The 72,089-nt window shown below is 46.6% G+C and overlaps 2 protein-coding genes and 1 long non-coding RNA gene across 3 annotated transcripts; all 3 read right to left on the bottom strand.

Annotated features, from left to right (window-relative positions):
- Window positions 1–11,736: 11,736 nt before the first annotated feature.
- Window positions 11,737–12,491, bottom strand: LOC125548704 (uncharacterized; the record flags this gene model as incomplete). The annotated part of the gene is made up of 2 exons (XM_087515624.1): window positions 11,737–11,792; window positions 11,987–12,491. Coding segments are annotated over 2 exons (561 nt in total), but the record flags the coding sequence as incomplete, so codon positions are not given.
- Window positions 12,492–31,343: 18,852 nt separating this feature from the next.
- LOC125545004 (receptor-like serine/threonine-protein kinase SD1-8) lies at window positions 31,344–35,596 on the bottom strand. Its single transcript, XM_048708827.2, has 6 exons — window positions 34,017–35,596; window positions 32,777–33,114; window positions 32,461–32,671; window positions 32,128–32,365; window positions 31,892–32,042; window positions 31,344–31,804 (listed from the first exon to the last, which is right to left on the bottom strand). Exons 1-6 carry the CDS (start codon window positions 35,335–35,337, stop codon window positions 31,508–31,510), a joined length of 2,556 nt encoding a protein of 851 aa, XP_048564784.1. The 5' UTR covers window positions 35,338–35,596; the 3' UTR covers window positions 31,344–31,507.
- A 1,449-nt stretch (window positions 35,597–37,045) lies between these two features.
- LOC147980478 (uncharacterized) lies at window positions 37,046–40,576 on the bottom strand. The gene is made up of 2 exons (XR_015619360.1): window positions 40,137–40,576; window positions 37,046–37,305 (listed from the first exon to the last, which is right to left on the bottom strand). It is a non-coding gene; the product is annotated as an uncharacterized LOC147980478 (long non-coding RNA).
- Window positions 40,577–72,089: the final 31,513 nt, after the last annotated feature.

The raw sequence follows: 72,089 nt of genomic DNA, 5'->3' as shown, positions 1-72,089 counted from the left end.
TGCAACTCCCATTTATCGGAGGAACACTTTGGGTACTACCAAACGTCACAACGTAACTGGGTGATTATAAAGGAGTACTACAGGTGTCTCCAATGGTACATGTTGGGTTGGCGTATTTCGAGATTAGGTTTTGTCACTCCGATTGTCGGAGAGGTACCTCTGGGCCCTCTCGGTAATGCACATCACATAAGCCTTGCAAGCATTACAACTAATATGGTAGTTGTGAGATGATGTATTACGGAACGAGTAAAGAGACTTTCCGGTAACGAGATTGAACTAGGTATTGGATACCGACGATCGAATCTCGGGCAAGTAACATACCGATGACAAAGGGAACAACGTATGTTGTTATGCGGTCTGACCGATAAAGATCTTCGTAGAATATGTAGGAGCCAATATGGGCATCCAGGTCCCGCTATTGGTTATTGACCGGAGACGTGTCTCGGTCATGTCTACATTATTCTCGAACCATAGGGTCCGCACGCTTAACGTTACGATAATAGTTATTATGAGTTTATGCATTTTGATGTACCGAAGGTTTTTCGGAGTCCCGGATGTGATCACGGACATGACGAGGAGTCTCGAAATGGTCGAGACATAAAGATTGATATATTGGAAGCCTATGTTTGGACATAGGAGAGGTGGCCGGCCACCCCTCTCCCTCTTTCCCCCTTGGGAATCCTAGTTGGAATAGGATTGGGGGGGAGTCCTACTCCCGGTAGGAGTAGGACTCCTCCTGCGCCCTCCTCCTGGCCGGCGCACCTCTCCCCCTTGGCTCCTTTATATACGGAGGCAGGGGGCACCTCTAGACACACAAGTTGATCATTGAGATCGTTCCTCAGCCGTGTGCGGTGCCCCTTGCCACCATATTCCACCTCGATCATATCATTGTAGTGCTTAGGCGAAGCCCTGCGTCGGTAGAACATCAAGATCGTCACCACGCCGTCGTGCTGACGGAACTTCTCCCCGAAGCTTTGCTGGATTGGAGCCCGGGATCGTCATCGAGTTGTACGTGTGCTAAGAACTCGGAGGTGCCGGAGTAACGGTGCTTGGATCGGTCGGATCGGGAAGAAGACGTACGACTACTTCCTCTACGTTGTGTCAACGCTTCCGTTGCGATCTACAAGGGTATGTAGATCAGACTCTCCCCCTCGTTGCTATGCATCACCATGATCTTGTGTGTGCGTAGGAAATTTTTTGAAATTACTACGTTACCCAACAGTGGCATCCGAGCCTAGGTTATTTATGTTGATGTTATATGCACGAGTAGAACACAAGTGAGTTGTGGGCGATATAAGTCATACTGCCTACCAGCATGTCATACTTTGGTTCGGCAGCATTGTTGGACGAGACGACCCGGACCAACCTTACGCGTACGCTTATGCGAGACCGGTTCCCTCGACGTGACTTGCACACAGGTGGCTTGCGGGCGACTGTCTCTCCAACTTCAGTTGAACCAAGTATGGCTACGCCCGGTTCTTGCGAAGGTTAAAACGGAGTCTATTTGACAAACTATCGTTGTGGTTTTGATGCATAGGTGAGATTGGTTCTTGCTTAAGCACGTAGCAGCCACGTAAAACTTGCAACAACAAAGTAGAGGACGTCTAACTTGTTTTTGCAGGGCATGTTGTGATGTGATATGGTCAAGGCATGATTTTTATTGAGATGATCATGTTTTGTAACCGAGTTATCGGCAACTGGCAGGAGCCATATGGTTGTCGCTTTATTGTATGCAATGCAATCGCGATGTAATGCTTTACTTTATTACTAAACGGTAGTGATAGTCGTGGAAGCATAAGATTGGCGAGACGACAACGATGCTACGGTGGAGATCAAGGTGTCGCGCCGGTGACGATGGTGATCATGACGGTGCTTCGGAGATGGAGATCACAAGCACAAGATGATGATGGCCATATCATATCACTTATATTGATTGCATGTGATGTTTATCTTTTTTTATGCATCTTATCTTGCTTTGATTGACGGTAGCATTATAAGATGATCTCTCACTAAATTATCAAGAAGTGTTCTCCCTGAGTATGCACCGTTGCCAAAGTTCGTCGTGCCCAGACACCACGTGATGATTGGGTGTGATAAGCTCTACGTCCATCTACAACGGGTGCAAGCCAGTTTTGCACACGCAGAATACTCAGGTTAAACTTGACGAGCCTAGCATATGCAGATATGGCCTCGGAACACGGAGACCTAAAGGTCGAGCATGAATCATATAGTAGATATGATCAACATAATGATGTTCACCATTGAAAACTACTCCATCTCACGTGATGATCGGTTATGGTTTAGTTGATTTGGATCACGTAATCACTTAGAAGATTAGAGGGATGTCTATCTAAGTGGGAGTTCTTAAGTAATTTGATTAATTGAACTTAAACTTATCATGAACTTAGTACCTGGTAGTATCTTGCTTGTTTATGTTGATTGTAGATAGATGGCTCGTGCTGTTGTTCCGTTGAATTTTAATGCGTTCCTTGAGAAAGCAAAGTTGAAAGATGATGGTAGCAATTATACGGACTGGGTCCGTAACTTGAGGATTATCCTCATTGCTGCTCAGAAGAATTACGTCCTGGAAGCACCGCTGGGTGCCAGGCCTGCTGCTGGAGCAACACCAGATGTTATGAACGTCTGGCAGAGCAAAGCTGATGACTACTCGATAGTTCAGTGTGCCATGCTTTACGGCTTAGAATCGGGACTTCAACGACGTTTTGAACGTCATGGAGCATATGAGATGTTCCAGGAGTTGAAGTTAATATTTCAAGCAAATGCCCGGATTGAGAGATATGAAGTCTCCAATAAGTTCTATAGCTGCAAGATGGAGGAGAACAGTTCTGTCAGTGAGCATATACTCAAAATGTCTGGGTATAATAATCACTTGATTCAATTGGGAGTTAATCTTCCAGATGATTGCGTCATTGACAGAATTCTCCAATCACTGCCACCAAGCTACAAGAGCTTCGTGATGAACTATAATATGCAAGGGATGAACAAGACTATTCCCGAGCTCCTCGCAATGTTAAAAGCTGCGGAGGTAGAAATCAAGAAGGAGCATCAAGTGTTGATGGTTAATAAGACCACTAGTTTCAAGAAAAAGGGCAAAGGGAAGAAAAAGGGGAACTTCAAGAAGAACAGCAAGCAAGTTGCTACTCAGGAGAAGAAACCCAAGTCTGGACCTAAGCCTGAAACTGAGTGCTTCTACTGCAAGCAGACTGGTCACTGGAAGCGGAACTGCCCCAAGTATTTGGCGGATAAGAAGGATGGCAAGGTGAACAAAGGTATATGTGATATACATGTTATTGATGTGTACCTTACTAGAGCTCGCAGTAGCACCTGGGTATTTGATATTGGTTCTGTTGCTAATATTTGCAATTCGAAACAGGGACTACGGAATAAGCGGGCACTGGCAACGGACGAGGTGACGATGCGCGTGGGAAACGGTTCCAAAGTCGATGTGATCGCGGTCGGCACGCTACCTCTACATCTACCTTCGGGATTAATATTAGACCTAAATAATTGTTATTTGGTGTCAGCGTTGAGCATGAACATTATATCTGGATCTTGTTTAATGCGAGACGGTTATTCATTTAAATCAAAGAATAATGGTTGTTCTATTTATATGAGTAATATCTTTTATGGCCATGCACCCTTGAAGAGTGGTCTATTCTTATTGAATCTCGATAGTAGTAATACACATATTCATAATGTTGAAGCCAAAAGATGCAGAGTTGATAATGATGGTGCAACTTATTTATGGCACTGCCGTTTAGGTCATATCGGTGTAAAGCGCATGAAGAAACTCCATACTGATGGACTTTTGGAACCACTTGATTATGAATCACTTGGTACTTGCGAACCGTGCCTCATGGGCAAGATGACTAAAACACCGTTCTCCGGTACTATGGAGAGAGCAACAGATTTGTTGGAAATCATACATACAGATGTATGTGGTCCGATGAATATTGAGGCTCGTGGCGGATATCGTTATTTTCTCACCTTCACAGATGATTTAAGCAGATATGGTTATATCTACTTAATGAAACATAAGTCTGAAACATTTGAAAAGTTCAAAGAATTTCAGAGTGAAGTGGAAAATCATCATAACAAGAAAATAAAGTTTCTACGATCTGATCGTGGAGGAGAATATTTGAGTTACGAGTTTGGTGTAAATTTGAAAAATTGTGGAATAGTTTCGCAACTCACGCCACCCGGAACACCACAACGTAATGGTGTGTCCGAACGTCGTAATCGTACTTTACTAGATATGGTACGATCTATGATGTCTCTTACTAATTTGCCGCTATCGTTTTGGGGATACGCTCTAGAGACGGCCGCATTCACGTTAAATAGGGCACCATCAAAATCCGTTGAGACGACGCCTTATGAACTGTGGTTTGGCAAGAAACCAAAGTTGTCGTTTCTGAAAGTTTGGGGCTGCGATGCTTATGTGAAAAAGCTTCAACCTGATAAGCTCGAACCCAAATCGGAGAAATGTGTCTTCATAGGATACCCAAAGGAGACTGTTGGGTACACCTTCTATCACAGATCCGAAGGCAAGACATTCGTTGCTAAGAATGGATCCTTTCTAGAGAAGGAGTTTCTCTCGAAAGAAGTGAGTGGGAGGAAAGTAGAACTTGACGAGGTAACTATACCTGCTCCCTTACTGGAAAGTAGTACATCACAGAAAACTGTTTCAGTGACACCTACACCAGTTAGTGAGGAAGCTAATGATAATGATCATGAAACTTCAGATCAAGATACTACTGAACCTCGTAGATCAACCAGAGTAAGATCCGCACCAGAGTGGTACGGTAATCCTGTTCTGGAAGTCATGCTACTAGATCATGATGAACCTACAAACTATGAAGAAGCGATGGTGAGCCCAGATTCCGCAAAGTGGCTTGAAGCCATGAAATCTGAGATGGGATCCATGTATGAGAACAAAGTATGGACTTTGGTTGACTTGCCCAATGATCGGCAAGCAATTGAGAATAAATGGATCTTCAAGAAGAAGACTGACGCTGATGGTAATATTACTGTCTACAAAGCTCGACTTGTCGCGAAAGGTTTTCGACAAGTTCAAGGGGTTGACTACGATGAGACTTTCTCACCTGTAGCGATGCTTAAGTCTGTCCGAATCATCTTAGCGATTGCCGCATTTTATGATTATGAAATTTGGCAGATGGATGTCAAAACTGCATTCCTGAATGGATTTCTGGAAGAAGAGTTGTATATGATGCAACCAGAAGGTTTTGTTGATCCAAAGGGAGCTAACAAAGTGTGCAAGCTCCAGCGATCCATTTATGGACTGGTGCAAGCCTCTCGGAGTTGGAATAAATGCTTTGATAGTGTGATCAAAGCATTTGGGTTTATACAGACTTTCGGAGAAGCCTGTATTTACAAGAAAGTGAGTGGGAGCTCTGTAGCATTTCTGATATTATATGTGGATGACATATTATTGATTGGAAATGATATAGAATTTCTGGATAGCATAAAGGGATACTTGAATAAGAGTTTTTCAATGAAAGACCACGGTGAAGCTGCTTACATATTAGGCATAAAGATCTATAGAGATAGATCAAAACGCTTAATTGGACTTTCACAAAGCACATACCTTGACAAGATTTTGAAGAAGTTCAAAATGGATCAAGCAAAGAAAGGGTTCTTGCCTGTGTTACAAGGTGTGAAGTTGAGTCAGACTCAATGCCCGACCACTGCAGAAGATAGAGAGAAAATGAAAGATGTTCCCTATGCTTCAGCCATAGGCTCTATCATGTATGCAATGCTGTGTACCAGACCTGATGTGTGCCTTGCTATAAGTTTAGCAGGGAGGTACCAAAGTAATCCAGGAGTGGATCACTGGACAGCGGTCAAGAACATCCTGAAATACCTGAAAAGGACTAAGCATATGTTCCTCGTATATGGAGGTGACAAAGAGCTCACCGTAAAAGGTTACATTGATGCAAGCTTTGACACTGATCCGGACGATTCTAAATCGCAAACCGGATACGTGTTTACATTGAACGGTGGAGCTGTCAGTTGGTGCAGTTCTAAACAAAGCGTCATAGCGGGATCTACATGTGAAGCGGAGTACATAGCTGCTTCGGAAGCAGCGAACGAAGGATTCTGGATGAAAGAGTTCATATCCGATCTAGGTGTCATACCTAGTGCATCGGATCCAATGAAAATCTTTTGTGACAATACTGGTGCAATTGCCTTGGCAAAGGAATCCAGATTTCACAAAAGGACCAAGCACATCAAGAGACGCTTCAACTCCATCCGGGATCTAGTCCAGGTGGGAGACATAGAGATTTGCAAGATACATACGGATCTGAATGTTGCAGACCCGTTGACTAATCCTCTTCCACGAGCAAAACATGATCAGCACCAAGGCTCCATGGGTGTTAGAATCATTACAGTGTAATCTAGATTATTGACTCTAGTGCAAGTGGGAGACTGAAGGAAATATGCCCTAGAGGCAATAATAAAGTTATTATTTATTTCCTTATAATCACGATAAATGTTTATTATTCATGCTAGAATTGTATTAACCGGAAACATAATACATGTGTGAATACATAGACAAACAAAGTGTCACTAGTATGCCTCTACTTGACTAGCTCATTAATCAAAGATGGTTATGTTTCCTAACCATGAACAATGAGTTGTTATTTGATTAACGAGGTCACATCATTAGTTGAATGATCTGATTGACATGACCCATTCCATTAGCTTAGCACCCGATCGTTTAGTATGTTGCTATTGCTTTCTTCATGACTTATACATGTTCCTATAACTACGAGATTATGCAACTCCCATTTACCGGAGGAACACTTTGGGTACTACCAAACATCACAACGTAACTGGGTGATTATAAAGGAGTACTACAGGTGTCTCCAATGGTACATGTTGGGTTGGCGTATTTCGAGATTAGGTTTTGTCACTCCGATTGTCGGAGAGGTACCTCTGGGCCCTCTCGGCAATGCACATCACATAAGCCTTGCAAGCATTGCAACTAATATGGTAGTTATGAGATGATGTATTACGGAACGAGTAAAGAGACTTGCCGGTAACGAGATTGAACTAGGTATTGGATACCGACGATCGAATCTCGGGCAAGTAACATACCGATGACAAAGGGAACAACGTATGTTGTTATGCGGTCTGACCGATAAAGATCTTCGTAGAATATGTAGGAGCCAATATGGGCATCCAGGTCCCGCTATTGGTTATTGACCGGAGACGTGTCTCAGTCATGTCTACATTGTTCTCGAATCGTAGGGTCCGCACGCTTAACGTTACGATGACAGTTATTATGAGTTTATGCATTTTGATGTACCGAAGGTTGTTCGGAGTCCCGGATGTGATCACGGACATGACGAGGAGTCTCGAAATGGTCGAGACATAAAGATTGATATATTGGAAGCCTATGTTTGGACATCGGAAGTGTTCCGGGTGAAAACCGCATTTTACCGGAGTACCGGGAGGTTACCGGAACCCCCCGGGAATCATATGGGCCTTAGTGGGCCTTAGTGGAAAGGTGAAAGGGCTGCCCATAAGGGCTGCGCGCCTCCCCCCTCCCCTAGTCCTATTAGGACTAGGAGAGGTGGCCGGCCACCCCTCTCCCTCTTTCCCCCTTGGGAATCCTAGTTGGAATAGGATTGGGGGGGAGTCCTACTCCCGGTAGGAGTAGGACTCCTCCTGCGCCCTCCTCCTGGCCGGCGCACCTCTCCCCCTTGGCTCCTTTATATACGGAGGCAGGGGGCACCTCTAGACACACAAGTTGATCATTGAGATCGTTCCTCAGCCGTGTGCGGTGCCCCTTGCCACCATATTCCACCTCGATCATATCGTTGTAGTGCTTAGGCGAAGCCCTGCGTCGGTAGAACATCAAGATCGTCACCACGCCGTCGTGCTGACGGAACTTCTCCCCGAAGCTTTCCTGGATCGGAGCCCGGGGATCGTCATCGAGCTGTACGTGTGCTAAGAACTCGGAGGTGCCGGAGTAACGGTGTTTGGATCGGTCGGATCGGGAAGAAGACGTACGACTACTTCCTCTACGTTGTGTCAACGCTTCCGTTGCGATCTACAAGGGTATGTAGATCAGACTCTCCCCCTCGTTGCTATGCATCACCATGATCTTGTGTGTGCGTAGGAAATTTTTTGAAATTACTACGTTACCCAACAATTACCATATAAAAACTTGAAAGGCTTGTTAGTGTTAAATAAATCCTCCTGCATGGAAAATATATGATTATTATATATTAATTAACAGTATTGATTACAATGAGAGAGCAATCCAAGCAGTACAATAAGAACTATTGCATCTTGAGGTATAGATTAGAACAAGAGAAACAAAAGAAAAATGTTCACCATTGAGAAAATCCTCGGAGATTAGCACCCCGAACTTTAGCTTTCCTTCAGAAATAAGGGTGGGGAATCTTAAGCTCCACAATTTTGTGCCGCCAATAGTTGATGCCTTCATAAGCTGCAAGGACCAATCTATAGTAGCACATGCAGCTCCACTATTGCAGCTTGAATGTTCAGTATTTTGGTTAAAAAATGCAGACCACAATTGTCTGTCATATGGTGCCTTGCCACTGGGTGTACCGCTACCATCTCCCGCAGCAACTCCAGTGGCGTCCCTTCCGATCAGGGGCCTCCAGATCGGCGCCCAGCACAAGCAGTGCGCATACGGCTGCTACACGGCCGTCCCCGCCACGACATGCAACAACATCAACCCGTCAGTAATTTTAAAAAGGGGTGTGGTGTTCTATTTTAGACGTGGCCCTTCTTTAGGCTTGGACATAATTTCAAATCTCTTTTTCTGTGAGTTCATCGGGACACAAAGTTCTTTACGTATTCTAAAAAGAACTATCATGCACACTGTGTTCCAATATTTGTCTAACAGCTAGTATAAATCACAATTCATTCCCGATAAGGGAAATAAGAAATTTTTAATAGAATTCAACTTGCATAAATATAACAACATTAATAATTAATCATTTTTTCTTCAGACTCTCATGGTCTCAAGGAAAATTTTCGGAAGGCAAATGCTATCTACCAATTGCACAAGTCCCGCTGCAAAATCACAAAAGAAAAGAAACTTTTTCGATCTGAGGCTATAGTTCCCCTTTTTTATCAGACATCAGGGATAGAGCCGATTTTATGGTCTTTGTGATGAGCTCAACAGGTCAGATCATACAGAAGTTAATTTCGATATGGAAGGTTACTTGCAACAGTAATGCTTAGGTCAGATCATACAGAAATAACTTATATGATTTGGCTACTGTGGCCAGAAAGAGGACTTGGGATAGATAGCACGCCATGACCACAACTTTTTTCTAGTGGAAACTAATTAATATAGACTAAATTACTTATATGGTGCTCACCATGAATAGTTGCAATGCCCTCCCTAGAAAAAAGGAATTTGAATCAGAGATCGATATAAGTTATAGCTCTTTCAACATCGTTGATGAGAAATATAACTGTTGCACCATGCTAGGCACTCAGATAAACCCCAAACATATTGTCTATTTATTTGCAAGAAATTTCAACAATCTACAATTAGTAAGAAAATCTAGGGATCAAAAGGGTAAACTGTTTTAGGACCTTGCAACAAAAAAACACTAAATCAGTAAAAATTGCAAAGACACAATTGCAGATCATGTGCTACTATTCTCAAAATTTCTGAGATCTCATAAACTGAAGGCACTTCTGTTTAGCCTAAATAGAGTGTCGTGATATTTGATTTTGACGAATTTCTTTTGGAACTCAGTGAAGGCAGACGATGTAGTTATACTTGTACGTGCATAGCCGCCAAGGCCGGACTTTGTCCCAATATCAATTATGATTCCCTCCACCATAAGAATTACACCACGAGCTTAGCACCTTAGCTTGTTCAGAATTTCAGCGAAGGCATATTGAACAAAGATATAGATCTGGAAACAATTAGGATCATGTCTTGTGATAATTTTGACTAAATAACTAAAGAATAAGATGAAATTGCCTCCAAAAGCCAAATCGTGCAACCTAAATATCTTGAGAAAATGTTGTCATGAGTGAAACCAAAAGTAAGTTGCCGCTGCGGAAAGCACTACCATTAGTTCTCGGTCATGTTCAATTAGTTTCATTGTGCATCTTAGTTCTAAATTGCTGCATTTTACTACTCCCTCTGTTCCTAAATATAAGTATTTGTAGAGATTTCACTATGGACTACATACGGAGCAGAATGAGTGAATCTACATTCTAAAATGCATGTATATACATCCGTATGTGGTTCATAGTGGAATCTCTACAAAGACTTATATTTAGGAACGGAGAGAGTGTTTTCTAACATACTGTGATCAATCATAACTGAGAAATGTCCACTTTCATGAGTTCTGATTTGGCTCTGTGCCATTGTACTGATTATGTCATTACATGCTCACTTTCTCCAGCTCCACTAAATCTCCACCATGGACTGAAATTGAAAACGTATCTGGTAACAGTGTCCTAACCAGTCCCAGGTGCGTATTACTCCCTCCGTCCCATAATGTAAGACGTTTTTTGACACTATTGTAGTGTCAAAAAACGTCTTACATTATGGGACGGAGGGAGTAGCTTTTAAGCACCGGCTCAGAAGGAAATACAAAGTACTATACTAACTCCTAGATCAGTGCACCGTAAAAAAAACTCCTAGGTCAGTGTTTCTTGTATAGCATTGCCTATAATTTGAAAGATTATGCAGTCTGCTACTTGGAAACATGTTACTCGAGCAATTCTTTTGAGGTTGTCCACCTATTACTGGAAATGGCGTTTTCCATCTAAAAATACATTCATTCACTGTATTTAAGTTTTTTAACATTTGCAGCAAGGGAACCTAAGAAATATATGTATTCCCTATAAATGGTGGATAAAACTATACACAAACAGCATACCATTGTGTCAACTGCACAAAAGAACTGTTGATAAAACCATACGGAAGGCAACTAAACTTCTTTGCAAAGACTGAATGAAAGGATGATAGATAGTCTATACTAATTTATAATACACTTAGAAACAAAAACATATATGATATACTAATATATTGTATAGACAAAACACTGCCATTAGTTCTATACTTCTAGTGCATGCTGTAGACATAGAGAAGACAATCGTTTACATTGCAGTATTTTATGGGCTGCTAAAAGAACAAACACCTTAAACTACAGAGGGCATAGGCAACAAAGAACACCTAGTCACAATGGTGACACTCACCGGCAAGCAAGCAGCGCATGCACAACGCAACCATCTTAACCCCTTCACTCAATTCTTCATCATGTAGTTTAACTTCTTCCACCCCAGTTGCTGCACCTCGTCGTCCCTGAGGCGTTCAATGCCCAGCTAGAAGGTGTTCTTTGAGGTGGCACCGGATGCAGCAGAACACTGGATACAGTAGGCATCGGCTAGCTCGGAGGCGTGCCCTGCATGCACCACCCAATCATGAGGTTACCACCCAATCATTAGTTAGTTTTGCCATGCACTGGAAAAGACCATATATCCATATTGGGAACAAAATCTCACTGCGACAATATCTCTAACAGTTCAGAAATACTACAAAACAACACAATAACACACACAGTAGCAGTAGCAAGCAACATACCCTATCATCTTCCATCGAGTAAACATCCTCTCCCTGCTACCTCCACCCCCACCCCACCCAAATCTCAGTTCTCACTGCTCTCTGACGTAGCAAACACAACATCAAGCAAGCCTCTCTAGCCTCCCCCAATCTGAACAAATAGCAGCAGCATCTCCAACTAAATCAGAGGAAATAGGTGAGTGACTAATCATGCTAAAATATAAAAGATGACAGAAATTTCAACACATGATTGGACACTGAAAATTCTAGTGTTTATAAGTAGCTGACAGTTCTGAACAAGCACAAATTGCAAGCATACTGCATAAATGGTTAGATAAGCAAACCATCAGGATTCAGGAAGCAAGAACTCACCGGTGGTCGGAGTCACCCAGGCGCACAGGCTCCTCCCTCGGACGGCCTCCGGCGTCACCGGAGCGGCAACCTCCGTGACATCGGCGTGCTTCTCCACCACCTTAGACGCAGCCTTCCCACGCTTGGGCGCGGTCGGCCGGGACCAGCCCCTCTCCGTCCTTCCGCCTGGGGCCCGGCCACGGAGCGACTCCACGGAGGCCTCCGAGGAGTAGGACGCGTTGAGGTTCACCGCCGGCGCATCTTGCAGCTTCCTCGCCGGCGGCAATGGGGATGAGTTCCCCTTCCTAGCGCCGTCGTCGCCAACAGCAGTGGCGGCCCCCGCGTCCTTCTTCACACCCTGCAACTCATCCTCTTTGGCCGGGTCAGCGGCCGGAGGCTTCTCTGGTGCCTTCCGCAGCGGCTTGGCAGAAGGTTTCCGCGCAGGCGCCGGGACCTTGTTGCCCCCCGGCACCAGCACCGGCCTTGCGTCCACCTCCGATGCCGCGATGTTGAGGGACCTGACCCGCGGTTAGAGGGAGGAGACGCCGCCATCGCTGCCGAGATCCAGATCGAACAGGGTGGGCATTGCACGTTGTGCGTCTGTATCGGAAAAAGACCATTGGTGCCGGGCAAAAGAACCGGAGAAAATAATGTGTGGGAGGGGTGGTGGCAGCGGGGGAGGAGATGTGGGGGGCGGGCGGCGCCGGGAGCCGGGGAGGAGGTCGGGGGCTGGCGGCGCCGGGCGGAGGCGAAGGGATTTGGAGGGCGGCGGCGAAGGGACGAAGGGCGGCGGCGGGCGAACGAGGGCAGAGAGTCGGGCGACTGTTTCTCGCTCGAGGGCACGATACCTCGGTCGTACGTGCGGGAGTTTGGTCAGCGATTTTTTTTCGTTGGTTAATCTTCGCCGGTTTGTTTTCGTTCGTGACAGATGGGTTCTACGGGAGGTTAGGCTCATGGGGGCAGGTGGGGGATTCGTCTGGAGGGTTTTCCTTGGTTTTTTGCAGCTGAGCGGGAGGTGGGAGCAAGAACCAAAGAAGTACCAAAAAAGACCGGATGAGGTGGGACAAAAATAAAATCCGGAACGCAACCTACCAACTGAGACATTAGGAGTAGAGATTAGGCGCGTGGGGGCGGGTGGGGGATTCGTTTGGAGGGTTTTCTTTGGTTTTTCACGGCTGAGCGGGAGGTGGGAGCAAGTACCAAAGAAGTACCAAAAAAGACCGAATGAGGTGGGACGAAAATAAAATCCGAAACGCAACCTACCAACCGAGACATTAGGAGAAGAGATTAGGAGTAGAGATAACAAATTCTTATTCTGCTAACACATGCGTTCGGACTCCCAGCGATGGTCGGTCAACCCCCACACCAAGGCAACTACCCCCACCCCGCCCCGCCCACCCCCTCTCGTACCCACCTTCTTCCCCGCGGCACCCACCCCCTCCACCTTCCTGTCACTAGATCTCGCTGCCATGTCCTAGTCGGCGACGGATCCGACCCTCCCTTGGGCGCGCGCCTCCAGCCTTCTACCCCAGCGCCGCCCATCTCACTAGTACCTCGCCTCCCTCCGTTTTTTTCCTTCTTCCCCTGATGTGCGGAGGTCGCCCACCAGCTCCGGCCACACCACCCCCGAGCCCGCCACCGCACCACCTCCCTCCCCCGTTGCCGTCGGACTCCATCCCTCTCCAGTTGTTCCCAACACGGCACCCCACCCGCCTCCACTCGCCCGTCGTCCTCCTCCCAAACGAACTCACTCTAACCACCCACCCATCGACTGCCTCGGCCCGCCTCGATTCTGCCGGTGGCTCCGCGGGCCTCGATCTGGTCCGGCTACCGCGACCGCCGGCAGATTCACCTGGGAACACTACTCCCTGCCCGACGTCGGATCCAGCGATGTGGTCCGCTCCAAGGGGTGTTGCAAGAAGAATGGAGGAATTATGTTACTCATGTATTACAGAGAGGAACACGATACATATACAACACCCAGGACGTTGGCATTCTCTACATGCAGGGAAGTGGAGATCAGGCGCAGGGAGGTTAGCTAGCTACCTAAGGACCCGGCCCTGTAGTTACAACAGCAACACACCTCATACACACATATACTGGTACAACACTTATCACGTTACAACTCAACACCCCCCCCCCCCCCGCAGTCCGAACGTCCCCAGGAAGAACGTTCAGACTGGCTCGAAAGTCACAAAACACCGATGACGGCAACCCTTTGGTGAAGATGTCCGCAAACTGCGAGGAAGTCGGAACGTGTAGAACCTGGGCTTCACCGAGGGCCACGCGATCGCGAACGTAATGAAGATCAATTTCGACATGCTTCGTCCGCTGATGCTGCACTGGGTTAGATGAGAGGTACATCGCGCTGACATTATCGCAATACACCACCGTAGCTCGTCGTAGGGGGCGATGGAGCTCAGAGAGGAGTTGTCGTAGCCAGCAAGACTCGGCAACGCAGTTGGCGACGGCACGATACTCCGCCTCCGCACTAGAATGAGACACGGTCGGTTGTTGCTTGGACGACCAAGAGATGAGGTTGCTGCCGAGGAACACGCAAAAACCGGAAGTGGACTTGCGAGTGTCGGGACACCCGGCCCAATCAGCATCGCTATACGATATGAGGTCGTGTGAGGAGGAGCGATAGAACTGGAGACCATAGTGAGTGGTGCCGCGAAGGTAGCGCAAGACCCGTTTGATCAACTGGAAGTGGGAATCAAGCGGAGCATGCATGAACAAACAAATCTGCTGAACGGCGTAGGTGAGATCAGGCCGTGTGAGGGTGAGGTACTGAAGGGCTCTGGCGATGCTACGGTATTTGGAGGGATCGGAGAAGGGTTTGCATCCGTACAGGAGAGCTTAGAGCTAGTGTCAATGGGCGTGGTGACGGGATGGCAATTAAGCATGTTAGCCCGATCCAAGACCTCAAGTGCATATTGCTCCTAAGATAAGAAAAGACCTGCAGTGTTGCGATGCACATTGATGCCGAGAAAGTGGCTGATATCCCCGAGATTACTCATGGAGAACTCGCGAGAGAGCGATGAGACGAGTGATGCGAGGAGGGTAGTGGTGCTGGCAGTGAGGATGATGTCATCGACATATAAAAGCAGGTATGCCATGGATGTTCCTCGGCGAAGAATGAACAACGAGGTGTCGCACTTGGAGGGGACGAACCCGAGAGTGCGTAGGAAGCCCGTGAAGCGGAGGAACCAAGTCCGGGGAGCCTGCTTGAGGCCATACAAGGACTTGTTCAGGCGGCAAACATGCGTGGGGTGAGCAGAGTCGATGAAGCCGGAAGGTTGTTGGCAATGGGGGAGACACTGAGAGTGGGTGTCCATGGGGAGGAGAACCTGAAGCTCTGATTACCAAGAAGAATGGAGGAATTATGTTACTCATGTATTACAGAGAGGAACACGATACATATACAACAGCCAGGACGTTGGCATTCCCTACATGCAGGGAAGTGGAGATCAGGCGCCGGGAGGTTAGCTAGCTACCTAAGGACCTGGCCCTGTAGTTACAATAGCAACACACCTCATACACACATATACTGGTACAACACTTATCACGTTACAACTCAACATTGTAGTCCGCCACTGCTCCCTGCCCGGCATTGGATCCGCTAGGGATCCGGCCCCAGCGCCGTCGTCCTGCCTCGACCCGCGCCTCCGCAGCCGGGCCAGCTGGCAAATGGATGAGACAGAACAGTAACGGCAAATGAAACGGTACAGTGAACGGTAACGGTTGGTGGAGTAGGCGAGCCCTGTGAGCCGTACGATGCGCCGAACCGTTTTGCACCAGAGCCGTCCGATAACTAAAGATAATAAGCTGCTCCTTGACACTTGGGCCTAACAATACCCCCGAGCGAAAACGAGCTTGTCCTCAAGGAGTTGTTCGGTTGAACCACCTGTCGATGGTGCTCTTGAAGAATGTAGGGAACGTTTTCTTCATGAATGACGCGTCTTCCCACGAAGCTTCATTAGGACGAAGGTTTGCCCACTGTACAAGCCACTGAACCACAGGTAGGTTGTTGCGGGGTACCTGACGGGTTTCCAGAACGAGAACTGGTTTAGTCTGAATCATCCCATCTGATTGAACCAGGGGAAGGTCTGCACACGGAACAGCTTTAGGGCCGACATGTTTCTTCAACTGGCTAACATGGAAGACCGGGTGTATGTTGGTAGCGTCAGGCAAGAGCAGTTTGTACGTGACGCGACCCACTTTCTTGATGATCCGGAAAGGTCCATAGTATTTGCTCTGAAGTTTAATATGTGTACGCAGACCAAAAGCATTGAGGCGGTACGGTTGCATTTTCAAGTACACCATGTCCCCAACTTCCAGAATCCTCTCTGTACGTTTGTGATCAGCGTATTTCTTCATTCGCACCTGAGCTGCTGCCAAGTTGGATTTTAAGTGCAGTAGCAGAGCATCTCTGTCCTGAAAGAACTGTTGTGCATCGCCGTTCAGCTGGTCAGGGAGAATGTTTTCTCCAATGTTAGGAGGAGGGAATCCATAGGCTGCTTCAAACGGTGTCTTCTTGAGGGAGGAGTGGTAGGAAGTGTTGTACTAGTACTCTGCCATGGAGAGTTGATTTGCCCATTTTTTTGGTTGTGTGGATGTCAAGCAACGCAAGTAGTTCTCGATGCACTGGTTAACTCGTTCTGTCTGACCATCAGACTCCGGATGGTAAGCAGTGCTGTAGCGGAGGTCAGAGCCCATGCCCTTGAATATATCTTGCCACAATCTGCTCGTGAAGATAGCGTCTCTGTCAGACACAATTGCCAAGGGAGGGCCATGTAGCTTGATGACATTGTCGATGAACGCTTGAGCTACAGTTTGTACTGTATAAGGGTGGGATAGAGGAATGAAGTGGGCAAATTTAGATAACCTGTAGACCACCACAAATATGACATCTTTCCCATTTGATTTTGGTAGCCCTTCGATGAAGTCCATGCTCAAGTGTGTCCAAACCATGTCAGGTAATTGTAATGGATCCAAGTAACCAGGGTATGGGCAGTTCTCACCTTTATTCTTCTGACAGACAGGACACTCAGAAACAAAACGATCCACTTCTTGTTTCAGACCAGGCCAGTAGAAGATCTGTTTGATCCGTTGGTATGTGGCTTTCATGCCCGAGTGACCCCCCAAAGCAGATGCATGTAATGCAGTTAGGAGCTTCTTTCTCAAGTCCACATCCTTTCCCACATATATTCTGCCCTTGTGCCTGATGATGCCAGAGTGTAAGGTGTTTTGGTCCACAGCATGGTTAGGAGAGAGGAGCAATTTTTCAAGCAGGGATTTGCAAGCAGCATCATTGCAGTAAGAACTTTCCACTGCAGAAATCCACTGTGGAGTTGCCAGGGAAATTGCCATTACAGAGTGTTTTCTGGAAAGTGCATCAGCAGCAATATTTTCTTTCCCTTTCTTATACTGCAATGTGAAATTCAGTTCCAACAACTTCAACATCAACTTGTGTTGGATGCTTGTAGAGATCTTTTGGTCAGTCATAAATTGCAGACTCTGGTGGTCTGTTCTAATTATCAGGTCATTGCCCCAAAAATAGTGTCTCCACCTCTTCAAGGCTGCAATGATAGCAAGGGCTTCTTTCTCATAAGTTGAAAGAGCAGCATTTCTTGGGCATAAACTTGAGTTGTAATAAGCTAAGGGTCTTCCACTTTGCATCATGACTGCTCCAATACCTGCTCCTGATGCATCTGTTTCCAAAACAAATGGCTCAGAAAAGTTGGGCAAGGCCAGTACAGGAGCTGTAATCATAGCTTGTTTAAGAGCTTGGAAAGCTTGTGTTTGTACTGTGGTCCATTGAAAGTTGTCTTTCTTGAGAATATCTTGCAATGGCCTGGCTATAATTCCAAAGTTCTGCACAAACCTTCTGTAGTAACCACATAATCCTAGGAAACCTCTTAGTTGAGCGGGAGTAGTGGGTACTGGCCATTCAGCTATAGCAGCTACTTTGCTAGGGTCTATGGAAACTCCTTCACCATTAATTACATGCCCAAGATATTCCACCTGCTGGACAGCAAAGACACATTTGGAAATTTTTGCAAAGAGCTGGTGTTCTTGGAGCAACTGAAGGACAATCTTCAAGTGAGCTATGTGTTCAGACATGGATTTACTGAAGATGAGGATATCATCAAAGAAGACAAGCACAAACTTCCTAAGATAAGGTCCAAAGATGTTGTTCATAAGTGCTTGGAATGTGCCAGGTGCATTTGCTAGACCAAAGGGCATAACAAGGAACTCATAATGTCCAAAATAGGTCCTGAAAGCAGTTTTTGGTATGTCATTTTCATCCATTCTCACTTGATGATAACCAGATCTGAGGTCTAATTTGGTGAAGTAAGTTGCTCCATGAAGCTCATCCAGTAAATCTTCAATTACTGGGATTGGAAACTTGTTTTTGATGGTAGATGAGTTAAGTTTTCTGTAGTCAATACATAATCTCCATGTTTCATCCTTTTTCATGACCAATATTGCTGGTGAGGAATAGGGGCTCTCACTAGCTCTAATGATCTTGTCTCTGAGCATGGCATCAACCTGCCTTTCCAGTTCATTCCTCTGCATGTGTGGTACTTTGTATGGTCTAGAATTGGGTGGGACAGATTGTTCTTTGAGAGGTATTTTATGGTCATGGGCTCTCTTTGGGGGCAATCCTTTTGGCTCCTGAAAAACTGTAGGGAATTGTTGCAGTACCTCCTCAACAAGTTGTGGTATTTCCTGTGTAGGTGGTATTTTCATAGTTGTGTCCCTGATGAGATTCAGAACAAATCCAGGAGCTCCAGCAGTCATGAGTTTATTAACTTCGACAGCATCAATGAGAGTGGCATCAGATAACATGTCACAAGCTTTAATTGTGACTGCTACAGGGCTGTGGGTTTCCATCCAATCGCTACCAAGTACTATATCGTGTCCAGGCAGATCAAGTACTCTAAACTGCTGTTGGAATTGTGTATGGCCAGCTGTGAATGTGGTTGTTGGTACATAAGATCCTGACCACAAAGTGCCTCCTCCAGCTACTGTTACTGCCCTTGTTGCATCCTTGAGGATGGTGCAGGAAGTTTGCAGTGCAAACTGAAGACTAATGAACGTGGAATTACTGTCAGAGTCCACTAGAGCAATGCCCTGTTTGCCTTCAATATTGACCAATATGGATATTGTGTTACTGTTGTCAGAACGCATGGCTTGAGCAGAGATGGTCATGCATTTGTTCTTCAGTTTGTGGTTGTTCAGAATTTTCCTGTTCATCCAGTTCCTGCTGTTCTTGTGTTTGTTCATTAGGGTCCTCGCCTGTTAACACATTCAGAACTGGTGCTAACTTGCACTTGTGACCATGGAACCAAGTATCTCCACAACGCCAGCACTTCCCCGGCTCCCGAGCTCTTTGACTTACAGTAGTTGGCTTAGGATCAGGAGGTTTTTCAGGTTTGTGATAACTAGCAGAGTTTTTAGCAGTGCTATAACTCGCAGTGTAAGATTTCTTTTCAGAAGCTCCCTTTTCCAGGTCAACAGCTAACCAATAGGCCTCAGTGAGTGAAGTTGGTTTAAGTGGGCGCAGCTGATACTTGAGATGGGCTCGGAGGCCATTAACATAACAGCGGACAAACCACTTTTCGTCCATAATAGGATTTTCCGCTTGCACTTCTGCCATCAGCTCCTCGAACTGATCAGTGTAATCACAAACTGATAGTGTATTTTGTTTCAAGGTGTTGAATTTCTCTGTCAGCTCGTAAGAATTGGCCGAAGAGAATCTGCGGAGCACTTCTTCAGAGAACTGGCTCCAACTCCATTGTTTCTTGAGAATACCCGAACGACGCAACCAAACGTCAGCCTTTCCCACTACATATAACTGTGCTAAACTGACTTTATATTCAGCCGGTGCACCTGCCATTTGGAAATACTTATCGCACTGACGGATCCATCCTGCTGGGTTGTCGCCATCAAAATGAGGGAAATCCATTCTGGGGCCCTTGGTGATGCTTTTAAGGAATTGTGTTCGCATTTCCTGCTCATATTGTTTCTGAAATTCTTCCCAGCCCTGACGAACAGCTGGAGGTTGAAAACTGTGGAACCCTGGGGTACGTGCTGTCTTGTACGTAGCTGTTGGTGTAGCGTTGCCCGAGTGAATATCCACCGCATTTCTAGCTCCAAAACCTGGAGGAACAGAAGGTCTGGGAACCTGGATTGGGGCTAAGTGAGGAGGGATTTGTGAGGCCAAATGTCTGGTTTTCTCTTGTTCCATAGCTAGTCGCTTCCATAGTTCGTCAGTGAGTGTTCTGTCTGCTTCCCCCACTGCTTCTCTGCTCTCTGGTGGAACAGTTGCTTGCTCAGGGATTACTGACCCTTGTGGTGCAGAAGTGGACGCCTCGAGTGTACTAAGGGTCTTCAGCACATCAGCCATGGCTGTGAGTTGTAAATTGAGAGACGATACTGCTTTCTGAACTCCGCTCATAACTGAAACCATCGTGTCCTGCTTGGTGTTGATTGAGTGCACCTCCTTGCGCAGATCCTCCATCTCGCCTCGCAGCTCTGCCGTTTCTTCATGCTGCTGCGCAAAATCGTCCTTCATGGCCAGCAGATCAGACACCTCCGCTTCATCCAAACTTGGCTTGGATTTCCCCATCGTAGTGGAGTGGTCAGAGAGGAATTTTACCACCGGATCTGGCCGGGAACCCGAACTGAGCACTCAACCCTGCCGCCGCCGTCGAGATTCGCCACCGGAGCAGCACCACTCGCCGCTAGACCTGGGATTTTACTGCGAGAGCGATGTGCTCCCCCAACCAGTCGCGCTCAACGAGCCGCCGCCGAATGAGTCTACCGCCGCCTGCGCCGCCAATTCCGTCTCCCCCTCGCACTCATTGCCGCCGCCGAAAGAGGGAGGGAAGGGAGGGAAATCACCATAGCCGCTCCGATTTGTCACGCCGCCGAGGAAAACCTACGCTCATGATACCAATTGTCACACCCCGCACGGGAATTGGGGTGGATCGAACAGAGTAATCTCAGATCTCGTGCGAGAGGAAAGGGGAAAGTAGGAGCAAGAACTAGTGTTTGTATTGATATAAGATGTATGCTTGTATCATAGAGATATTCTCAGCATAATTCGATAGCGATTACAGAAGGCAGCGGCCAGCTTTATAGCTGCAGCTGGCAAATGGATGAGACAGAACAGTAACGACAAATGAAACGGTACAGTGAACGGTAACGGTTGGTGGAGTAGGCGAGCCCTGTGAGCCGTACGATGCACCGAACCGTTTTGCACCAGAGCCGTCCGATAACTGAAGATAATAAGCTGCTCCTTGACACTTGGGCCTGACATCCAAGGGGTGTTGCAGTCCGCCACTGCTCCCTGCCCGGCATCGGATCCGCTAGGGATCCGGCCCCAGCGCCGTCGTCCCGCCTCGACCCATGCCTCCGCAGCCAGGCCAGCTCTGCCAAGCCCCAAATCCTTTCAGATCAAGCCCCTACGACGATCCACTGGGTTGGAGCTCGCCGTGCTCCGCATCTGGAGATGGTTTGATCCCCTGCCAATGATCGCGCCTCCACCATGCGCCAAAATCCAGACGTCCCCACCTCTCTGGTTTCCTCTCCGGGCAGCGGCGGCGCCACCACTCTGACATCCTTTCCCCCAGCCGAGAAAATTAGATATTTGCCACTTTCAATATGTGGCTTCTCAAAATTGCCACTTTCAAGATTGACTTCGCAAAATTGCCACTCTCCTCGTTGGCTCCTTGATTACCATGCCACTTCCCTATTTTTAGTGATGTTATTTTTTTCTTTTCCACTCATAAGCACTGGAAAAGACCAAACTACCCCTAATTCTATACAGGTACTATCCACATTCTGATTGACACGAGAGCGCACCGGCCGCCGAGAATACCGTGTCCTCAACGCAGAGTGTCGCACATCGCTTAGACGTCGCGTGACGCCGATCTTCTCGACGTCCTGTGTTGTCGATCTTCTATACGTAGCATGCCGCCGATCTCGGCAACCACGCATGCCTCTTATCTCACGTCCAGGCCGCGTGCATGAATTCTCAATGGTATTGTGTTGACCTTGCTTTGTTCAAAAATCTGTAGTGATTGATCCATCCACCTCATCCCAGCCGGCTGGTCAGCCGGGACGAGCGAGGCGAGCGCCGAGCAGGCCGCCGGCCTGAGTGGCTATGGCGCGTGGCCAAACAGGGCGATTGGCGATGGCAGACGAGCGGAGCGAGCAGCAAGCAGCTGAGTGGCGCGGACGACAACAGCGACTGTGCACGGGCGATGACAAGATCTGTGCAGCTCATTCTCCTCTACTCGAACAGATGCATAAACAGATGCAGATAGTCAGATACTGACGTGTAATGTGTACATAGAATTAGGGGGTAGTTTGGTCTTCTCCTGTGCTTATAAATGGAAAAGGAAAAAAGTAAATCACTAAAAGGAGGGAAGTGGCATGGTAATCAAGGAGCCAACGAGCAGAGTGGCAATTCTGCGAAACCAATCTTGAAAGTGGCAACTTTGAGAAGCCACATATTAAAAGTGGCAAATATCCAATTTTCTCCCCCCAGCAGTGGAGCCCCAACCCTTGGCCTCCCTCTCCAGGTAACCGCATGTTTTACAACAAAAAGAGATTCAGTTCAGTTGAGCCATGTGTGCATTTTTTACTAGACAAAAAGGTTCAGTTCAGTTCATGTGTACATTGCAAAAAAACTGTTTCGCTCAATGGTGTGTGGCTTACTGTTTTGCAGTGCACTATTTCATCTTGTGCGGGCTTGCTTTTCTTCAGGGATTCCGAGAAGTTGACAGAAGTAGAATTGCACTCCGGCTGGCCGTGACATGCAGTCCTTCACTGGTGTCCCTGTGGTTTATTTTTTGTATATGTACTTGTAATGCGATCTAGTGCAGTTCGGTTGTCCTCAAATTGTAATTTGGCTGGCTGTTGGTGCTGATTTTTTTATCTGGCTAGTGCTAATTTTCTGTGTATGTATGAGTGTGGCTGTGTAAAACAACAGATGGATGTATTGTGTCCATGAGCATCAACTGTGGGGCAAAAACATAAAGTGTGCGTGCAGCTTAGTTAGCTCGGTCGTGCAGTACTTTATTTTTGTTATTATGCGTGGTTCAGTTGTTTGCTAAAAAATCCAAAAGAATATTGGTGGGAGATAATATTCTTTCGATGCAATGTAATTTTAAGTGCAGTCCGGTTGCCTCATCCATATAGCTCACTAACATTAACCATGTAGTTTAGATGAAATTATGTGCAGCTCACAATACATTATTGTGCAGCTCGCTGAACCCTGTTCGAATCTGTGGAAAAAGTGCAGCCCCTTAGTGGTTCACTTTGTAAAAGAAAGAGAAAGAAATTTCCACGGGAGGTTCACTTCTTTCTCTAATGCAATTTGTTTTGTTTGTGGGACGATTGAAAAAAGTAATTCACTTCAATTTATGTAGCAGCTCATTGTCCCTTTGTATGAAGTGCAATTTGTTTCGTGTGTTTTAAAAAATCAGTTGATTACATCAACACATGCAGTGTGCTTGACCCTCGGATGTGGTTCACTTTTGAGAGTGATGATGTTCACTTGCACAAAGCGTGGAAGTGTGAAAAAATTAGCGAAACAAAAAATAGTAATGTTGTTCACTTCCATGTATGTCGAGGTTCATTTGCACTCGTCTCTGCGGTCCACTCTCGTATATTTTTTTTAAAGGAAACAAAAACTCGTTCGAGAAAATTTACATCCAACAAAAAAAATCATGAAGTTCGTTTGACTGTCTGATGCAGTATGGTTTTCCGTCCGAAGCAGTGTGTTCTTCTGTTGTTCATAAAAAAATGACAACAAAACCTCACAGAAGCTCATCTGAGAAAATTTATGCCCGACAAGAAAATCATGAAGTTCGCTTGACTCTCTGATGCAATGCGGTTTTCCGTCCGAAGTAGTGCGTTCTTCTGTATTTCATAAAAAATGATAACAAAAACTCACAAAAAGCTCATCTGAGAAAATTTACGCCCGATAAGACAAATCATGAAGTTCGCTTGACTGTCTGATGCAGTTTCCGTCCGAAGCAGTGCGTTCTTTTGTCGTTCATAAAAAAATGACAACAAGAACTCACAAAAAGGCTCATCTGAGAAAATTTATGCCCGATAAGATAAATTATGAAGTTCGTTTGACTGTCTGATGCAGTGCGGTTTTCTACCCGAAGTAGTGCGTTCTTCTGTCCAATCCAGTACACACGTCGGTTTTGGTGTCTCAAAAAACAGAGTATCCGCATTTTAGTAATTTTAGAACTGCTCTTAAACTGTAAGGAATTAGAGAGTGTGTTCTAAATGAAAAAGTTGCGCCTCCTCGATATCTTTTCGATGATGTATCATTTGCATCATTCCGCCGAGCGGTTTGAAAATTTTTACGAAAAACGGCCGCTGTCACTCGTCGTTCGCCGCACGATTTTTAAAATTAACATAAAACTGTAAGGAATCTCAAAAAAGTTTCAACATATGAAAGTTGCGCCTCGTCTGTAGCTTTCCAACGGCGGATCACACGCCTCGTTTCGACAAACCGTTCAAAAACTAGAGTGAAAATAGTACCAAAAATTGAATTTTTTTGAAAAACAGAGTTCCACGATTTAGTAAATTTGAAACTGCTCTTAAACCGTAACGAATTAGAGAAAATAATAGATATGAAAAAGATGCGCCTTGACGATATCTTTTCAACAGTGTATCATTTGCATCATTCCGACGAGCGGTTTAGAAAAAAAAGTGAAAAAACGCTCGCTACCACACGTCGTACGCCGCACCATTTTCAAAACTGCTCTTAAACCGCGAGGAATCTCGAAAAATGTTCAACATGGCAAAGTAGCGCCTAATTCATAGCTTTTCAACGGTATATTACATCGCATCGTTTCGATAAATGGTTAAAAAAGTAGAGCAAAAAAGGTACCGAAAAAACAGAGCATGCAGTTTTTTTGCGACGAGAAGTTCACTCGCCTGAGTACTGCAGAACACTTGGTTCAAACAATGACGTGCACTTGCGTTGAGCGTGCAGTGCGGAAGTGTTATCAGAATAGTTATTCTGCTAATATTAGCACAATAGACCGGCTGTATACATATCAAATCCCGAAACCAAGAAACAGAAGAAAAACGTAATCAGCTCGGAGTGTTTTATAATCATGTTAAAATCACGCTAGAAAGGATTTGCGCCAGAGAAAATTGCAGAAAAATTTAGCCCCACGGGCACAATTCTCCTGTGATATCAGCGCAATCTCCATCTTCCTCGATTTTGGGAGGCATCTCTACTTCTAATGGAATAGTTGGTAGGATTGCATCCCTCACTTTTGATTGGTTTTCTTCAACTGATTTTTTCGACCCCTCCCCCATCTCTTTTCTACGGGTTTTATTTTCTCTCCACTCTTTCCTTGTAAACCAACACTAAGGTACAAAAAATCACAGATCTAACTTTCATAACTTATCTAAATCAACTGATTCCTCCCATCAATGCAATTTACTTTAGGAAATAAAATAACATATTTTAAGGAAACAAATAACAAAATTTAAGGAAAAATCCAATCGACTACTTAACCTCACGTCGGCCAGCCTGTGGCCGCTGCGGCATGGCGGGCGAGGGACGATGCGGCCCAGGCACGCGTCTGAGATCCCAGACAACCACTCGATGATCTCTCCTCTTCTCCACAGTCGAGAAGGTCTCGGGGCCGAGGACAGAGGATCCGGCTGTAGTGAGGCCGGCGGCGGCCAGATTGTCACCATGGGCAAGTAGGTATGCGGCCGGATCTCGAGATGGAGGTGATGGCGCTGATGAACAACGGTAAGGACAACTTCTTCAACGTGATGTAGTGACTCGGCTAAGACTAGTCACAGTGAGCAGTAACTTAGAGTAGTAACATGCATATATTACTAGTCATAGTGGGTAGTAACATAGATGTTGTATCAGGCTGGTCATAGTGGGGAGTAACTTAGACTAGTGTCATGCATATGACACTAGTCTAAGTTACTACCTTCATAATACAAAGTAACATGATAGTAGTGTCATAGATGACTTCATTTATTAGCTTGTAGACTCATCTTGTCTTGGGAAGCGCTATGTTACAGTAACATATTATGTTAGCACCTCACATTAAATATTTGCCACGTAAGCAAAAATTTCTTGAAGTGCACTATGTTACTAGCTAAGTTACTCCCACTATGACTAGCCTCATGCATCACTTCATTTATTAGGTTGTAGATTCATCTTTTTTTGATATGTGTGATGTTACAGTAACTAGCTATGTTAGACTAGCCATAGTGGAAGTAACTTCAAGTCCAACTCATCAAATTTGTCTATGTGGCAATGAGGTAATGAAGAGAGAGGTAGTTCTAGTAACTTAGCTAGTTACTGTAACATCACATCTCCCAAAGCAATATGAGTCTATAACCTAATAAATGAAGTTTTGCATGACACCACACCTAAGTTACTAGCCACTATGAAGGTAGTAACATAGCATAGGGATATGTGTATGTTACTCTCCACTATGGCTAGTCTTACCACATGTCTCTCTTTCTTCATTAATTACATGCCACGTCATTTATTTTTTCTAGATAAGTGTGATGTTGACATCTATATGACTTCCACTGTCGCTAGTCTAAAATCACAAGGCCACGCAATCCATCCATCCTCCGGCCACTCAGTATGTTTCCCTATTTTTCTGAGCTCCTGCTGAAGTATGGAAGCCATAGTTTCAGTAAGCCAGACTGCTTGTTGATGTGTGTATGTATTTTATGTGCTTGCCGCCACAGCTGAGCGTGTGTGTGCGTTGTGCCGCTGCCGCTGCTTTGCATCGGCGTGTGTTTACTGGCCGCTGTTAGTGTTATGCGTCTGTGCTTTCTCCAAGCTTCAGTACATGCATGGTTGCACATGAACACGTATAAAGCTTAGATGCAGGTTGCATCTTAGTGGGGTATTTGGATACCCAAAACATGCACTATGATGTATATTGGTAGTAGTGAATCTGATGCATTGACTTCACACAAGTGCCTATATAACAACTTCTCCTCTGATTAGTAGTTCCTTTTCCTTTTCTATAATTTTTATTTGGTGGCAGGATTGATCTCTCCTGCTGTTTGTTTCACACATGGGGCAATCAAAGTGTGCCTGTGTTCGGGCGTCCCTTGCTGCTCAAATTCTTCGTTCTTTCTTTTAGGCCGGATGATGTGCTTTGTTTGGTTTGTGATCTGGGTCAGCACCTTTGTACATGTAAGCTTATAACTTTTTATGTGATATAATGTCAATATTTCCTTCCATCATGTATGTGATATGCCAAACAAACATATTAGAATAGTTATTTTAATGGTTGTTTATTATTTTTTAAATAAGAAAGAATTATGCAGTGTAATTACGTGCAGAGGCCAGCATGCAATCCCGCATGGAGGCCGGCAAGTGCAGGTTGCACATCCGTCTCATGCCCCTCATAGTCTGTAATTCTGAATATACATGTGTATTTAAATGCTACACATGTTCTCAAACTGGATCATATTTATGTGTTGATTTTAAAGTATCCTTCCAAATGTTGACTCATGACCCAGCAAATAAGAGTTCAAGCTATGCAAGACACAAAGAAGAGGTCAGTTTCTTCCAAGCAGATAAAGTTGCATATTTACCCTTTTAAGATCTGGGCACAATGTGTTTTCCCACAATTATATTCTTCATATCTTTACCATGTAGTATTACCAAGTATTGCTTCACAATCCCCCTATCTCTTTACCTATAAGTAATTGTTCCTAGCATGTATATCAGCTACCTATAAGCATAATTAGCAACCCACCTTTTTTCGTGCTTTCATCTAACAACTACTTAGTTCTATTAACATTTTACTCATTTGTGATAGGCACATACTACGAAGAACGGTTTTAAATTGGATAAATTCTGTTCAATGGTGCAAATTATATCCAGGTAAAGATAATTATGTCCATTTGATTAACACCATCATACTCTACGTGCAGCACCTAGGGGAAGCAAAAAGGAAATACAAGTATATTTAGGCCTCTTTATAGTTATCCATCTGGTTCTAAATTTTGCTAAGATGGAAACTAATTTTACATTAATTAATAGTGGCACATATGAGTTGGTTTGCAATGAAGTGGGCAAGTAAATGTTCTTGCTGACTAAATATCTTTCATAAATATGTGTATGTAGATAATCTGTTCTTTATTTACTCTTCTGACAACGGGATAACAATTGTTTGGCACCAATTAATACTTTAGTTTTATAAACCATGGTATATCTAATAGTGTTTTTTGTAGTATTTTAAAAATAGGCCCTGATGTGTTTGACCTCCTTTTTCCGTAAACACCTACTATTTGTTAATAGTCCTGGTATATATAGCAATGTTTCTTATTTTTTTAGATGAAAGCCCCCCCCCCCTTTCCCCCACAGTTTACATTAAAGCAACCAAAAGTATCTTACAACCATCCTCAACAACACAACCAGATAAGCTAGGCTAAAGCGTCAAAAAGGGAAATGTGGCTATAGTAATTCTGAGGACCTTGTATGGATAATAGATTTGACTCTCAATTGCACATGTGAGAAAAGGAAGTGTGAACTCTACGAACGTCTTGTAGAACTTGGTGGATATTGTCAGCGAGCCACTAGTCAAAGTTGCTTTGCAATGACGGCAAGGATTTGGAAAATCTCGGCTGTCATGGGCCAACCGGTGTACGCCCGGATGGCGATGTCGTATGGTGGCAGCGGGGTGTACTCCTGGACGGGGGTGCTATCTGATGGCAGCAGGGTGTGACAACGTACAAGGAAAGGAAAAGTGGGACAGTGGAAAAAACCGAAATGGGAGTATTAAGAAAATAATGGTTGGGGGAGGCAGGTTATGTGTGTGTACGTGGGGGGCGGGGGATCAAACGGAATGGGAGTATTGCCATTTATAATTGGTTGAAGTGCAACCAATGCTAACTGTTATTTGCTTGCAACAACGATCTATGTTATAGCTCTTCATATCCTTCTATATTCATCTTAGTGTCAATTTGACTTGTTTTTTGAATAAATTATAATATAGGCAAGAATAAGGATCAGAACTGATGTGTCGTGGTGCCCACGACAAGTCTGGCCATGGATGCAAATTTTACCATGTGAAGTCACCTTTGTTTGTTGTACAGAGTATAACCACTAGATTGTGTGCTTGGGAGTGGTGGAGTAAATGAGTGAGGATGAAGTTCAAAGTTGTTTTAGCAGAGAAGCTCCGGCAATTTCAAACCTACTTTTTGCGGATGATTCCTTGATCCTTATGCGAGCGAATGCAAGGAACGCGAAAGGTCTGAGAACAGTTTTCGATTCCTATCGTGTCGCCTCGGGGCAAATGATGGGTGTTGAAAAATCCAGCATACTTTTTAGCCCGAATACAAAAGTGAAAGACAAGGTGCAAGTTTGTACTATTATGTCTATTATGACGGAAGCACTTAATGACGAATACTTGGGTTTACCGGTCAATGTGGGGATGGACAAGAGCGATTGTTTTCAGTTCTTGATTGATAGAATTATCATGAAAATTAGTGGATGGAAAGAAAAATTGTTATCTGTTGGAGGAAAGGATTTTTTGCTGAAATCTGTTGTTCAAGCAATCCCAACTTATGCCATGTCTGCCTTTAAAATTCCTAATTTTTTTGCAAAGGAATTATTGACGCGATATCACAATTTGGGTTGGGTGACGAGGACAATCAGAAAAGAATGCATTGGATGGCGTGGTGAAAGATGTGTGTCCCAAAAGTTCAAGGAGGAATGGGATTATGAGATTTATACTGTTTCAATCTGGCATTGTTAGCTAAACAAGCCTGGCGTCTCCTGGATAATCCTGACTTGCTATGTGCTAAAGTTTTAAGAGCCAAATATTTCCCGGAAGGTGACCTGATGAATACAAGCTTAAAAAAGGGTTCTTCCTTCACTTGGCCAAGCATTATGTCGGGTGTTGAATCTCTCAGAAATGGTTATATATGGAGGCTTGGAAATGGACAAAATATTGACATATTGAGAGATGCATGGATTCCAAATTGCGCGAATAGGAGGATTATTACTCCTAGATGTGGGAACATTTTGACGAAAGTCTCTAACCTAATTGATCCCGTCATGAACTTTTGGGATGAAGATTTGGTGACACAAACATTCTGGCCAATTGATGCTTCTAGAGTACTGGCGATCTTTCTCCCTATACATAGTATGTCGGATTTCATTGCCTGGAGCTATACAAAAAACGATTTGTTTACCGTATGACCAGCTTATTTGGAGGAGTGGACTAAACAACACGGAAGAAAATTGGAATACACAAATGGTATGGGTAGAAGCAAGGTTAATCCTATTTGGAAGAAGATTTGGAATTTAGCTTGTCAAGCGAAGGTAAAAATCTTTATATGGCATACGCTTCATGGGACCCTACCGTGTCGTGTTACGCTGGCTAATAGACACATGAAAGTTTCGCCCGTATGCCCAGCTTGTTCGAATGGGCCAGAAGATACCAAGCACATGTTATTTCTATGCTAGAAAGCAAAAGAAGTGTGGGATAAATTGGGAATGTTTGGAACAATTAGAAAAGCATGTGTTGTTGATCGTGCGGGAGAGTCGGTCTTTGAATCATTACTCCTTATGCCATAACAAGAACTAGCTATTTTGGGTTTTCAGAATGCACGAGATGATTGCTATAACCGTGTGATATTTATGGTGGAATAGATGAAACTTGGTTCATGAGGGAAAGTCTCAAGAGGCGTACCAAACATCCATGGGGATTCGTGTTATAATGGCAAATTATGTTAATGTCCACTCACACAATGCTAAGAGAAAAAACAAAGGATGGAGCACACCTCCTAGGGGGTTTATTAAGCTGAATGTGGATGCTTCATTTGATCACGACCTGCTAAGGGGCACAGCGGGTGCTGTTCTTTGGGATGACAAAGGAAACTTCATTGTTGGTGGAAATTGGAAAATTGAATGGCGTGCCGATGTTTTAACAGCTGAAGCATTAGCACTTAGGTTTGGCTTATTACTGGCACAAAAGACGGGATGCAATCGTCTCATTATAAACTCTGACAATATGAAATTCATTGACGCAATGAAGAACGAAGGACCGTCTGCAGGAGCAGCGGCCGCAGATTTTGATGACTGCTACTTTATGGCTTGCGATTTTCCACTTACTAGTTTTGAACATTGTAATAGGAGGCGAATAAAGTAGCCCATGAGCTTGCTAGTTTAGCAAAATGTTCCGTGACAAGCGATTGGATAGAAGAACCTATGAAACAAATTGTTTCTCTTCTTATTAACGATGTAACCATTATTTTTAATTAAAAAAGTTGATGATGTTTAAAAAAAACTGAACTACAAGAACAGACAATGGGACGGAGGGAGTAGTTCACTACAAGCGCACATGTTTATATAATGATGTAGCTCTTTGATGAGTAATTAAACATTGCTTGTAGTTAAAAAATCCAAGATCTTTTGACACTAGGTAAAATAGAAATGCCTATGCTGTACAAACCAACAAAGCAACAAGAATTTCTACCCTTAATTAACTACCTAGCATCCACTGCAGTTTCTGTTAAGCTGATTCCTGTCTGTGTTTGAGACGATTCAGTGTCAGACGTGATCTTTCCAATGTTTACTCCAGGTTCGTTTGGCTCTGGCATTGTTGCATTCTCACTGCTCAGCAACATGACAACTGAGGACATCAGTGGCCTGCTCCTAGGATGCACTTGAACACACAGGAGAGCGACCTGTATGCACCTGAGCACCACATCGTAGTCAAAGGTGCCGCCCATTGCTTCATCCAGTAGCTCCACACCCCGACCTTCTTTCCACAACATCCATGCCTAAAAAATGATCAACATGATTGCATATTAGTAACATAAACAATCAAAGATCTATCACTTTTGACAATTAATCATGCTCGTACTTACATAACCAAGGAGGTTGAGATCAAGCTCGTCGTCGTAAAAGCCTCGATTCCTCTTGCCAGTGATGATCTCTATCACCAGGACACCGAAACTATAAATATCGGACTTCATAGAGAATACGCCGTCCATTGCATATTCTGGAGACATGTAGCCACTGAAAACCACCATCTCACAAGTCAGCTTGAAAGCGCATTTTCAAGTGTAGTATATGTAAACATTAATAGAGAGATGGTACTCACTATGTCCCAATGACCTTCATGGTATATTCAGTTGTCTGATCACCTCCAAACATTCTCGCGATGCCGAAGTCAGAGATCTTGGGGATCATATTTCTGTCTAATAACACATTGCTTGCCTTCATGTCCCTGTGGATGATCCTGACCCTGGAGTCTTCATGGAGATAAAGCAGACCCCTCGCAATCCCCATAATGATCTCAAAACGGTTCTTCCATACTAGTGACTTGCGCTTTTCTTCATCTGCAGCACAAATATATCAACTGCGGTAAGCACATTGCACATGTAATCCCAGCACAAGAAGTTAGAAGCTGTTTCTGCAAAGAAAATGAACTGACCAAATATGAATGTGTCTAGGCTGTTGTTGGGCATGAACTCATAGACAAGCATTCTCTCGTCGTCGTCGATGCAGCAGCCTAGCAGCTTCACAAGGTTCCTATGCTGAAGCTTTGCTATCAGTTTCACCTCGTTCTTGAATTCCCCAACGCCCTGCACTGATTTCTTGGATAACCTCTTTACAGCTACTTCTTGCCCATCCTCAAGTTTTCCCTGCTCATGGAAATGCAGATCCATTCGGTTAAAATCTATAACAGTAAAAATAATAAGGTTCTCTATCTAGTGCCAACTGATTCTTAATTTCTTATATATACGTACCATATAGACGGAACCAAATCCCCCCTGCCCGATCTTACTATCAGGGTCGAAGTCATCCGTTGCAGTCAGAATCGCCTCTAGATCGAAGAACGGGAGGTCAAGATCTTTCTCGGAACCCATCCTATTCTCCTCCAGCCGTTGATTCCGTGCCGGGCTCGCCGCGGGGTGTTTCCTGTGCCTCAGCGGAAGCACGTCGCTGTGGCTACTTGGCGCCGTTTTGGCCTGACGCTTCTTCCTCCAGAAACAGCAGCAGCCCAAAATCGCCCCCAGAAGAAGCACCCCGGAAGCAGCGGCGACGCCTGCGATCAGCAGCTTCCTGTTCGGGCGCTGGCGGCGAGCTGAAAATCAAAGCAGCGGTGAACGTCAGTCAGGTGACCCGGTCTAACACTGGCTGTTGTGTGAATTATGAACTTTTCCAGTCCAAGTACACCGTACTTGAGCTTAGTTTACCATATCTACAAGACATTTTCTGTAGCCATGTCTCTTTCAGGTTGGGTGGTGATGCAATTTGGGTGTTAAGTGGCGTTTCTTGTGCGGGTTGCACGGCGCCTAATCCAGCGATTATCTTTTTAACTAAGTATGAGTAATCCGGCGAGTTTGGTGCTCTCAGTAGAATAAAAAAGTAACAGTGGGTATTACAAATTTGCAATTGTACCCAACGACCGACGGATGATAAGCTTGGACTAGTACGAGTCTCACGGAATAACAAATATCCATTGCGACTGTTTCATCGACTGGCCGAACTCTGACGACCTAACAGAAGAGCTGGATTCAAATTGAACACCGAATAGGTGAGGAAAGTGGTGCCAGTCCGTCCACGTGCACGGCCCATCCAGATTGTCGACCAAGCGACATCGCCGTGCAAGAGAACACGGTTTGATAGCTATCAGATGGTTATGGGTGGTGAAGATACAGAGAACACATTGATGTTGGACCTCCACACTGTTGACAGGGGTGTTTGGACGCATATGCAACTAGACCGGCCAGCAAACTTTCTAGTGACGTGATGTGATGCTCGATCCTCTCAATGGACCCGCAATGGCCAGTGGAGGTTCCTTATTTCTAGCTAACATACATGGTCGAATTCTAACGCTAGCAAGCCAAATTTTGTCACAAATCGAGTTAGATGTAAGAAAATGAGAGTTTGACAGTGATGCAATCATAAAGCTAAATTCAACTGAAATGTAACTAAAATGTGCTCACTATGGAGAAAGCTTGAGAAGATGATGAGAGGTCGAACCTGCGGCGATCAAGGCATCGACCTCGGACTGCGCGAGCCGGATGAAGACGTCCTGCACGACCGCTGGATACTGCCGCATGTCCATCAGATCGACGCCCCAGATGACGCACCCGCGGTTGATCCCGCCGCTGACGTTCGCGGCGGAGTAGGCCCTGCAGCTGCAGTCGGCCAGGCACGCCTGCCGGCACTGGTCCAGCGTCATGTCGGCGTGCACCGTCGCGTTGGTCGCCTCCGGCAGCTTCATCCGGCTCACGGGCCAGAACCCGTCCCCGGCCCCGGCGCCGCAGCTCAGGTTGGTCGTCCTGACGCACCCGCCGGTCCCGTCCCGGAGGTTCCACTGCTCCGTCGACCGCGGCTGGAAGCCCGGCAGGCAGGCGCAGAGCGGGGCCTGGGTGGTGTCGCAGTAGCCGAACGCCCCGCACTTGCCGTAGGTGTCGCAGGGGTCCGTCGGGTAGTACCAGAAGCTGCTCCACTGGCCGTTGGTCCAGACGTAGCGCTGCACCACCCCCGCCGTGCCGTCCATGAGGAACCGCGACCGCAGCTGCGGGTTGGTGATGGCGTAGCTGTAGTAGGTCTCGTCGGGGCTGTTCACCACCGTGAAGAGGAAATCCTGGGACCTGAGGTTGGGCACGCCGGTGAGCCCGGCGCCGTTGAACGGCCCGCTGGCGTAGATCTTCTTGGGGCCCTGGAAGAGGAAGAACTCCGGGAGCCCGCCGGGGACGAGCTTGAACGTGTACTGCCCCGGCGAGGGGTCGTTGGGGGTGTTCCACGACGTGAGGTTCCTGGTGAGGCGCCGCTTGAAGTCTATCCCGAGCTTCATGCCGGGGAGCAGCGTGTCCGTCGGGTAGTCGAAGCTCTGCCACGCCACGCTCTGGGGCGAGCCGCTCCCGTCCGAGCTCAGGAGGAAGTTGCCGTCGTCGCCGAGCCGGGCGACGGCGCCCGCGGTGATCCGGCGGGTGGGCGCCGGCGAGGACCAGACGGTGCTGTTCTGGCGGTCGAGGATGAGGAGCCGGCCGTCGGGGGCGAGCCGGAGGGCGCCGGGGGCGCTGACGAGCGGGTCGTTGCGGTTGGCGACCCACACGACGGTCCGGTCCGCGATGCCCGCGTACCGAATGCCGAGGTACGTCCGGCCGCCGGGCGGGCTGAAGAAGCCGAGCTCGAAGATCCCGCCCGCCGAGACGAGCGTCTGGTTGCCGGTGACGGACGCGCCCAGGCCGATGCTGTCGGTGGCGGCGACGACGGAGCCGGAGGAGAAGCAGCAGGCGGCGGGGACGAGGAGGAGGAGGAGGAGCCGGATCATCGGCGCACGTGTCGTGGTCATGCTCTCTCCCTCTCAGAGCATGGCCTTGCGAGCTCGCGCCGACGCCGACCCGCACCGCACGGTGGTGGGCTGGTGGCCGATCGTGCGGGGATGATTAGCAAAGCGAGCGGGTCGCGTGCCGCTCCCAATAATAATTCCTGGGGATCCGATCAGCGTGAGATGAATCGGTCGTGGACGCGAGCGCGCGCTCTTTGGAGCATGGCAAATGAGACCACTTGAGGATTTGATATCCGTTCCGTTCCCCTCGTTTACTGACCACCAAAACTCCAAAAGAGCAACTGGCATGGTGCCGGGGTCAACGTTGGCTGCCCGATTCGGGAACAGACAGCTGGTCTTCACGCGAGCTGGTAGCGGTACACAGTCTCCGTCTCCACCAAACAGGCGGTACAGGAGCGCCACAACGAGCGAACTATCCTCCCTCGGGCTCGGCGGTTGGTGCGGGGTTGGACTAGGATCCCGGACCTTGGGGGCGGCGCACATGCGCTGCATTTTCCCGGGGCGCACACGGAGGGGAGGGGCGTCGTGACCTGCCAACGGACGGACGGGCGGCGGCCGGGCCACGGAAACGGTCCACGTTTTCCTTTTTCGGAGCTTAAATCGGTCCACGTTTAGCCGGCCGTCTGCACGACATTTTTGCTCGCGGCCCTCCATCTACATGGGGTTAGGCGGATCGGATGGAGCTTGCTTGTGAGTTGTGACTCGAAAATTGAAATGTCGTACCAATGAATACGGACAGGGATGCGTACGACGCGTGGCTGCTACGTTCATACTATGTGCTCGAGCTTCTGAGTTCTGACGGGCTGGCTTGCTGGGCCGTCTGCCCCCTGCAAGCGGGGGGGAGATCTGACTTTTGTTCACCGTCTGATTGTTGAATGGACTGCTGTGATCCACGACGATTATTATCTTGTAGCGTACCACAAGTCCGTAAGTCAATTCGGAGAGGAGTGACGGCATCTCGTCGTCAGTATCATGTAATGCGGGTAGTTTACTTTGGTTACGTGATGAATTAATTAAGATCAGTAACTAATTGTAGACGTACCGTGCGAGGCTGTGAAGTTGACTATCGAACCGGTTGACTTTTTTACCCTCGGCGCGGTCGTGGTCAGTTTATGTTAGTATAAATCCCGTGGGTTGCATATATGCACATGGGATCGATCCCCTCTGTCATCCATATGGTTTGTATGGAAGACAACAAGTGGACGTGAGAAGACTTTGTACACAAGGGTGAGTCTGCGGCGGCACCATTATATACAGACTATTGTAGAAATGTAGCTTTGCATTACAAATGTGTGTACGCAGGGCGACTAAGATGATTTATACTTTGTACCCAACATGGGTCGCAAAATAATCTTTGGACTAGACCATCACCTCGCTCAACATATGCATAGTGTCGGTTACTTGAGACTTTATTACTATTGCTGATATGTCGGCTTTTTTATTTTCTTTTGTTAGGTAGTTCATGTTTTGGCCGTGTCCATTCAAGATATGGAGAAGACGGGTGTTGCTCATTATAATTGTGCTTGTTTGATGCTACATTTTCAATTAATAAAAGCGTCATTTATCAAATAAAATTTTTATGAGAAATAGATAAGAGATGTGCAACATGGTATATGTGACGCCCTCGATTCAAGCGTACACTAATTATACACGCAAATGTGTACGATCAAGATCAAGGACTCTCACAGGAAGATATCACAACACAACTCTAGGCATAAATTAAAATAATACAAGCTTTATATTACAAATACACAAGAGTCAGTGAAAGCAACAATATCTTAGTACAGACATAAGTTGAACAAGTTTGCCTTAAGAAGGCTAGCACAAAAGCAACATCGATCGCAAAGGCAAGGCCTCCTGCCTGGGAGCCTCCTAACTACTCGTTGTCGTCGGCAGTCTTCACGTAGAAGTAGGCTCCGTTGGGGTAGTAGTAGTCGTCGGCGGTAGCATCTGGCTCCTGGGCTCCACCATCTGATTGCAGCATCCGAGGAGAATGGAAAGAGTTGGAAAAAGGGAAGCAAAGCAACCGTGAGTACTCATCCAAAATACTCGCAAGTAAGAATCTACACTACAAATGCATTGGTATCAAAGAAATGGGTAGTAGCTGTGGACTAAACTCCAGAATGCCAGAATAGAGGGGAAAGCCTAGCCTATCGAAGACTAACATCTTCAAGTAGCTCCAAGCATCTTGCAGCATTTAGAAGAGTATAGAATAGCAGTTTATATTTAGCAAACATGTTGTAGCATTAACGCCCTGAAATCCTTTCTCGACTCCCTGCGAGAAAGCAATTCCGGAGCCATCATATCCATACCACATCTCAGTATCCAGTTCTAGTTGTAAAGATCGGAATACAACTCTGGGTCGTCCTGTTACCGTGGACACGGCTATTCGAATAGATTAACTTCCCTGTAGGGGTGCACCACATTACCCAATACGCTCGATTACTCTGGCCGTACACACTTTCCTAGGTCATGCCTGGCCTCGAAAGATCAACACGTCGCAACCCTATCTAGGCCAAACAAAGAGGTCAACACGCCGGTCTAAATCTTATGCGCGCAGGGGTCTTGGGCCCATCGCCCGTTGCACACCTGCATGTTGCGTGGGCGGCCAGTGAGCAGACCTAGCCCCTCTTATACAAGGGCATGCTTTCCAGTCCAACCCGGCGTTCGCTGCTCAGTCGCTGACGTCTAGAAGGCTCCGGCTGATACTAGGACGCCGAGTGCCCATATACTATTCCCGTGCGGTGGTTAGTGCGTATAGGCCAGTGCCCGACTCAGATCAAATACCCAATCTTGTTAGTGGCTTGGGAGCGCGCGGTAACGAGCAGAGACTCACGATATGTGACCCCATCGCCCCGTCTCGTAGACTTACGGCAAGGGCCCAGAATTCCCGGCCGTGCACGTAGAAATCTCGCGGGTACCCTCCAGGTCAACCCGAGTACACATCAACTCGCGGGTACCCCTCAGGGCTGACCCGACTTCAGTAACATGGTTCTGTGGTAAAGTTAAAGTAACAGTGTGTCCAAAACACCAAGGGGGAATCCGAGGAATCACCCTCGATGGAATCCACCTGATGTAATCGTCAAGGTGAACTAGGAGGAATCACCCTCGAGGTTCACACTTGAGGTGTTGCACGACGGAGTCATATTGGGAGTGGTGAAGGAGGAATCACCCTCGATAACCACGGCCGAATAGCTACACTACAGAGTTATCATCAGGAGTGCATTATGAGGTATCACCCTCGACACTCGATAGTAGCTCTGCAGAGTCGTACAACTAAGGGGGTGTGATGTGATATGTCGAGCCCTGGACGTTGATCATGTAGATTGAGTCAATTGATAATCCAGCAAGGGCAACAAGGATAAGGTGAGGGGTCATTGATGGATCACTAACCAACCTATACTAACTAGTTTAGGATAAGCATGTAAGGTACAAGAGCAGGTTACAAAAGCAGGCTATGCATCAGAATAAGAGCAATCAAGTACAGTAGCAAAATCTAATGCAAGCATGAGAGAGAATGGAATGGGTGATATCAGAATGACCAATGGGGGTTTTCTTGCGTGGAAGCTCTGCTGAAAGGGAAGAACGGTCGTCGTCGACGCAGTCGATCACAGTGGCATCAACAGCGGTCTTGGGGTTTACCGAAGAGAAGAGGGGGAAGAAACAGTAAATACAAAGCTCACAGGTGCAGTACTAAGCATGACAAGACAAAAACGGCGCTAGGGGTGTTCTAACGCAGGACTACACGTTGCAGACGGAGAGGGAAAACATCCGGAGGGGTTTTCCCGGCATTTGGCATTTTCCAGACAAACGAAAGAGAGGGAACGGTTCCATGTTCACCATGCTAGGGGCATGTGACAGACGAACAGACCGCGTATCCGGATTCGTTGGATTATTCTGAGCAACTTTCATGTACAAAGTATTTTCATCTGACACACGATTTATCTTATATTAGTTTTCAAAGTTTAAATAATATTCTAAAATTATTCATTAATTCGGAAATAAAAGGGTAAATGCTAGGTACACCCAAAAGTATACCCAGACGGTGGGTCAATGGGGCTGACAGTGGGGCCACTGAGCTAAGTCAGCAGCCCAGTCAGTAGTCAACAGTTTGACTGTTGACTGGTCAAACCTGACCAGTAGGCCCCACTTGTTAGTGAGACAGCTAATAAAACAGGTTTTATTTAAACCTAAACAATCTAATTAGCGAGTTGGGTCAGGCTGTCAGTGTCTAAAACTAATTAACTGAGTTTATTCTTAACCTAAACTAATTGGTTGCGGGGGGGGGGGGGAGGGGCACATGTCAGTGAGTGTTAGGGTGGTTGTTAGAGGCTAAACCCGTGGGGTCCACCTGTTGGTTACCCACGCCGGAATTTAACGTGGCGGTGCACGCTGATGGTCTCCGGCGACCAACAGAAGCGGCGGGGGGGGCTCAGGTTTGAGCCCCAGGCCACGGTTCGGCGCGCGGCTTGGTGCCACGGCGAGCTGGGACCGAGGCGTGTTCGATGGAGGTAGCGGGAGGCTATGGGGAGGCCCGTGGCGACGGCGGTGACGAGTGACGCGGCGGCCGAAGTTCGGCCTTCGTCGGAATGACGATAGGGGGCACGATGAAGCGAGCGAGAGGGATTTACAGGCCCCCGGGAGCGTGCTGAGCACAATGGGGGTGGTCGGCTACCAGCCCCGCGAGGCGTGGCCACGACGGCGAGCACCACCGCGGCGACGAGCTCGGGCATGACGTGGGAGGGAAGCTATGGCCAGGGGGAGAAGCAGGGGAGAGAGAGAGAGGAGGGTAGGGTGCTCACGTTCGCTGCAGAGAAGGCCTGGGGAGGACTCGAGGTGCTCGCGGCGGCGCGGATTCCGGCGATGGCGACAGCGGAGCAGAGGGAGGAAGACCGGCTCGATCCGGTTGCTCCGGCACGAGGGGCTCCAGCGACGGCTTGTATTCGATGTAGATGATGTCGGCCGAGCGAACGGACAGGGAGGCGCGGTGCGGGAACGAAGGTGGCCGCGGGAATGGAGGCCAGCGGCGACGAGCTCGCTCGGTCGAGCTCGGGACCGAGTTGAGGGGAGAGGGGGGTGGATCTGGGCAAGGCGAGAGGGGGAATAGCGGCCGGCTAGGGTTCCAGTTCTGGGGGAGAGAGAGAGAGAGAGAAGAGAGAGAGAGAGAGAGAGAGCCGGGGCACTTATCCACCCGCCACCGTCGGCGAGCTGGTCCGGTGGGGCTCGCCCCTGTTGCGACCCCGATCGGGGGAACAGGGGAGGGAAGGCGACCCGGGGAGGGGCTGGGCCGGACCAACTAGGCCTGTCCCTGGTGGGCCGAGGCCCGGGGGGCAGGAAAGGCTTTTCTTGTTTCTTTTATATTTTTCCTTTTTTAACCTTTTCTGTTTTCTATTATAGTTTCATTTGTTTTAGTTTTATAAAATACCAAGTTAGTACCTAAATTAGTATCATTAATATAGGCCACTGCCATAATTAAGTTTAGCATTTAAATAAAATTCTTTGCAACTTTTGTTAATTAAAAGCATTTAAATAATTGGTTTATCCCCTGTTTTCTTTAGTTTAGGGCATTAAATTTTTTTACAAAAAAGTTGGTTCATCACCATAATTAGTTATGGAATATTTTCCACAAGAAGAACATTTTATCTTTCATGTTTGAAGAAATATTATTTTGACTTTATTTTAAATTTGAAAAAGGCTTTGATTTTTATCATGTGGTAATTTGGCTTAGTTTAATTTGATGACATGAAATCATTAGGGGGAGATTACTGTAGCCTGACACTGTGGGTGTTACAGTATAATTTTACTAGTTGCTTTGTTGCAGCAATATAATCATTTACGAAATGTATTGTCCTGTACATGCGACGACGGTGTGAGGTTGCTGGAGCATCCCCACTCTGAGACTTTGATGGTAGCCGTAACCTTCCTCTTGAAGGAAATATGCCCTAGAGTCAATAATAAAGTTATTATTTATTTCCTTATTTCATGATAAATGTTTATTATTCATAGTAGAATTGTATTAACCGGAAACATAATACATGTGTGAATACATAGATAAACAGAGTGTCACTGGTATGCCTCTACTTGACTAGCTCGTTAATCAAAGATGGTTATGTTTCCTAACCATAGACAAAGAGTTGTTATTTGATTAACGGGATCACATAATTAGGAGAATGATGTGATTGACTTGACCCATTCCGTTAGCTTAGCACTCGATCGTTTAGTATGTTGCTATTGCTTTCTTCATGACTTATACATGTTCCTATGACTATGAGATTATGCAACTCCCGTTTACCGGAGGAACACTTTGTGTGCTACCAAACGTCACAACGTAACTGGGTGATTATAAAGGAGCTCTACAGGTGTCTCCAAAGGTACATGTTGAGTTGGCGTATTTCGAGATTAGGATTTGTCACTCTGATTGTCGGAGAGGTATCTCTGGGCCCTCTCGGTAATGCACATCACATAAGCCTTGCAAGCATTGCAACTAATGAGTTAGTTGCGAGATGATGTATTACAGAACGAGTAAAGAGACTTGCCGGTAACGAGATTGAACTAGGTATTGAGATACTGACGATCGAATCTCGGGCAAGTAACATACCGATGACAAAGGGAACAACGTATGTTGTTATGCGGTCTGACCGATAAAGATCTTCGTAGAATATGTAGGAGCCAATATGAGCATCCAGGTTCCGCTATTGGTTATTGACCGGAGACGTGTCTCGGTCATGTCTACATTGTTCTCGAACCCATAGGGTCCGCACGCTTAAGGTTTCGATGACAGTTATATTATGAGTTTATGAGTTTTGATGTACCGAAGTTAGTTCGGAGTCCCGGATGTGATCACGGACATAACGAGGAGTCTCAAAATGGTCGAGACATAAAGATTGATATATTAGACAGCTATATTCGGACACCGGAAGTGTTCCGGGTGATTTCGGAGAAAACCGGAGAGCCGGAAGGTTACCGGAACCCTACCGGGAGAAGTAATGGGCCATATGGGCCTTAGTGGAGAGAGAGAGGGGCAGCCAGGGTGGGCCGCGTGCCTCCTCCCCCCTGGTCCGAATTGGACTAGGAGAGGGGGGGCGGCGCCCCCCTTTCCTTCTCCCTCCCCACTTCCTCCCCCCTCCTAGTAGGAGTCCTCCTGGCGCGCCAATAGGGGCCGGCCAGCCTCCTCCCCTTGCTCCTTTATATACGGGGGCAGGGGGCACCCCTAGACACACAAGTTGATCCACGTGATCATATTCTTAGCCGTGTGCGGTGCCCCCTTCCACGATAATCCTCGATAATATTGTAGCGGTGCTTAGGCGAAGCCCTGCGACGGTAGTACATCAAGATCGTCACCACGCCGTCGTGCTGACGGAACTCTACCCCGACACTTTGCTGGATCGGAGTCCGGGGATCGTCATCGAGCTGAACGTGTGCTAGAACTCGGAGGTGCCGTAGTTTCGGTGCTTGATCGGTCGGGCCGTGAAGACGTACGACTACATCAACCGCGTTGTGCTAACGCTTTCGCTGTCGGTCTACAAGGGTACGTAGATCACACTCTCCCCTCTCGTTGCTATGCATCACCATGATCTTGCATGTGCGCAGGAAAATTTTGAAATTACTACGTTCCCCAACAGTGGCATCCGAGCCAGGTTTTATGTGTTGATGTTATATGCACGAGTAGAACACAAGTGAGTTGTGGGCGATATAAGTCATACTGCTTACCAGCATGTCATACTTGGGTTCGGCGGTATTGTTGGATGAAGCGGCCTGGACCGACATTACGCGTACGCTTACGCGAGACTGGTTCTACCGACGTGCTTTGCACACAGGTGGCTGGCGGGTGTCAGTTTCTCCAACTTTAGTTGAACCAAGTGTGTCTACGCCCGGTCCTTGCGAAGGTTAAAACAACACCAACTTGACAAATTATCGTTGTGGTTTTGATGCGTAGGTAAGATTGGTTCTTGCTTAAGCTCGTAGAAGTCACGTAAAACTTGCAACAACAAAGTAGAGGACGTCTAACTTGTTTTTGCAGGGCATGTTGTGATGTGATATGGTCAAGACGTGATGAGATATAAGTTGTTGTATGCGATGATCATGTTTTGTTGAAGTTATCAGCAACTGGCAAAATCCTTATGGTTGTCTCTTTATTGCATAAGATGCAAGCGCCCAATAATTGCTTTACTTTATCGCTATGCGATAGCAATAGTTGCAAGAGCAATTGTTGGTGAGACGACCACGTGACGACACATTGATATAGATCAAGATGATGGAGATCATAGTGTCATGCCGGTGACGATAGAGATCATGGCAGTACTTTGGAGATGGAAATCAAAGGCGCAAGATGATGATGGACATATCATGTCACATATTTTGATTGCATATGATGTTTATCTTTTATACATCTTATTTTGCTTAGTTTGACGGTAGCATTTTAAGATGATCTCTCACTAATTATCAAGAAGTGTTCTCCGTGAGTATGCACCGTTGCGAAAGTTCTTCGTGCTGAGACACCACGTGATGATCGGGTGTGATAGGCTCTACGTTCAAATACAATGGGTGCAAAACGGTTGCACACGCGGAATACTAAGGTTATACTTGACGAGCCAAGCATATACAGATATGGCCTCGGAACACGGAGACCGAAAGGTCGAGCGTGAATCATATAGTAGATATGATCAACATAGTGATGTTCACCAATGAAGCTACTCCATCTCACGTGATGATCGGACATGGTTTAGTTGATCTGGATCACGTGATCACTTAGAGGATTAGAGGGATGTCTATCTAAGTGGGAGTTCTTAAGTAATATGATTAATTGAACTTAAATTTATCATGAACTTAGTCCTGGTAGTATTTTGCAAATCATGTTGTAGATCAATAGCTCGCGTTGTTGCTTCCCTGTGTTTATTTTGATATGTTCCTAGAGAAAATTGTGTTGAAAGATGTTAGTAGCAATGATGCGGATTGGATCCGTGATCTGAGGTTTATCCTCATTGCTGCACAGAAAAATTATGTCTTTGATGCACCGCTAGGTGACAAACCTATTGCAGGAGCAGATGCAGATGTTATGAACATTTGGCTAGCTCAATATGATGACTACTTGATAGTTTAGTGCACCATGCTTAAACGGCTTAGAATCGGGACTTCAAAGACGTTTTGAACGTCATGAACCATATGAGATGTTCCAGGAGTTGAAGTTAATATTTCAAGTAAATACCCAAGTTGAGAGATATGAAGTCTCCAACAAGTTCTATAGATAAAAGATGGAGGAGAATCGCTCAACTAGTGAGCATGTGCTCAGATTGTCTGGGTACTACAATCGCTTGAATCAAGTGGGTGTTAATCTTCCAGATAAGATAGTGATTGACAGAATTCTCTAGTCACCATCACCAAGTTAGTAGAACTTCATGATGAACTATGATATGCAAGGGATAATGGAAACGATTCCCAAGCTCTTCGTAATGCTGAAATTGACGAAGGTAGAAGTCGAGAAAAACATCAAGTGTTGATGGTAGACAAGACCACTAGATTCAAGAAAAGGGCAGAGGGAAGAAGGGGAACTTCAAGAAGAACAGCAAGCAAGTTGCTGCTCAAGTGAAGAAGCCCAAGTCTGGTCCTAAGCCTGAGACTAAGTGTTTCTACTGCAAAGGGACTGGTCACTGGAAGCGGAACTACCCCAAGTGATTGGCGGATAAGAAGGATGGCAAAGTGAACATAAGTATATTTGATATACATATTATTGATGTGTACTTTACTAGTGTTTATAGCAACCCCTCAGTATTTGATACTAGTTCAGTTGCTAAGATTAGTAACTCGAAACGGGAGTTGCAGAATAAACAGAGACTAGTTAAGGGTGAAGTGATGATGTGTGTTGGAAGTGGTTCCAAGATTGATATGATCATCATCATACACTCCCTATACTTTCGAGATTAATGTTGAACCTAAATAAGTGTTATTTGGTGTTTGCGTTGAGCATGAATATGATTTGATCATGTTTATTGTAATACGGTTATTCATTTAAGTAAGAGAATAAATTGTTGTTCTGTTTACATGAATACAACCTTATATGGTTACACACCCAATGAAAATGGTTCATTGGATCTCGATCGTAGTGATACACATATTCATAATACTGAAACCAAAAGATGCGAAGTTAATAATGATAGTGCAACTCATTTGCGGCACTGCCGTTTAGGTCATATTGGTGTAAAGCGCATGAGGAAACTCCATGCTGATGGGATTTTGGAATCACTTGATTATGAATCACTTGGTGCTTGCGAACCATGCCTTATGGGCAAGATGACTAAAAACTCCGTTCTCCGGAACAATGGAGCAAGCAACTGACTTATTGAAAATAATACATATTGATGTATGCGATCCGATGAGTGTTGAAGCTCGTGGCGGGTATCATTATTTTCTGATCTTCACATATGATTTGAGCAGATATGGGTATATCTACTTGATGAAACATAAGTCTGAAACATTTGAAAAGTTCAAAGAATTTCAGAGTGAAGTGGAAAATCATCGTAACAAGAAAAATATGGTTTCTACGATCTGATCGCAGAGACAAATATTTGAGTTACGAGTTTGGTCTTTAATTAAAACAATGTGGAATAGTTTCACAAATTCGTGCCACCTGGAACACCACATCATAATGGTGTGTCCGAACGTCATAACCATACTTTATTGGATATAGTGAAATCTATGATGTTTCTTAACGATTTACCAATATCGTTTTGGGATCATGCATTAGAGACAACTGCATTCACGTTAAAAGAGGGCACCATCTAAGTCCGTTGAGATGGCACAATTTGAACTGTGGTTTGGCAAGAAACCAAAGTTGCCGTTTCTTAAAGTTTGGGTTTGTGATGCTTATATGAAAAAGTTTCATCCTGATAAGCTCAAACCCAAATCGAAGAAATATGTCTTCATAGGATACCCAAAGGAGACTGTTCGGTACACCTTCTATCACAGATCCGAAGGCAAGACATTCGTTGCTAAGAATGGATCGTTTCTAGAGAAGGAGTTTCTCTTGAAAGAAGTGAGTGGGAGGAAAGTAGAACTTGATAAGGTAATTGTACCTTCTCCCTTATTGAAAAGTAGTTCATCACAGAAATCTATTCCTGTGACTACTACACCAATTAGTGAGGAAGCTAATGATGATGATCATGTAACTTCAGATCAAGTTAATACCGAATCTCGTAGGTAAACCAGAGTGAGATCCGCACCAGAGTGGTACGGTAATCCTGTTCTGAAAGTCATGTTACTAGACCATGACGAACTTGCGAACTATGAGGAAGCAATGATGAGCCCAGATTCCGCGAAATGGTTTGAGGCCATGAAATCTGAGATATGATCCATGCATGAGAACAAAGTATGGACTTTGATGGATTTGCCCAATGATCGGCAAGCCATAGAAAATAAATGGATCTTCAAGAGGAAGACGGACGCTGATAGTAGTGTTACTATCTACAAAGCTAGAATTGTCGCAAAAGGTTTTCGACAAGTTCAAGGTGTTGACTACGATGAGAGTTTCTCACTCGTATCTATGCTTAAGTCTGTCCGAATCATGTTAGCAATTGCCGCATTTTATGAAATCTGGCAAATGGATAAACAAAACTGCATTCCTTAATGGATTTATTAAAGAAGAGTTGTATACGATGCAACTAGAAGGTTTTGTCGATCCTAAAGGTGTTAACTAAATATGCAAGCTCCAGCGATCCATCTATGGACTGGTGCAAGCATCTCGGAGTTGGAATATACGCTTTGATAAGTTGATCAAAGCATATAGTTTTATACAGACTTGCGGTGAAGCCTGTATTTACAAGAAAGTGAGTGGGAGCACTACAACATTTCTGATAAGTATATGTGAATGACATATTGTTGATCGGAAATAATGTATAATTTTCTGGAAAGCATAAAGGAATATTTGAAAGGAGTTTTTCAAAGAAAGACCTCGGTGAAGCTGCTTACATATTGAGCATCAAGATCTATAGAGATAGATCAAGACGCTTGATAAGTTTTTTCAATAACTACATACCTTGACAAGATTTTGAAGTAGTTCAAAATGGAACAGTCAAAGAAAGAGTTCTTGCCTGTGTTGCAAGGTGTGAAATTGAGTAAGACTCAAAGCCCGACCACGGCAGAAGATAGAAAGAGAATGAAAGTCATTCCCGATGCCTCAGCCATAGATTCTATAAAGTATGCCATGCTATGTACCAGATCTGTTGTATACCCTACACTATGTTAAGCGCGGGAATACAATAGTGATCTAGGAAGTAGATCACTGGACAACGGTCAAAATTATCCTTAGTAGAATAAGGATATGTTTCTCGATTATGGAGGTGACAAAAGGTTCGTCGTAAAGGGTTACGTCGATGCAAACTTTGACACTGATCCAGATGATTCTAAGTCTCAATCTGGATGCATATTGAAAGTGGGAGCAATTAGCTAGAGTAGCTCCGTGCAGAGCATTGTTGACATAGAAATTTGCAAAATACATACTGATCTGAATATGGCAGACCCGTTGACTAAACTTCTCTCACAGGCAAAACATAATCACACCTTAGTACTCTTTGGGTGTTAATCACATAGCGATATGAACTAGATTATTGACTCTAGTAAACCCTTTGAGTGTTGGTCACATAATGATGTGAACTATTGGTGTTAAATCACATGGCAATGTGAACTAGATTATTGACTCTAGTGCAAGTGGGAGACTTAAGGAAATATGCCCTAGAGGCAATAATAAAGTTATTATTTATTTCCTTATTTCATGATAAATGTTTATTATTCATGCTAGAATTGTATTAACCGGAAACATAATACATGTGTGAATACATAGACAAACAGAGTGTCACTAGTATGCCTCTACTTGACTAGCTCGTTAATCAAAGATGGTTATGTTTCCTAACCATAGACAAATAGTTGTTATTTGATTAACGGGATCACATAATTAGGAGAATGATGTGATTGACTTGACCCATTCCGTTAGCTTAGCACTCGATCGTTTAGTATGTTGCTATTGCTTTCTTCATGACTTATACATGTTCCTATGACTATGAGATTATGCAACTCCCGTTTACCGGAGGAACACTTTGTGTGCTACCAAACGTCACAACGTAACTGGGTGATTATAAAGGAGCTCTACAGGTGTCTCCAAAGGTACGTGTTGAGTTGGCGTATTTCGAGATTAGGATTTGTCACTCCGATTGTCGGAGAGGTATCTCTGGGCCCTCTCGGTAATGCACATCACATAAGCCTTGCAAGCATTGCAACTAATGAGTTAGTTGCGAGATGATGTATTACAGAACGAGTAAAGAGACTTGCCGATAATGAGATTGAACTAGGTATTGAGATACCGACAATCAAATCTCGGGCAAGTAACATACCGATGACAAAGGGAACAACGTATGTTGTTATGCGGTCTGACCGATAAAGATCTTCGTAGAATATGTAGGAGCCAATATGAGCATCCAGGTTCCGCTATTGGTTATTGACTGGAGACGTGTCTCGGTCATCTCTACATTGTTCTCGAACCCGTAGGGTCCGCACGCTTAAGGTTTCGATGACAGTTATATTATGAGTTTATGAGTTTTGATGTACCGAAGTTAGTTCGGAGTCCCGGATGTGATCACGGACATAACGAGGAGTCTCGAAATGGTAGAGACATAAAGATTGATACATTAGACGGCTATATTCGGACACCGGAAGTGTTCCGGGTGATTTCGGAGAAAATCGGAGAGCCGGAAGGTTACCGGAACCCTACCGGGAGAAGTAATGGGCCATATGGGCCTTAGTGGAGAGAGAGAGAGGGGCAGCCAGGGTGGGCCGCGCGCCTCCTCCCCCCTGGTCCGAATTGGACTAGGAGAGGGGGGGCGGCGCCCCCCTTTCCTTCTCCCTCCCCACTTCCTTCCCCCCTCCTAGTAGGAGTCCTACTCCTACTAGGAGGAGGACTCCTCCTGGCGCGCCAATAGGGGCCGGCCGGCCTCCTCCCCTTGCTCCTTTATATACGGGGGCAGGGGGCACCCCTAGACACACAAGTTGATCCACGTGATCATATTCTTAGCCATGTGCGGTGCCCCCTTCCACGATAATCCTCGATAATATTGTAGCGGTGCTTAGGCGAAGCCCTGCGACGGTAGTACATCAAGATCGTCACCACGCCGTCGTGCTGACGGAACTCTACCCCGACACTTTGCTGGATAGGAGTCCGGGGATCATCATCGAGATGAACGTGTGCTAGAACTCGGAGGTGCCGTAGTTTCGATGCTTGATCGGTCGGGCCCTGAAGACGTACGACTACATCAACGGCGTTGTGCTAACGCTTCCGCTGTCGGTCTACAAGGGTACGTAGATCACACTCTCCCCTCCCGTTGCTATGCATCACCATGATCTTGCGTGTGCGTAGGAAAATTTTGAAATTACTACGTTCCCCAACACCTCTCTTGTCAACTGATCTGTGTCACTTGTGTGACCACTTGGTCCGAGATTTCAGCGGGGTGGGATGCTTGCGCGGGCATGGTTATAAGTCGTGTGGCATTGTTCACGTCAAGATCATGCACATATTGCATCGCCTTTTCTGGGTTAGCAAGTGGTGAAGGCAACACGGGTGGACTTCCATTGGGGGTACTTTCTCAAGTACCGGCTCACATTGTTCAAGGGTGAAGACTATACATCTGGACATAATTGATTGTATCAGGGCAGTGCTCATTTTGTTGCACTATTTCCTTGTTGAAGACATTGTTTATTCGCTCGGAACTGATCTTCATGGTGAAACTCATGATCTAGCCTTTATTGGTCCGATAAAGGCCAGCGACACCAAGGGCATGCTCGAGCCTCGGGGAGACCTAGCATAGCATGTTGGTCACGTCGACAAGGGGCATGGTCATGTAAGGTATCAACATGGGGCGGCCGCTGCAAATGTGAGGCAGGGGTAGGGGCACCACTGGCCTGTGCCACCTATGCAACATCATTCTCCTCGTTGAGGAGGTTGATGACGGAGGCGGCGCTGCTGCGGATTGGCATGGTTGGACTGAGAGAGGGTTTATGGCCGCACTTTATGTAGGGAGACAATGGATGGGCAGATTGGGGTGTCATCGCTCAGGTTCTATAGGGGAAACTAACGAGGAGAGGTAGGAAACCGATGATGTGAAGGAGGAAGGGTGGCATGTTAGATGTTACACCCGGTAGGCGCCATTAATGGCTGGAAACAATGGGTTTAAGTTCTTGGGGTTCGTGTGGGCGTCGTCGTCATTAAACAAGTGGAAAAAAGAGAGAAGGAGAAGGAGCACATTCGTTAGTGCCAAAGTGGTTGAGTCTCCTCTAATTTGGCATTTTTACTTCTTCTTCTTCTTCTTCTTCTTAAATTCTGCATTTTGGCAAATATCTGGTGCATCACACATGATTTTCTGTTATAAACCATATGCAATTGGAGGTACTTTCCTCTCTGTGCAAATGTAAAGAACTTGAAAGATTAATTTGTTCTGATAAACATTTAAAATTTGGCGATTCCATCATCGATTCATTCACCAATAAAAGTTTATTCATTCCTGAATTCATTACATAGTACTCCCAGATGTTTTAGATAGTGATCTCAAAAGTCCTATATTAGTTCACATAGGGAGTATTATAAAATTACATATAGACAAGATTATTCATTGAATTAAGAGGCGTCTTCCTCTTTGTCGTCAAATGGAGGAGATGGAGCACAAAGTGTAGGTAATATGCCCTAGAAGCAACAATAAAATTGTCAATGTTCTATTTCCATGTTCATAATTAAGTTTGTATGTCTCTGCTAGAATTGCATTGGTTCTTGAATGGAAGATTTGTAGGAAAACCTAATTGCATGTGTAGAAAGATAAACGCAAAACAAATCCCTAGTTAGGCCTCTGAACTAGACCATGTATTGTTGGTGGTTCTTTTTTTCTTACCATGGGCATAGTTAATGTAACGAGAATGTAGGTGTGACGCCCCCGATTCAATTGTACACTAATCATACACGCAAATGTGTACGATCAAGATCAGGGACTCACGGGAAGATATCACAACACAACTGTACAAATAAAATAAGTCATACAAGCATCATATTACAAGCCAGGGGCCTCGAAGGCTCGAATACAAGAGCTCGATCATAGACGAGTCAGCGGAAGCAACAATATCTGAGTACAGACATAAGTTAAACAAGTTTGCCTTAAGAAGGCTAGCACAAACTGGGATACAGATCGAAAGAGGCACAAGCCTCCTGCCTGGGATCCTCCTAAACTACTCCTGGTCGTCGTCAACGGGCTGCACGTATTAGTAGGCACCTCTCGAGTAGTAGTAGTCGTCATCGACAGTGGCGTCTGGATCCTGGGCTCCATCGTCTGGTCGCAACAATCGGGTAAAGAAAGAAGGAAAAGAGCGAGCAAAGCAACCATGAGTACTCATCCAAAGTACTCGCAAGCAAGGAGCTACACTACATATGTATGCATTGGTATCAAATTGAATAAGGGTATCATATGTGGACTGAACTGCATAATGCCAGAATAAGAGGGGGATAGCTAGTCATGTCGAAGACTAAGCTTCTGGTAACCTCCATCTTGTAGCAGAAGAAGAGAGTAGATGGTAAGTTCACCAAGTAACATCACATAGCATAATACTAACCGATGATCCTCCCCTCGTCGCCCTGTGAGAGAGCGATCACCGGTTGTATCTGACACTTGGAAGGGTGTGTTTTATTAAGTATCCGGCTCTAGTTGTCATAAGGTCAAGGTACAACTCCAAGTCGTCCTGTTACCGAAGATCACGACTATTCGAATAGATTAACTTCCCTGCAGGGGTGCACCACATTTCCCAACACGCTCAACCCCCTTTGTCTGGACACACTTTCCTGGGTCATGCCCGACCTCGAAAGATCAACACGTCGCAGCCCTACCTAGGCACAACAGAGAGGCCAGCACGCCGGTCTAAATCCTATGGCGCAGGGGTCTGGGCCCATCGCCGATTGCACACCTGCATGTTGCGTACGCGGCTGGTGAGCAGACCTAGCCTCCGTTATACAAGAGCAGGCGTTCCAGTCCAACCCGGCGCGCGCCGCTCAGTCGCTGATGTCACGAAGGCTTCGGCTGATACCACGACGTCGAGTGCCCATAATTGTTCCCGCGTAGTTGGTTAGTGCGTATAGGCCACTAGCCAGACTTAGATCAAATACCCAGATCTCGTTAGGCGTGTTATTTTGAAGTAACCGTGAATGCCGACCAGGGCTAGGCCCACCTCTCACCTAGGTGGTCCCCGCCTGCCCTGTCGCTCCACCACAAAGTAACAGTCGAGGGCCGTCGGGAACCCAGGCCCACCACTACCTGGGTGGAACCACCTGCCCCTTCAGCCCCCAACACCGGAATCACTTGCGGGTACTCAACGAGCCGACCCTACTTTAGTCACAACATGTATAGTATGTATGTATAGTATATACCTATGATCAACACCCGACGTGATCACGACCCGATAGTATAGCATGGCAGACTGACAAGAATGTAGGGCCACTGATGGTAATCTAGCATCCTATACTAAGCATTTAGGATTACAGGTAAGGTATCAACAGTTGTAGCAACAATGACAGGCTATGCAACAGAATAGGATTAACGGAAAGCAGTAATATGCTACACTACTCTAATGCAAGCAGTAGAGAAGAATAGGCGATATTTGGTGATCAAGGGGGAAGGGCTTGCCTGGTTGCTCTGGCAAGAGAGAGGGGTCGTCAACACCGTAGTTGTACTGGGTAGCAGCGGCGTCGGTCTCGGTGTCTAGCGAGAGAAGAGGGGGAAGAAACAATAGATATTAAGCAAACAGATGCATAGCGATGCATGACATGACAAGTAGTGATGCTAGGGGTGCCCTAACGCAGTATGAGGTGGTACCGGTAAAGGGGGGAAACATCCGGGAAAATATCCCCGGTGTTTCGTGTTTTCGGACAGACGAACCAGAGGGGGAAAGTTGCGTGTTTTCTATGCTAGGGATGTCTGGCGGACGAACGGGCTGCGTATCCAGATTCGCCTCGTAGTTCTGAGCAACTTTCATGTGCAAGGTTTTTTTCATCCGAGTTACAGATTATTTTACATGATTTTTCAAAGTTTTTAAATCATTTTTTAAATTTTCTGATTTTAATTTTTATTTGAAATTAAAAGAATAAAATGCTACGGGTTCCCAGAGTTGTACCCAACATAATGTATGTGTGGCTGGCAGGTGGGGTCAGGGGGGTTCTAGTTGACTCAGTCAATAGTCAACTGTGTGACTATTGACTGGTCAAAACTGTAGATGGGGCCCATGTGTCATTCACGCATATCCAACATTATTTTAGTGGATAATTAGATGGGGGTTCTGCCATAGGTTGTATCTTTTAACAGTGTTTTCTTTTAAAACAAGGATTAATTAAGGTGTGGGTCCCATACGTCAATGAGACATTAGCTAACTCAGTTAGCATTTTTTTATATTAAAACAAAACAGAGCGGGGTCCGGTTGACAGCGAGAGAGGGTGGGTGATTAGCGCCCTAATCTACAAGGGCTTGCCCATATAGAGGGCCAGCGGCCTTGCCGGCGAGCGAGCAGGGCAGGCGAAGGTGGCGGCGTAGAGTATCGGCAACAGGAAGCAGGAGTGCCTGCGGTAGGAGCAAGCTGCGGCGGCACTAGAGGCAGAAGTAGCACGCGAAGAGAGCAGAAGCACGCAGTATGGCAACGACAGAGCGCCAGCAATGGGCAGAACCGGTGCGGGACTGCGCGGTGGAGGACGGGAGCGATAGGGGAGCAGCAGGCAAGGCTGCGCGAGCAGCGACGAGGCGCACGGGCCGGTGGCTAGTAACACGGCCGGCGATGCGGAGCATCAACTGCAGGAGGCAACCGGGGGCACGGTCACGGGCGTTGGGTGTGAGCGCAGGGGGGAACGGGACGCAGTCGGGGTGGTGGCCAGCCACGGGTGGGGCGGCATGGGCGTGGTGCGTGCACAGGCGAAATGGGCGGCGTGGTCGGGCGGTGGCCGGAGCGGCGATAGAGGGAAGGGGAGAAGGCGCGGTGTTCTCACCCCCGATGCAGGGGTTCATCGGCGAGGCTCGGTGTAGCCGAGCCGGTGAGGGGGAGACGAGGAGGTCGAGGACAGGGATGGCAGAGGTGCGCGACGCCGGTGATGGCAAATGGTGATGCCAGATCAGGTCGAGGCAGCGGTGTCTGAGGCGTCGCGGCGAGGGGGGCTTCAGGAGGAGGGCGAGGCGTCCGACGAGGCCCGGCGGCTGTGCGGGCGCAGGACGTCAGTGCGGCGATGGCGAGCGTCGACGCGGCGTCGATCCAGAACCGGGGCGGATCGGGATCGGGGGAAAAAGGGTGGGAGGTTAGGGTTTCCCTCGGTGGGTGGGGGGAGTAGGGACATATAGGCCAGGGGCGCGGGGTGGGCCGATTGGCTGGCTCGAGGCCCAACTGGGCCACTTGGCCCAGGGGGTGGTTGTTTCTGTTATTTTTTTTTATTATTATCTCTATTTTATTTCTAGTTCATTTCCTGTTTTATTTTAGTTACACTTTATTCTTTGTTTAGTAAAATATGACAATAGCTCAAAATTAGTGGTTCAAAACAACCCACCACCTTAAGAAGTTTTACCTCAAAATAAAATAGTTTATGATTTTATAAAATCTCAAAGGCACTTATTTAATCGTTTTAACTAATGTTTTAATCATTTTAGAGTATTAAAACATTTTATAAAAGTGCGGTTTCCTCACCACAATTAACTCTGCATTACTTGGCACAACCCGGACATTTTAGTTTTAAAGTTTGAAATTTTTTGTTGTTTGCCTTTAATTCAATTTTGAATTTGAATCAGTTTTGAACTAACCTGAGATTAACTATAGTGACAGAGGTGACATGGCATCATTAGTAGGGAATTACTGTAGTCTAATTATCCGAGCGTCACAATTCTCCTCCACTACAAGAAATCTCGTCCCGAGATTTAAGAGGCGGAAGGGGGAAGGTTCTGGTTACGAAATTCTAGCGAGTGTTCTCGGTCTTGGTTGCTCTTCTCGAAGAGGTAGATCCACTACGTTTGATGTCTTCATTTCTCTGCTTCAGTTCATCATGATGAAGTCGACATCCTTTCTTCGGAAATTTCATCGTACTTACGAAAGGACAAGGGGTAACTTCGGAAGAACGGGCCTTACAAGGTTGACTATCTGGAGGATAACTCAGGGAATGTGGTAGAAAGTAACTCTCGAATAGATGCTTAAGAAAATATCGAGAGTAAAGTAAGAAGGTACCATGAGAAGTTTCCAATGGGAAGGTAATCGTTGGATGGCCTAATCAGAAGGTGAAGGGGGTTCAGAGCAACGAGAATAAGTATTGCGTCTGATACCAGAATAGATCACTTGGCAGGTGGCCCGTGAATTACATAAGAAGTCAAGCGCGAAGAATAACTCTGACAACAGGGTGTACAGGAGAGTCAGGTTTCGATCCTAGGACCTGTGGATTATGGGCCCACCATGTGGGGTAAAAGTAGGAAGAGCGAGGACGTCTTGCATGATCATATAAGCAAGGTATGACAGAGGATAGCCTATCAGTTATGTCGGCAACAACATCAGTACCAAGGGCGAGGGACGAAGAGAACCATTTTCCTGCTCGTTGAATGAGGCGGACCAATAGGCAAAGTTCTCGTCCATCAGTGGCTACCGGAATGTCATCAACAATAGTAACAGGGTCTTGCTGACAGAATTGTACAACGAGGGGTTTACATAAGCAGGAGAATATTACTGCTTAGATCATATAGATCACAAGAAAGGTTAAACCAAACAATGGAAAGGAAAATATGATTATCGCATTAAACTGATCAATGGAAAGGAAAATGTGTTAAAACACATATTCCAGGGGTATATCCTTCCCAAGGACAAGCAGAGCACGATATCCATGACAGGATAAAAAGTAGAAAACCATTTAGGTAATGGGAGAGGAATTTTCATGGCATTACCCATACAACGGTGTTTGGATAATGGTTAAAGAAAACTTAGCATTGCGCTTTCAACGCTCTTATTGAATATCGAAGTACCACAGACATGCTTCGAGATAGCGTTGACATGGTCACCGGGTAGAGATCAGACTTTGGATACACGAAGGATCCATTAGGAACAACTTGTAGAATAAGTCTTACAATTTCCTCATGGAAGAATGGATAACCTTGCTGAAAAGGAATCTATAACAATAGGTTCTCTGGCAAGGTTTGCTAGGCATGACATCACCTTACCGGGTTATATAAGGACCAAGGTTATGACTCTTGGAAAATGTCCCAACCATCATATCTGACCGAGTTTTAGTTTAGGTTGGTGTCAGGATACCTCAGGCTCAGGATGGCTGAGAAGAAAAGGTGCGACACAAATTAACGAGATGACATTGTAAGATTCTCGGGAATTGAACTATGGAAGCGAGTTCTGAAACAAGAGTTCATCATTAAATCAAGGAGGTGAGGAGGTGGCTGATTGACTCAGCGACAATTCATTGAGATTTCCAAAAGGATGGATTTCCACTCTTATGTGAACGAGGAGATATCATTTGTGAGATCAAATGATATAAAGAGGTATGCTCAAGGAAAACATACACATTTAAACATTGGTTGAAAGGTCCACCCGAAATATGGGTTTAGGTAGCATGATCAAATTTAGAATGGTGATTCGATAACCAATGGTCTAAGAATGAATTGTCGATCATTAACTTTAAAGCAATAGGGTTGCTAGAAGATTTGAACTCGCGCAACATAATTCAATTATCGGTTTTCCGGTTAGAAACAACGCGGGGACCAAGGAATGAACGGATATGGCAAGAAGTATCACCTATATCAAGAATTCTTAAGAGGTGGTGAAATTCTCACGACATTCTTGACATAAAAAGAAGGTTATACTCCAAGGTAAAGGAGAACAAATGTTGGATAGCAAGGATCTCCAGCTATACACAAAACACGAACAAGTTTGTGTTGAACGGAAGGTAATAAAGTGGTCGATGATAACACCAATCATTGAGGGTAAGGATGTTATTTCTCATCATGAATTCAATTGATATCTTGGAATACCTCAGAATGTTGATGATGATCACGACACATTTGTCGAGAGGTTTCAAGAAGATGTAACCGATCGGCGATGACATCAATTCAACAGAATGATGAAGCGAAAAGTTATTGAAACCATGGGTACGACACAAACTCGAAATCAAGATTGTTGTTCAAGGACATTTGATATGACGAGGAAGATCGACGTAAGATTAGCTCACCGTCGAAATTTTTGCTCCGGGAAGAAGGAACAGGTAGCACAGTTAATATCGGCAGGACAAGGATATAGCCAAGCAGGCTAGGAATGACGTGATCGAGTTCAAACTCGTAAGTAATGAAGGTTACCAAGAGTTGTTTAATCACGGTGCGGACTTGAGTCAGTCATCGGTGTCTTTGAGTGTTTAATAACTCAAAGCCCATGAAAAATTGGAATCAGTGAGAAGGTAGCACTTGATGAAGAACTCATAAGAAGTTATGCAGTTCCATGATAATCTCGAGATACCAGGGGGGTAATACTCGATGACAGATCAAAGTAGAGGTTGGACTAGGGTAATGCTCTGCAAAAGACAAGTGCTCAAACTTGCACAAGAAATGGAATCAAGGAGAAACATGGTCGGAACCACGTCCACAGATACAAGATGAACTTATAACAAGGGGATAATTATTTTAAGAGAAGATTCCATGATAAGGTATACATCATTTCCATGGGCATGAACACAGGGTTCAAGGTCGACTCCCACTTGTTCAATGCATAACCTTTCATTCACCTCTCGTATTTCGAAAATGACATTAGTTGTTGAAAGTTTTTACCTGGTGCAATACCAGATAAGTATGACCCGTGAAATCTTTCGCATTCACACAGATTAAGGAAGGCATAGGTTTAACCCATCGGCGCATATTATGAACACATACCCACAACTCCAGGAGCGAATAACTAAAGTTTGGGAGCAGAGCAAGGTTGACAAAAGCAGGGGATACAATTTACCAAAGGCATTATGTATCCGAATAAAAGCTCGCAATGTTTAATGAATATGAAGGACGGTGTCGAACAAAATCCAACAAAGGATCTGGTGGTCCATAAGGGATCTGATGTGAGTATCGGTACTCAACCAAAGGAAGAAATAATGCAAGGGGATCAGATTATAGAAACAACTGACTAACTCAAAGCTCAAATGCAAAGGAATTATGAATTCCAAGACAAGGGATCAGAAGCAATACTCTGATTAGGGGTGGATAAGTTGAATAGCCTTAGAGGTACAATCGATGGCAATTTGATTGGTCGAGGTCTAGCTCATGTTTAAAATGACGTCTGAGCCGGAAGGACGAAACGAAGGATCTGATTAAGGAATGCGAGCATTCGCAACATATTGATTCAACAGACTCAAACTGATAATGACTAAGGATGCCAACAAGATTACCGGACTTATGAGGTTAATCATAATGCAAGCAAGTAAGAATTTCAAGAGCAATAGGCTGTTGAGGATTTTCGGGGATCGAATGGTATTTCGAAGACTTTTGTGAAATACATGAATCAACTAGGGATGAGCGGATACTCGATAAGTGCGAGAAATTATCCGTAAGGGTATGTCTGCGGCAAAGAGCTACAAAGCGGTGGGCACAAAGGATTCTCGAATTATCGAAGAAATTTTCAGGGTATCAGGTAATAACAGGGGCAACTAGGAACAAAGGTAAGAACGACAAGTTTAAGCAGTTATCCATAAGGATTTATTGGTGGTCGGGAATAGCAAAAGTGGTGGGCACAAGGTCTCGAGAGAAAAACGGAGAGTATCTTCGGAATCTTCTGGTGAAGCAGGCCATCATCTAGAATGAAGGGGCTCTCCAGGAGAAAGTATTTACGAGAACCTAGAGTTAGAGTTAGCAAATTATTTAACCCGAATAGAAGAGAGACCAGCGTCCCAGAGTATAGACGAGGAGTAAAAGATCCTAATACCACCCAAATGGCAACGTGGGCCCGTAAGGCACACAACCATGTTACTAAAAGTTTTCAGTGACTAGACTCGACTTCGGCCAAGGAGTGTGGAAGGGGGAGTCCTACAGGCAGCCGGCTCTGATACCAACTTGTGACGCCCCCGATTCAATCATACACTAATCATACATGCAAACGTGTACGATCAAGATCAGGGACTCACTGGAAGATATCACAGCACAACTCTACAAATAAAATAAGTCATACAAGCATCATATTACAAGCCAGGGGCCTCGAAGGCTCGAATACAAGAGCTCGATCATAGACGAGTCAGCGGAAGCAACAATATCTGAGTATAGACAGAAGTTAAACAAGTTTGCCTTAAGAAGCCTAGCACAAACTGGGATATATATCGAAAGAGGCGCAGGCCTCCTGCCTGGGATCCTCCTAAACTACTCCTGGTCGTTGTCAGCGGGCTGCACGTAGTAGTAGGCACCTCCCGAGTAGTAGTAGTCGTCATCGACAGTGGCGTCTGGCTCCTGGGCTCCATCGTCTGGACGCAGCAATCGGGTATAGAAAGGGAGCAAAGCAACTGTGAGTACTCATCCAAAGTACTCGCAAGCAAGGAGCTACACTACATATGTATGCATTGGTATCAAATGGAATAAGGGTATCATATGTGGACTAAACTGCAGAATGCCGGAATAAGAGGGGGTTAGCTAGTCCCGTCGAAGACTACGCTTCTGGTAACCTCCATCTTGCAGCACAAGAAGAGAGTAGATGGTAAGTTCACCAAGTAACATCGCATAGCATAATCCTAATCGATGATCCTTTCCTTGTCGCCCTGTGAGAGAGCGATCACCGGTTGTATCTGGCACTTGGAAGGGTGTGTTTTATTAAGTATCCGGTTCTAGTTGTCATAAGGTCAAGGTACAACTCCAAGTCGTCCTGTTACCGAAGATCACGGCTATTCGAATAGATTAACTTCCCTGCAGGGGTGCACCACATTTCCCAACACGCTCGATCCCCTTTGTTCGGACACACTTTCTTGGGTCATGCCCGGCCTCAGAAGATCAACACGTCACAGCCCTACCTAGGCACAACAGAGAGGTCAGCACACCGGTCTAAATCCTATGGCGCAGGGGTCTGGGCCCATCGCCCATCGCACACCTGCACGTTGCATACGCGGCCGGTGAGCAGACCTAGCCTCCCTTATACAAGAGCAGGCGTTCCAGTCCAACCCGGTGCGCGCCGCTCAGTCGCTGACGTCACGAAGGCTTCAGCTGATACCACAACGTCGAGTGCCCATAACTGTTCCCGCGTAGTTGCTTAGTGCGTATAGGCCAGTAGCCAGACTCAGATCAAATACCCAGATCTCGTTAGGCGTGCTATTTTGAAGTAACCACGAACGCCGACCAGGGCTAGGCCCACCTCTCACCTAGGTGGTCTCCGCCTGCCTTGTTGCTCTGCCACAAAGTAACAGTCGAGGGCCGTCGGGAACCCAGGCCCACCACTACCTGGGTGGAACCACCTGCCCCTTCAGCCCCCAACACCAGAATCACTTGCGGGTACTCAACGAGCGGACTCGACTTTAGTCACAACATGTATAGTATGTATGTATAGTATATACCTATGATCAACACCCGACGTGATCACGGCCCGATAATATAGCATGGCAGACTGACAAGAATGTAGGGCCACTAATCTAGCATCCTATACTAAGCATTTAGGATTGCAGGTAAGGTATCAACAATTGTAGCAACAATGACTGGCTATGCAACAGAATAGGATTAACGGAAAGCAGTAATATGCTACACTACTCTAATGCAAGCAGTAGAGAAGAATAGGCGATATTTGGTGATCAAGGGGGGGGGCTTGCCTGGTTGCTTTGACAAGAGAAAGGGGTCGTCAACACCGTAGTCTTACTGGGTAGCAGCGGCGTCGGTCTCGGTGTCTAGCGAGAGAAGAGGGGGAAGAAACAATAAATATTAAGCAAACAGATGCATAGCGATGCATGACATGACAAGTAGCGGTGCTAGGGGTGCCCTAACGCGGTATGAGGTGGTACCGGTGAAGGGGGGAAACATCCGGGAAAATATCCCCGGTGTTTCACGTTTTCGGACAGACGAAATCGGAGGGGAAAACTTGAAGGAAATATGCCCTAGAGGCAATAATAAAGTTATTATTTATTTCCTTATATCATGATAAATGTTTATTATTCATGCTAGAATTGTATTAACCGGAAACATAATACATGTGTGAATACATAGACAAAAATAGAGAGTCACTAGTATGCCTCTACTTGACTAGCTCGTTAATCAAAGATGGTTATGTTTCCTAACCATAGACATGAGTTGTCATTTGATTAACGGGATCTCATCATTAGGAGAATGATGTGATTGACTTGACCCATTCCGTTAGCTTAGCACTTGATCGTTTAGTTTGTTGCTATTGCTTTCTTCATAACTTATACATGTCCCTATGACTATGAGATTATGCAACTCCCGTTTACCGGAGGAACACTTTGTGTGCTACCAAACATCACAACGTAACTGGGTGATTATAAAGGTACTCTACAGGTGTCTCCGAACGTATTTGTTGGGTTGGCGTATTTCGAGATTAGGATTTGTCACTCCGATTGTCGAAGAGGTATCTCTGGGCCCTCTCGGTAATGCACATCACTCAAGCCTTGCAAGCATTGCAACTAATAAGTTAGTTGTAGGATGATGTATTACGGAACGAGTAAAGAGACTTGCCGGTAACGAGATTGAACTAGGTATTGAGATACCGACTGTCGAATCTCGGGCAAGTAACACACTGATGACAAAGGGAACAACGTATGTTATTATGCAGTCTGACCGATAAAGATCTTTGTAGAATATGTAGGAGCCAATATGAGCATCCAGGTTCCGCTATTGGTTATTGACCGGAGACGTGTCTCGGTCATGTCTACATAGTTCTCGAACCCGTAGGGTCCGCACGCTAAAAGTTCGGTGACGATCGTAATTAGGATTTTTGTGTTTTGATGTACCGAAGGTTGTTCGGAGTCCCGGATGTGATCACGGACATGACGAGGAGTCTCGAAATGGTCGAGACATAAAGATTGATATATTGGAAGCCTATATTTGGATATCGGAAACGTTCCGGGTGAAATCGGGATTTTACCGGAGTACCGGGGGGTTACCGGAACCCCCCGGGGGTTATTGGGCCTACATGGGCCATAAGGGAGAATAGGAGGGCAGGACGCGTGCCCCCTCCCCTCTAGTCCGAATAGGACTAGGAAGGGGGGGCGGCGCCCCCCTTTTCCTCTTTCTCCCTTCCTCCTTCCTTTTCCAACAAGGCAAGAGGGGGGAGTCCTACTCCCGGTTGGAGTAGGACTCCTCCAGGTGCACCCATAGGGCCGGCCGCACCTTCCCCTCTCCCTCCTTTATATACTGAGGCAAGGGGGCACCCCATGACACACAAGTTGATCCTCGTGATCGTTCCTTAGCCGTGTGCGGTGCCCCCTTCCACCATATTCACCTCGGTCATATCGTAGCGGTGCTTAGGCGAACCCTGCGTTGGTAGAACATCATCACCGTCATCACGCCGTTGTGCTGACGAAACTCTCCCTCAACGTTTTGCTGGATTGGAACTCGAGGGACGTCACCGAGTTGAACGTGTGCAGAACTCGGAGGTGCCGTACGTTCGGTACTTGGATCGGTCGGATCGGGAAGACGTACGACTACTTCCTCTACGTTGTGTCAACACTTCCGTTGCCGGTCTACGAGGGTACGTAGAATTTTTTTTTGAAATTACTACGTTCCTCAACAAAACTTGCGTGTTTACTATGCTAGGGATGTGTGGAGGACGAATGGGCTGCGCATCCGGATTCGTCTCGTCGTTCTGAGCAACTTTCATGTACAAATTTTTTTCATCCAAGTTACAGGTTATTTTACATGATTTTTCAAAGTTTTTAAATCATTTTTTAAATTTTTTGATTTTAATTTTCATTAAAAATTAAAAGAATAAAATGCTACGGGTACCCAGAGTTGTACCCAACAGAATGTATGTGTGGCTGGCAGGTGGGGTCAGGCGGGGTTCCAGTTGACTCAGTCAATAGTCAACTGTGTGACTATTGACTGGTCAAAACTGCAGATGGGGCCCATGTGTCATTCACGCATATCCAACATTCTTTTAGTGGATAATTAGATGGGGGTTCTGCCATAGGTTGTATCTTTTAACAGTGTTTTCTTTTAAAACAAGGATTAATTAAGGTGTGGGTCCCATACGTCAGTGAGGCATTAGGTAACTCAGTTAGCATTTTTTATATTAAAACAAAACGGAGCAGGGTCCAGTTGACAGCGAGAGAGGGTGGGTGATTAGCGCCCTAATCTACAAGGGTTTGCCCATACAGAGGGCCAGCGGCCTTGCCGACGAGCGAGCAGGGCAGGCGAAGGTGGCGGCGTAGAGCATCGGCAGCAGGTGTTGGGGCTAACTCTCTCAACTCCCTGAAACTCTCTCTCCCTCTGCTGCGTCACACAGCTGATAAAAGATGCAAAGAGTTTTGGCCTTGCGCTGTATCACACAGCCACAAGTTTTCTTCTCTATTCTCTTGACCAAAAGGAAACATGCTTACACATCTTTAAGTAGACTCACGCACGCATAGCCTGGGCACCGCATTCGCCCACTAACACCACTAACTAACTGACTAGCCCACGTCCACAACATGTGAGGCTACTCCACTAATGCAGGTACATGCAAACTCCACACCGGCTAACAAATCTTCTACTTGACCGAGTCACTCGGCTCACACACAACTAACTCTACATCTATGCAGCCCGTTGCATTATCCAGCTTGCATGCAGCGCCGTGCATCTCACACGGCGATGTCCGCTTCACACAGCACCTCGGCACTCCTCAGTACATGCTTCTAGCTGACTACGTTTCAGACGTACATCTGCTAATGCATCGGCCCTACACAACGCTAACTCATGCAGAAATAAAATGACATGCAGATACATAGTCCATCAAGATTATATCTAACAGCAGGAAGCAGGAGTGCCTGCCGTAGGAGCAAGCTGTGGCGGCACTAGAGGCAGCAGTAGCACGCGAAGAGAGCAGCAACATGCAGTATGGCAACGACAGAGAGCCAGCAATGGGCGGAACCGGTGCGGGACTGCGCGGTGGAGGACGGGCGGGACAGGGGAGCAGCAGGCAAGGCTGCACGAGCAGCGACGAGGCGCACGGGCCGGTGGCCAGTCACGCGGCCGGCGATGCGGAGGATCAACAACAGGAGGCAACCAAGGGCACGGCCACGGGCGTTGGGTGTGAGCGCAGGGGGGAACGGGACACAGTCGGGGTGGTGGCCAGCCGCGGGTGGGGCGGCACGGGCGTGGTGTGTGCACAGGCGAAACGGGCGGTGTGGTCGGGCGGTGGCCGGAGCGGCGATAGAGGGAAGGGGAGAAGGCACGGTGTTCTCACCCCCGATGCAGGGGTTCATCGGCGAGGCTCGGTGTAGCCGAGCCGGTGAGGGGGCGACGACGAGGTCGAGGACGGGGATGGCAGAGGCGCGCGACGCAGGCGATGGCAAACGGTGATGCCAGATCAGGTCAAGGCAGCGGCGTCCGAGGCGTCGCGGCGAGGGGGGCTTCGGGAGGAGGGCGAGGCGTCCGACAAGGCCTGGCGGCTGCGCGGGCGCAGGACGTCAGTGCGGCGACAGCGAGCGTCGACGCGGCGTCGATCCAGAACCGAGGCAGATCGGGATCGGGGGGAAAAGGGTGGGAGGTTAGGGTTTCCCTCCGTGGGTGGGTGGGGGGAAGTAGGGCCATATAGGCCAGGGGCGTGGGGTGGGCCGATTGGCTGGCTCGAGGCCCAGCTGGGCCACTTGGCCCAACGGGGAGGGGGGTGTGGTGGTTGTTTCTGTTATTTTTTTATTTCTATTTTATTTCTAGTTCCTTTCCTGTTTTATTTTAGTTACACTTTATTCTTTGTTTAGTAAAATATGAAAATATCTCAAAATTAGTGGTTCAAAACAACCCACTACCTTAAAAAGTTTTACCTCAAAATAAAATAGTTTATGATTTTATAAAATCTCAAAGGCACTTATTTAATCGTTTTAACTACTGTTTTAATCATTTTAGAGTATTAATATTTTTTTATAAAAGTGGGGTTTCCTCACCACAATTAACTCTGCATTACTTGGCACAACCCGGACAATTTAATTTTAAAGTTCGAAAACTTTTGTTGTTTGCCTTTAATTCAATTTTGAATTTGAATTGGTTTTGAACTAACCCGGGATTAACTACAGTGACAGAGGTGACGTGGCATCATTAGCAGGGAATTACTGTAGCCTAATTATCCGGGCGTCACAGTAGGTAATAATGAGAACGAATTGTTAGGGTAATAACGGTGTTGGATAGGCCCAACTTATGAAATACTATGAGATCACGTCGTAAATATATTATCAATATTTTCTCATAATGTGCTAGCATTTATTTACGTTATTAGAGCATGATAATATCATAGACCGGGTTATCGGATGGTTACTTCGGGGTTGCCAAATGTTTCTCCATAATTGAGTGATTATAAAGGTGACTTTTGGGTATACCAGAAAGTATGATGTGGTGCCATATATGTCAAGACTAGGATTTGCCCCTCCTACTATGGAGAGATACACTCCATGCCCACTCGGTATTATGTTGTACAACATCGTCTGTCGGGTATTATGACTAAGGAGTTAGTCACAGAGAACCAAAATACGGTAACGAGAAAAGAGTACAAACCGGTAACGATGATAACTAGGTATGATGATCAAGAAGTTGATCATGGGGACACTGTCGGTGTCAAAACCGGCGGATCTCGGGTAGGGGGTCCCGAACTGTGCGTCTAGGCCGGATGGTAACAGGAGGCAAGGGACACGAAGTTTTACCCAGGTTCGGGCCCTCTCGATGGAGGTAAAACCCTACGTCCTGCTTGATTAATATTGATGATATGGGTAGTACAAGAGTAGATCTACCATGAGATCAGAGAGGCTAAACCCTAGAAGCTAGCCTATGGTATGGTTGTTGATGTGTATGTTGTCCTACAGACTAAAACCCCCCGGTTTATATAGACACCGGAGAGGGTTAGGGTTACATAGAGTCGGTTACAATGGTAGGAGATCTGAACATCCGTATCGCCAAGCTTGCCTTCCACGTCAAGGAAAGTCCCTTCCGGACACGGGACGGAGTCTTCAACCTTGTATCTTCATAGTCCAGGAGTCCGGCTGAAGGTATAGTTCGGCTATCCGAACACCCCCTAATCCAGGACTCCCTCAGTAGCCCCTGAACCAGGCTTCAATGACGACGAGTCCGGCGCGCAAATTGTCTTCGGCATTGCAAGGCGGGTTCCTCCTCCAAGTACTTTATAGAAGATTTTAAACACAAAGATAGTGTCCGGCTCTGCAAAATAAGTTTTCCACATATTGCCATAGAGAGAATAATATTTACACAAATCTAATCTGCTGACGTATTCCGTAGTGCGACACACCATGACCAAGCTTTTATCCGAGTCGTTTCATTATCCCACCTCAGCGCGTCATGCGAGGCGGTTTCCTTGGCACGTCTTGTCAAAGCAGAGATCGTGTCCCCTTATTCCGGGATTCTCATCAATACGGGTGTGGGTAACCCAACCGTTTCTAGGACTCCTAGATTATAGGCAAGTCCAAACGGACATGGAGAGGACACTTAATGTTCGCCTCTTTATAAAGGGACGAGGCTTTTTATTTTTCCCTCCCGTGCTCAATCAAATCTTTCCCCCACCTCAAGCTCAAACGCCCAAAGTTCAGGTCGGGAGCTCCGAACCTTCAGTCATGTCCGGATCTAGCCTTCAAGGCCAATGGGTGCCTTCCTCCGTTACGGAAGAAGACATCAAAAAGTTGAGGGAGGCCAGATATCTCACCGTCAAGATTCTGCATCGGCTGCCTCCCCGGGGGCATGTCGTTCCCTCCCCCGAACCCAACGAGAGCGTTGTGTTCGTCTCCCACTTCCTCCGAGGTCTAGGCCTTGCATTGGATCCTTTTGGCAGGGGCTTGATGTTTTACTACGGGCTAGATTTCCATGATCTAGCTCCGGACTCCTTTCTTCATATCACGACGTTTATTGTTGTGTGCGAGGCCTTCCTCCGGGTTACCCCTCACTTTGGCCTATGGCTCAAGACTTTTGAAGTAAAGCCGAAGATGATCGAGGGGCAACATGCCGCGTGTGGAGGTGCCTCAATACGCAAGATGACGGGAGCTGCATGGCCCAAAGGTTCCATTCCAGAGGTGTCTAAATTGTGGCAACAGGAGTGGTTCTACATCACGGCTCCTAGAAGTTCCAAGTGGGCGGCCGCCCCCGTTTTCCGCCCGGGCCCTCCACCACAACTGATGTCATGGATTAGCAGAGGATTGAGCTGGGGTCCGGCCAAGGACGTGCCTATACTGCAAAGCCGCATTCAAGATCTCTTTAATGGAGATTTCAGTTTGGTCGTGGTAACACAAGTTATGCTGGTTCGTCAAGTCCAGCCTTGCAAACGCCGGCCTCTTCGCTTGTGGGAGTTCAATCCCGAGGGACCGTGCGCCATTCAAAATTTCCTCAGCCTGACGCACGAGGAGATGTACAAGTTGTTCTTCGGACCTCAAGTGGAGTGTCTGGAAATTACCGAGGACGTGGGCCTGAGTAGCAACCGTGCCGCCGAACAGGTAAGGCATCTTCCGACCGAGCGTACTACCTCTCCTTTGATGCGAAGTTATTTCTGAGAGTTCGCTTTTTGACCAGGACTGGCTAACGAAGGCGAAGTTGATTCGGTGCTCGCCCCCCTCCCTAAGGGTTTGGAAAATCCGATATTAGAAAAGATGCTCCAGACCGCACCTTGCCCGGAGCCCTTGAAGGAAAATGCGGGCGGTTGCGGGCCCCAAATGCTGGCCGCTCTAGCCGAGGGAGCGAGCATCTCCATGAAGGAAGATGACCAGAAGAGGAAAAGGATTGCGTCTGGGGATTCGGAAGCCAAAGCTTCCAAACGAGAGAAGAAGTCTCCCACAGAGGGTCCTACCCCGGGGGGTGCGGTTGCCGCACAAAGTCCGCGGGGGGGGGGGGGGGGGGTCAATTCTCCCACGAGTCGTAAGTGACCCAAAATACCTTAATAGTACAGATATGTCGTCTTTTCTTCTGAGAAGATAACCACTGGATGTATCTTTGTAGTTCGGGCCTTAGCCCCTCTCAAATGAGCTCGTCTTCGGGGGATCTTCTTCCAGAGATGATGGAGAGCGAAATGCCTCCTCCGGACTCCTCTGCTCCGGAAGCGGGCGACCCTGAAGTGTCGTCGCGGAGGGCCTCTCCGAGTCCGGCGAGGCCAGAAGATAATCCCGTCGACCCCCAAAGTTCCCAGTGTCCGGCTCCCGAAGAGAGCAGACAAACGAGTTCGACACCGTCTAGTGTGCGATCGGATGTTCTGAGGGAGTTGGTGGGGCGAGCGGCCATCTCAGATGAACACCGTGTGCTGATGAATACGGTGATGGAGAGAATCTTGTCCGCCGAAAGCGGATTGCATAAAGGTTTTATGAGTCTACTGACAGGTTTTGAGGTACGTAAAATAATGTATGATAACCATGCACATGCTAAGTGTGCCCTCTGTAGATAGTAGCCCCTGAGACTCTGGTTGTCGTTGGGAATGACGACGATCAGAGGATCATAATCCCAGGTAGTAACCATACTGCCTCTATGAGCAGGTGATGGAAGCTCCGGTGGCTAGCCGGACTAGCGAGTTTGCCCATTTAAGACGGCAATTGGATGCGGCAGACGCCGACATCGAGCTTGTTAACAAAAGGCTTGACGAGGCGCGGGGTAAGTGTTATTATCTGGTAAACGCCGCATAGTGAGAGCAGCATGAAGCCAGTATGTTTAACATGTTATGACTACGGATGGAGCTGCCACTGTTGAAGCCTTGCGGGCGGAACTTGCCCGAGCCAAGGAACAAGCGAAATTGGATAATGCGGCTGCTTTGAAGGCGGCCGAAGAGTTGCGAGCCGAGAAGGCCGCGCATGGCGAGAGCCGAGATAAGATGGCCAATATGGCCATAGAATTAAAAGCCGCCGTTGACCGTTGCCGGGTTCTTGAAAAGGAAAACCAGGCGAAGGCATCGGACCTCGAGAAGGCTGCTGCAACGGGAAAAGACCTCTGCTCTGCTATGAGGGCAAAGAAGGAGGAGCTGCGGGAAGCCGGGGATATTGTAGGCGGGAAACCCTTTATGTTGCAGAGGAAGTTCGGAGATCCACGGTATGCCCCTCTGGATCGGCTGTGGAGTTCGGAGGATGCGTATATGGATTTGGCGGCGAGCGCTGCTGATGCGGCCAAGTACTTCAAGGGTCAGACGGACCGTGAAGTGGACCAGCTGTTTTGGACACAATTCCATTCTCCCGAGCGTCCACTTTCGTTGTCTGAGCAACTAGCCGAATGGGCCGAACTGAATAGGTTGCCCGGACTCGCCATGAGGTATGTTGTGGATTAGCTATGGCCGGAAAGGCTAAAACCGAACAACTATTTTGGCTTGGTGCAGCAGTTCCTTGACGTGGTGTCGCGCATTAATGCGATGAAGAGGTCGGCGTGTATAGAAGGCGCACGAATGGCCTTTGCCCGTGTTAAAGCAAACTGGGCAGAGATGGATGCTACCACTGTTGCAGCGCGGGATTCGGCCATAGGTCGAAGGGTTGCTGAGCACTACTTTGAGGAAGTTCTTGAGGGTGCTCGTTTCATAGAGACCCAGTGCTCAAAAAATATTATGTTTGAGTGATATGTAATCTCATTGTAAGCGAAATGCTTTTATAAATTTTCATAAGGCTACTTTTATACTTTTGCCTGAAAGTAATATGATGCCTCCTGGGCGGCTGTTTATGTATACATGTATATAACCTAAAAGATTGCAGTCGTCGGCTTCAACCCCCACGCATATAATGCGGGGGTGTTCGCAAAGACACGCGTTCACACTTAACCCAACGTCTTGGTCCTATAAAGGAGGTGATAGCGGAGCGAGCGAGGCAACCGGACTATAATGCTTTAACACTTTCACTTAGCCATAGGAGTTTGACAGTGGGGCTACTAGATAGCCCCTGGTGGCTCCGCACTCTCCCGATGCCGGGGTGCGTACATGCCTGGCCGGGAAATGGCCCTTCGTTAAGGCGGGGGAATTCTAACATTCCCATAGGTCGTCGAGTGGTTGACCAGTCTCACGCTATATCATGACAGTCAGTTTTCGGCTTTCTCTACTGAGGTGCTCGTCCGGATGAACCAGGGCACAATCGCAGTAGTTCTCCTGGTGCTACCTTAGCCGGTAAAGCAGAACATAAGGCACCAAAACACAGGAGCCGGGCAAACCCAACATTTGACCAAAGACAATGATTCGGAGCTGATGCATATAGAGCCAAACTTGCGCCGCCGAACACTCCCTAAGGTATTCGGTCTTTGTGGTATAAACCGGGCCTAAAACGGCCTTTGAAAGAAGTCCCTTGTGTCCAGGTACGTGCATTGTTCTGGCATGGCCACATGCCAAGACGTCAGCATCCTTCTCAACGGTGGATATGTATCAACAAGAGACAGTAAAAAAGGTTTACGCAGGGTCTTAATCTGAAAAGAATCCTTGGGGCGGGTCCCTGCTGCACATCTGCGCCTCTGTCTCCGTTGTGCCATATCATGGACGGGTGTAGCATGATGATCGTCTGTAAAAGAGAGGAATTTGGGTGAAAATGTTGGGGAACGTTGCAGAAAACAAAAAAAATTCCTACGGTTTCACCAAGATCCATCTATGAGTTCATCTAGCAACGAGTGATCGGATTGCATCTACATACCTTTGTAGATCACGCGTGGAAGAGTTCAAAGAACGGGGATGAGGAAGGCGTACTTGATGTGATCCAAATCACCGGAGATCCTAGTGCCGAACGGACGGCACCTCCGTGTTCACCACACGTACGGTCAGCGTGACGTCTCCTCCTTCTTGATCCAGCAAGGGGAAGGAGAGGTTGAGGAAGATGGCTCCAGCAACAGCACGACGGCGTGGTGATGGTGGAGCTGCAGTACTCCGTCAGGGCTTCGCCAAGCTCTACGGAGGATGAGGAGGTGTTGGAGAGGGAGAGGGAGGCTCCAGGGCTTAGGTGTTGCTGCCCTCCCTTCCCCCCACTATATATAGGGCCAAGGGAGAGGGGGGGCGCAGCCTTGGCCCTTCCTCCAAGGAAGGGTGCGGCCAGGGAGGAGTCCATCCTCCCCAAGGCACCTAGGAGGTGCCTTCCCCCTTTAGGACTCTTCCTTTCCCTTACCTCTTGGCGCATGGGCCTCTTGGGGCTGGTGCCCTTGGCCCATATAGGCCAAGGCGCACACCCCTACAGCTCATGTGCCCCCCCCGGGGCAGGTGGACCCCCTTGGTGGACCCCCGGACCCCTTTCGGCACTCCCGGTACAATACCGATAATGCGCGAAACCTTTTCGGCGACCAAAACAAGACTTCCCATATATAATTCTTTACCTCCGGACCATTCCGGAACTCCTCATGACGTCCGGGATCTCATCCGGGACTCCGAACAACATTCGGGTTACTGCATATACATATCCCTACAACCCTAGCGTCACCGAACCTTAAGTGTGTAGACCCTACGGATTCGGGAGACATGTAGACATGACCGAGATCGCTCTCCGGTCAATAACCAACAGCGGGATCTGGATACCCATGTTGGCTCCCACATGCTCCTCGATGATCTCATCGGATGAACCACGATGTCGAGGATTCAAGCAACCCCGTATACAATTCCCTTCG

Source organism: Triticum urartu, chromosome 3A, assembly GCF_056163025.1.
Source record: "Triticum urartu cultivar PI428250 chromosome 3A, HENAU_Tu73, whole genome shotgun sequence".
In the NCBI taxonomy this organism is placed as follows: Eukaryota; Viridiplantae; Streptophyta; class Magnoliopsida; order Poales; family Poaceae; genus Triticum; species Triticum urartu.
Note: the sequence above shows the minus strand (reverse complement) of the source record. Positions and strands in the feature narration are given on the sequence as shown.

Bases quoted from the DNA above. Each gene is read 5' to 3' on its own strand.
- LOC125545004 (XM_048708827.2), bottom strand. From the start codon at position 35,337: ATGACCACGACACGTGCGCCGATGATCCGGCTCCTCCTCCTCCTCCTC. The intron at 32,366-32,460 runs GTCAGTTCATTT...TTTGTGCTGCAG, and splicing joins CCTAGACACATTCATATTTG to ATGAAGAAAAGCGCAAGTCA. The intron at 31,805-31,891 runs GTAAGTACGAGC...ATCATTTTTTAG, and splicing joins ATCTCAACCTCCTTGGTTAT to GCATGGATGTTGTGGAAAGA.